Raw genomic sequence first — 72,089 nt, 5'->3', positions numbered from 1 at the left:
AGTCAAGGGTGTGGAACAAAACAAGTGAGCAAATGTTGCATATCACACAAAATATTAAGAAATTATGAAGAAACTCATCCAAGACAAAAACACTTAGCTTATTTTGACAGTTCTACAAGCACTTCCTACCATTACAAGTTTTGGATTCATTTGAATTTTGGGGTCGGTTTGAGCCATCTTACTTGCTCAGCCTGCTTCTATTGAGGAAATGTATTTGGGGATCTTATTCAGGAAAACAGAAGATTAGATGATGTTAGAGTACTTTTTTTCCCTTTCATAATTAACAGATATGAATATATTCTTAAATACCAAACTGTGCTTTCCTGAGAGGAGTTAAAATATACAAAATATTTTTAACTTCTCTGGTCAGGTTCACTGACTGAACTGAAAGTGGGTGGTTTTTGTCTCTCTGCACTAGTTTGCTTCTCTTGGAGACGCATTTTGTGAGTGCCATCGAACTAAAAGTCACTCGCATCGCTCTTACTGACTGCAAGGTACTAGTAGATCTCCTTTTAGTGTCTTTATTTTAAATACCATTTATACAGCACAAAATACGACTCATTTTTAGTTATTATCTGATATGGAACATATACGCTAATCCCCAAGGCTGGTATCCTTGTACATTTTTCATCACTCTGAGGCACAGCATGTTAGTGTTTTCTGATTGCCTTATTTTTAAGCTAAATTCAGCAAGAAAAGTTCCCTGAAGATCTAAATTGTTCCAAAAGGTTTTGTTTTGTTATGACAACTAGGCATCCCTTCTCACCCACATAGTCCTGTCCCATTTCATGATTGCTTTTTTGCCTGTACCTCTTATTTCTGAAACATGTGGTAAAGCTTAACCTCTAATATTAAAAAGATTTTAATTCTGTTCCCCTTTCTTTTCATCACATGCATTGCACACAACAGCCCTTTCCTTCTATGCACAACAAAATAAAAGGTTGTCTCGTAAATGTAAAAATTGACTCATGTTAGAATAGCAGGGTTCAGTACCTGGATCAAAGAGTGACTTTCCTGGGAATGTCACTTAGAGCCATCTGCCCATGTAAGATGCTTTCCCTGACCCAGTGCCGCAGAGCCATGCAGCAGACATCAGGCCTGCTGCCTTCAGTGGACATTTAGCTGGGTGAGTCTGAGCAAAGGCACTTTCTCAAGAAAGTCGTTTGTTGCCCCCATGATCTGAGTCTCAGTTCACTTGCATCTAAAAACAAAGGCAATGTTTCATGACTATGCCTGTCCTCCTCACCCACCGTTTGGATTTTTCATACAATTAGAAGAATCAGGTTGTTTCAGATATGTTACTTGCAAACTGGGTTTGTAGCTGTGTGATTCGGTGTTGTTCTGTTTCAGAGAAGATTTAATGCTTGTTTATCATACCTGTGATGGCTTTCGAAGCCACCATAGGTGTTTGGGAGCTGGCCAGTGCAATGGCATTGTTGCAAATCTGCTGAGTTTCACAGCTTTAAATCACCATAACTGAAAGAGAAATCTAGGGATTAATACTTTCCTTTCTTCAGAAAAAAAAGATATCCTTAAGGCTATGCAGTGAACAGAACAAACTTATCGTTGCTATGTACTGAGCCATGATATAGCAAGAATGTCCTTAAGCTTTGAGAAATAGCTCTAGAAATGCATCACCAGATATTATATTAGAAAGCACACATTATAATATTCATTACAGTAGTAGAATGTGAACTGCATGTTATTGTAAAAGAAAATCCAATTTGCTGCCTGCTGCCTTCAATTTGGTTTTGACAAGTACTCAATCTTTTGCTGTATTTTGCTTTCTACATTTATCTTCTTGGGCATGTTCTGTAATGTCTGCTTAGGGCAAAAACAATAATCTGTTCATTTAATTTACTGAAAAAGCTCATGTACTCTCTATGCTTACTAGGTACAACAATATGAAAACAAATCCCAGTTGCTAAAGATCCATTTGACAGTATGAAATAGATTCTGACTTTTTAATTTAGGCATAAAGCTGCAGAGGGCATATAAGGGATGCAAATATATTGAGCTGTACCATTTATTTGAGAGTGGTTGCAAGGGAGCGATCTACAAAAGCCTATATTATTTTTACCAGTGATGGATGAATCTAAGAGGGTACAAAAAAGTGGTGTTTGACCCTTGCAGAAGAGCTTTAGGAAACATCAAGTTTATTGAGCTCAGTTAAAAATCTGAGGACTTGAGTTCATCACAATTTCTGCAATCAGTGGTATTTCCTCCAAATGGAACATATTTTTAATTAAATTGCAGTTTGCGAGCTGGTAATTTTGCTCACTGCTAACCCTGGGAGGGGAGGAGGGAAAAAGGAATGGTGATAGGAATTCAATCAAATCTTAACACTTCTGTTGAATTGTGCTTGAAGCAATAATATATAATCAAGGGAAACTCATCTTGCCAAAATTGTTTTAGATCTGAGGTGTGGTTTGCTTTATATTCTTCCTAAATAATCACCTGAATTTGTCTAATAGCCTTTGTCTGGAAATCTCAGAATAGAATGTTTTATTTCGCTTATGGTACTTTGAAGGGTGGTAAAAATACATCTCTAATTTTTGTTTTAGTTTTTCCTCGGACACAAGTGTGATTTTTTGGACAAGCTCTTCACATTATCTAAACCATAAACTTCTCCCCTGGCCTACTCCCCAAGCTATATGTCTCAGATTTTTGAAAATAAAACTTCGAGAAATGTTTGCTATACAGCTCACAGAATCAGGTAAGCTGGCCACTCGGACCTAGAGAACAATTTTAGCCCAATCCTGCCAACTTCTTCCACAAAATAAGTGAACAATTAAAAGGATCATAAAATTTGTTCCTTACAGTGCTGTTAAACCTGATGTCATGTTCCTTCAAAGAGCATAGAGCATCATCCTTCCTGCTCCTCATTTATAGTAGGGAATAGCTGAAGGGAGCCCAAATAAGGTTCATTATTTTTTCCTGGGATAAGAGTCAGGCTGATACTAGCAGCTATACCATGGCCTTACGTATGGCTGAATAATTGCAATTATTCTTCATCTCCTCAAACTTGAAGGAGACAACAAAGTCTCAAGCAAAAACAACTACTGCCACATTGCTTGTCAAGCTGGTTTTGCAGAAGCAAATACTGCCAGAGACAACTTGATACTTCTCAGACCCCTGGAGTTTCCATTCTTGGTAGGCAAAATATATCTTTAAAGTTTAGAAGAGCTTTGTTCCATAGCTGGAATTTTTTTTTTTTGTATATTTTTGCCCTTCAGAATCAAATATACCAATTCCTGTCAAAGTAAAATTCCCATTGAATTAAAATATAATTTTCCTGAGCTAGCCTACAGGATTAGACCATCTGGGAGCTAGTCTGCAAGACATCAGGCTTTTGATTTACTTCATATAAACGTCTGATCTGCTTTATGATTTTGTGAGCATTTTAATTTTTCTCACCCAAGCATTCAGTCACTATGGAGATAGGTGTGATTTTAGAAACTGTAGTGTCACATGTGCTCTGTAGTTCTGCTCTCAATCAGTATATTTGCAACTGAATACAACGATTCCCACATTGCCTGAAGGTGCCCCAAAGGCTGACATTTAGATGTAAATTTGATTCTGAAAATCCCACCTACCTGCTGCATTATGCCAGAGTTTCCCAGGATGTTTTTGGCATATAAGTTTCTTCTGAATCTCAGCATTTCATTTATCGGTGTGTCCAAAGCTGTTTCAGTTGTGATAGGGATGAACATGTTGTGACTGAAGCCTGATTTGGATTATCCAGAAAAAAGGTCCAAGTTTTCTGTCATCTCAATCCCTGATAGGCTCAAAATTTAGGAGACCTTTTAGAGCATATTTGCAGAATTAGGTACCATAACATAACTGAAAATTGTGACTGATGACAGCAGTCATTAATCTGGGGACAAAAGCTCCCAAACATTCCTTGCCATGTCCCCAACCTCTGCCCTTCACATACGTCCTTGTAAGAAAGCTCCTTTGAATGTGCTGTGTGAAAAGGAGTCAAGAGTAAGGGTGCCAGGTCCAAGGCATTGCCACCTCAGTGCCTCTGCAGATGTGCAGACTGAAGAAGGCATTTTTGAATCCTTTTGGTCTGAGAGCATTAGTCTAGAGGTCTGCATCCTCTGAAATTACACTAATATTAAGTGTAAAAGAACTCTAAAAGAACAGGATTTCTTCTTCTGTTTGATGTTTTCAAGAATGGCCCTCTGCTTTGAAGTCTAAATTATTTCAGTTTGCTAGAAATTATTCAATCTATTTCCTTTTGGATAAAGTTCTTAATTCTCAAACAGTCTGGAAGCGCAGAAAAACTTCAAAATACACTCCTTGGTGATTTAGTCTTGTATGTCCTCAGTCTGCATCAGCCTAACAGTCCTCCTCTCATCTGTTGACTTCCATCTCTATTTGGTCTAAGCTTTTTGACACAGAGAGCCTCTCACAGTAATCAATGCGTTTCATATACAGCAATTGTGCAGGATAATTAAATAACAACTCTATTTCAAACCAATTTAAATCAGTCTGACTTTCAGAAATTATGGTTGCTGCACTGTAAAACCAGTGAATAAACCATTTTGAATACTTAAATCAATCCCAACTTTGTTTCATCTTAATCTTCAGAAAGCAATTCCTGCAAATGTCAATACTGCCCTAATAGATTAGGTGATGATATCTCTGTATATGTTAGCTTCAGAGATACACTTGTGTCAGATCCATTAAAAGAATATAGTTGCTGCTTTTCTACACATCACAGATAGAAGCAGAGGTTTAGCATGGTGCTTGAGATAAGGCATGCATTTACTGCAGTGGTTAAGGATTAGTATTGACATAACTGGATTTCTGCTATTTATTGTGTATTGGAGATATATAGCAGCTTCTATAGGTTTTGTTAGATAACAGACAATATTATGTGATATTCAGAGTAGATATTTTTGTATGGTAGGTGAGATAATTTTTATATATACATATATATATGTACATACTCATGATTTGTGGTTTTTGGTCTTTTGTTGTTGTTTGGTTTGGTATTAGGGCCCAGTTTGGACCTGTGCTGTATGAATCCACGGGTAGGACAGATTGGAAAGAACCAATATAACAATAGGTTACAGACCAATTCACCAGTGTAACAGAAACCATCTCTGCTGATTCCCATCTCAGAAGCCCTATGCAATATGCAAAAATGTTTGTTCTTTCTTTTTCTTGTTTGAGAGTCTGCTGTTACCAGTCTATGAGCATCAAATATATTTTTCAGTTCATGTATTCACAAGGTTTGCAGTAAAGTAGCTGCTAATATTTATTCCTGAATGATGTTTGTTTAGATTCCCCTAGTCATATACAATCCTGAATATAAAAGTAACTGTCACAAAATTATCGGTCTTTGTGTTTGTCTGGTGGTAGCAGTCATCTTATTCATTTATATAGGTTTTGTATTAAAAATAAATGCAATCATAATAGAAGGAGTACTGTGTTCAGTTTTGGGCCCCTCACTACAAGAAGGACATGGAAGTGCTCGAGAGAGTCCAGAGAAGGGCAACGAAGCTGGTGAGGGGTCTGGAGAACAAGTCTTACGAGGAGCGGCTGAGGGAGCTGGGGTTGTTTAGCCTGGAGAAGAGGAGGCTCAGGGGCGACCTTATCGTGCTGTACAGGTACCTTAAAGGAGGCTGTAGCGAGGTGGGGGTTGGTCTGTTCTCCCACGTGCCTGGTGACAGGACAAGGGGGAATGGGCTAAAGTTGTGCCAGGGGAGGTTTAGCTTGGATATTAGGAGGAACTTCTTTACTGAAAGGGTTGTTAGGCATTGGAATGGGCTGCCCAGGGAAGTGGTTGAGTCACCATCCCTGGAGGTCTTTAAAAGACGTTTAGATGTAGAGCTCAGGGATATGGTTTAGTGGAGGACTTGTTAGTGTTAGGTCAGAGGTTGGACTGGGTGATCTTGGAGGTCTCTTCCAACCTAGATGATTCCGTGATTCTGTGAAGGAAGAACAGGAATTAGCAGGTGCCATTGCTGTACGTAGCCAACTACTTGTCTGGTTCAGAGAGCTCACATGATTTGCAGTCATTGAAAAATAAAAATCCAAATCACTAAAATTAGTAGAAAATATATAGTATTTGTGTCTTGTTCAAAAACTGCAGCTGGCAGAGACAGTTAATTAGTCTGGGTCTAATACCCACAAAATACTAGTTATGCCTTCCACTGAAACACTTAGCTGAGGCTGTAATATGCTTTTAATAAGACTCGGAGTCCTAGCATCTGAAATTTCATTTCCAGATAGTATCATAATTTGCCTGCACTTTTCATGGGAATTGAAAACTGTCACCAATTACATTGTTTCCCAGGTAAAATTATAGCTATGGCAGGGATTTGAACAGCTATTTCAAGGCATATTCAGAGCGTCTGGTGGGCTGAGCATCTCTCAGCTCAGATTGCTGCCACTGAGTCTGCAGTGTTGCAGAAAGACTATATTAGAAATAATTGACAAACTAAGATTCACTGGTGGCAAAAGCCACCAAAAAGTATTCAGCTAAAGCTAAAGCCACCAAAAGTATTCAGCTAAATGAATCCAAGCATAACTAACTCAGGTTGTATTGGAATGAGAGCCAAATATATAAAAACAGAGGAATGCAAGAAGGTAGTGGTAATTTGGCTGTGGTGTGGTATCTTTAATGGAAAAGGGAACTTACAAAAATGGCAAAAAGGGCAGATGGCTTTCAAAAATCTGTAGCAATAAAATCAGGCAGGCTAAAGTGCTGAGTGTGTTGAGATTTAGTAGGGGTAAAGAAACGAAGAGGTTCTATAAATACATTAGTTGAAAAAGAGAACAGTGAAATGAGTCAGGCTATCAATTAATGGGAATGAGAGAAAATAGTGGAAGCCAGGGAGGAAGCATTCCAAGTCCTCTTTCTTCTGTCTTTGCAGAAATGTTAACAGTGACCAGATACTTATGAGTCTAATAAGGCTTTAAGAAACAGCCAAAACAGATTTATCAAGAAGTAATAGTATCAAACTGATTTGATTTCCTTCTTCAGTAGAAAGCTAGCTATCTCAAAGGGCATGCTGTACTGGAAACTTGGATGAAGCTTCCTGTCCTGTCTGCTGACATGTTCAGAAGCAATTGATAGACAGCCTGGAGGAAATGCCCCTAAGGTGTAGTGGTCCCGTCAATTGGGAGACTGTAATTGAACAGCAATAATTGGCAACAGGTCTTTCAAGCTTCTCTAAGGGTCTTAGGACATTTTCCATTTTTAGTATATTTCCCCTTTTTATTTCTCCTCTCCCTCTTTTTTTTTTTTTTTTCTGTTTAGGAATTCATTTTTGGTTTAGGAGTTCATTTCATTTATTTTGTTTAAATATGATTAAAATTCTCCTCAAGTTGGAGACATGCAGCACAGTGAATGAAGATGTACAGTTAGATGATGTTCTTTTTGCTCTATATCAAGGAAGAGAGCAAGAAGAAAACCAGGGTTTGCCTCCATTAGTTTGAGCAATTTGTTTAAAAAAAAAAAAAAGTCTGTTTACTTAAAATGTGAGATGAAGGATTTTGTTTTTCTTTATACAGTTCTAATAAGCAGATTAGAGGAGGCCAGATAAGTGGGAAAAGTGAGTTGACATTTGTTCTTTCAAAAAAATGGGCTGAAGGGAAGTTGAAGGAAAGCTAAGAGAGGCTGGAGAACTCCATCCAGTCTGTATGTCACTCAGAAAATAAGTTCTCATGCAGGAACTTTCCTGTTGCATGTTTCATGTTAGTATTCCTGTCAAAAACCGTTAACTGCTGATTAACAAAGATTAACATGCCCGTGGCCACAAGTTTCTCATTTTGTTATTTTCGAGCTTCTCATCTTTGTGATTAATAATTTGTCAAAAGGCTTGAATTCTGGACTCAGAATGCTAAATACATTAGTAATTAGTGCTCTGCAAAATAACGTTATGAACAGAATACCCAATGAACTTTCATATGTGCTGTAAAATACAAAGACCTGCAGAAGGAGGAGGAACTAAGTGGTGTAGGACAGAGGGAAATGGGAATGCCTGTGCCTGGAGGCTGACACTGACAGAGGAATGGGGTCTGCTTCTGGCCCCTTCCTCACCAGAGCTTCAACACAAGCATAAGTATATAGGGAAGGCATGTTTTTTGGGATTATAAACTGCTTGCTTGCTTGGATATGTGAAGCACCCAGTCCAGGACTGAAAGAGAGAGGATGGAGACTGGGAGCTGGGAAACAAATGAGAAAGGCAGGGTCAGTAACACTGAAGACTGTGGGTAAAGCAGGTGTTTGCCATTTCCAGCCCCAAATGGGGCAGTGAATTCCCATGCTTGCTCACATTAAAAGCATAGCCCATTACGGAAACAGCTATTTAAAAATATATATAGCATAGTACATCTTGGAGAACAAGTTTTTTTGAGTGGGACTGGCAATAAGCTGGTGAGATGGAAACATGAATAGATAATATTTTAAATGTAAACAGTTGATAGGCTTAAATTGGTGCCATTAAGCTGTTATTTTCTACATTTCAGAACTTTTTTTATACAAGAAAGTACAAAAGCTATGGGTTTATAGTTACATCATGAATTTATAAAAATCTGTGGGAAAAAAAGTAAGTGCTTTTCCCTTAAGCCAACCTGTGAATGCCTAACTCACTGAAAATTCTGAGAATACACTCATTATTATCACTTGTGTTATTTTTCTTGAAAGCTGTTACAAATTCTCTCACTAAAATGGGATTGATGGTCTTTCAGTCATCCATTAGACTCATGAGTTTTGAATGAAAATAAAAAATTCACTAAAGAAGTGGTAGTTTCCTTTTAAAAAAAGCTAACTTGGGAATAATTGCATTCTTCCAAGACTTGTAGAATCACTATTAACATCCACTGATACTTACGAGTTCTGAAAATCAGTATTTTTCAAACTTTTTATTTATCAAATAGTTGCAAAATTTTCATGAAAAAAAAAATCACATTGCAAGTGTACCTGTAAAGGTCTTCATTTACTGTCACAATTAGGCTAAGCTTTGGATAATTGCTCTTGCTTTTATTTTAATTTATATTAGTTGATCAATTGTTTATATAGGAAGACATACTGTTGTTTTATTCTTCTTTTAATGTGGTAATTATTTCATGGTCACCAGTTCCTATGGCCACTGGATGTGACAAAAGAGAAACACCGCTAACATATTAGATCCTGCATCTGGTGCTCCTCTACTTCAGAGCTGAACTCTCAGCCCACTTGTATGCTAGTTAAGGAAAAATGTTAGCTATTATTTTTAGATGGAATAGATAACTGGTGGTGTTTGCACCTTTTTTGGACTTAGCTAAGTAAACAGTTCAGGTACTCATACATGTATGACATTTTTTTTTTATCATATTGGCGAGGTATTCAGTCTTTTTTTTTTTTTAACTTGTTTTATTTTTAAATTAAAGATATCACAGCTGATGATTGGTCTGTTATCTTTTCTGAATTCTGCAACATTCAGATTAAATTTGAACATTTTACTGAACTCCCCTGGCTGCAGAAAAGGCAGGTGCTGGTTTGGATCCATGCAGGGAATATCTTTTGCTTGGATTTCAGAGACCTCAGACATGCCTTTCCCTCATTTTTTGCAGAAGATCCTGCAGTGCTGATTATCCTCCCAGTCTCTGGGAAAGTGGCCGCTATGTGCCAGCACACTGCAAATTTCAAAGCTGGTATGGAGTGCCTGCCCTCCTGCTGAGAGGCCCTCATAAAAACAAGTTGACCTCAGTAAAATTACCCAGCAGCCTTGGGAAAAATGATAATATTAAAAAGCTAATATTAAAAAGCTAATATTTTTCACCGTGATCTGCTGTTGAGTAGATACAGATATAGGTGTGATGGAAACAACATTGAGAAGAATTGTTTGTTTTAAAGACAAAAAAAAAAATCAACTGTTACATATGTTTATATTTACCAAGAAAATACTTGCTTATATTTTAAATTCTAGCAATTATTAGAAACACTTGCATAAGATTAACAACTTTTGTGCTTTTTTTGTCAAGATGTTTTAGATTTATATATTTTTTAAAACAAACATGTCAAGTGATTATCCAGTAATATTTTAGCCACAGGATGCATTTATAGCACTGAAATTGGGCATTGTTGCAAAGGACATTAAAATATTTTGCTTTGATACAATAACAAAATATAGATTCAGCTATTCTAGAATATTGAGTGAATTCCTGTATTTCTACATATTTATCAGTGATCTAGTAAATGTTGTGAGCAGTGATATGACAACATTTACTGTTGTTATTTTGTTATTTAAAGTAGAAGGTACAAAAATAATTTCAGAAGGATTTTATAAGACTTGGTGACTGCAGTAAAATGATAGGTGAAATTCAGCATAGATAAATATACAGTGACAGAGAAGAAAAAACGATTTGAGCTCCACATATAAAATGATCAGCTCAGGGCTCTTTAATTATCAAGAGCAAGACCCTGTTGGACTATAGATAGTACTGGTAAAAAGCATCAGCTTGGTGTTTGGTGAGTTTCCAAAACAAGCCAGTTTTTAGAAATTGCTAGGGAAGGGAGAGATAATAAATTAATACTAAAAAAAAAAAAGGCTATATTATACTTTTATAAATACATTGGTCATCCACATCATGAATGCCATGTGTTCTTCTGGTTTCTCTTCCATCTCACAAAGGATATATTAGAATTGAAAAGGTTTAAAGAAAGAAAATAAGGGTGGTCAAGTAGCTTACATATAGGGATGGCTAAATGGGGCTGGGGCTTTATATTAGAAAGAAGACAGTTTAGGGGGGTGTCTTGGATACATTTGTATTTAGTGTTTAATTTTGTAGTTAGTTTGTAAATACAAATATTTTTTAACATGAGAATTAGTCCTTCATCTTCTTGTCCTTGTGATTGTATGTTCTTTATGGAATTGTAGGTTTCAGGTAAAGATAGTTTGCTGTGATCTAACTTGAGGAGTCAAGTCATCATAATGGTCCAGGTTTGTCCTTAGCAGAAATCAGTGATAAAGCTCCCAATGTGGTTAGGGTTTGGGATATATAAATACACTTCTATGTGACATGGAAATTCATTTAAAATATGGGGGTTATATCCTGTTCATCACAGTCGGGCAATGTCGCTGTTTGCTTCACAGGGACTGCTCATTTGAATAAGAACATTATCCATAATCAGCAGGTCCTTCCAAAGCTTGGATCAATGCCAGGCTAGAAGTTCTTCATTCTTATCTCTTGGAGCCAAAGGAAGGAATGAAAAGAGAGAAAAAAAAAATACAATAGCCATTCTTATCAGCTGGTTTAATCAGGTAAGCATTTATCACTCTACTTATTGGAAAAGAGAAGAAAACTCACTTTTTTGAATCTTCTGACCTTGAAAGGTAGACAGGCTGGTTTGTTGTATGACAGGCTCAAAAGATAACCTTCTCTTCCTTTTCTGAATGAAAGGACACAAAAGGCAAAAGCAGAAGGAAATTCAGGGCTCTTTTTACTTTAAGAGAAAGCAGACTGGTGGGAATTGTACTGTAATATGGAAGAGCTTTGGTAGTATCCATGAGAGAACATAGTTCTCATTCAAGTGATGTAGTAGACAGCCCATAATATGCCCCCTTTTATTCCCAAAGAACATAAAAAAGAGGGTGGAAGGAGAATCTACTATCTCTTGTTCCAGTCTTCTTCAAATCTCTAAGAGATTTTACCTTTTGTGTAGGAAAGAAGTGCATTTAAAAATGCATTCAAAATAAGCTATAACAACTTAACATGCAAGATATACATATATATATATCAGTAAGAACGTTTTCCGTTTTAAAGAGAAAATTACAATGGAATTTAGAAATGATGACAAAAATTTGCAATGAATGCTGGGTGGTGGCGCTGATGGTGACAGGGAAACTTTTGCACCCTGAAATGCATGCATTTCCCCCACACTTCCAGTACTTAAACCTATTGTCTGGTTATTTGGGAGAGAATGGTCTACAGAGAATTCTAAGGAGAAATTAAAAAATAAAAAAAATCTCCTTTCTCTTTGTCCTTTAAGCTATACAGAAATATCAAACTACATTTTGACCTTATCTACCTGCATTCATTTTGTTTTACTCGTCTGTGTAATTGAGGTGATAACCTCAGCCCTAAATACCCCGTGCATTTCCATCTTTTCAATTTCCTCTCCTTTTTTCCATACCTCTGTTACAGAAGGGTTCTGTGGCAGAGTGTAATTTTAATTCGACTGTGCTCTGAATGACCTCAGAGCTAGGATAGCTGTGCAACTTTATAGAATTTTCCTCGTTGCAAATAAATGCCATGTGGAAGGCTCCCTCCATGCTTCAACACTATAGAAGTAAAAGTGTTTAGATCAGAGTATTTTGCAAGGATTTAGTGAACTGTTTGGCAGTGTGACTCTTGAGAATCGTAAGTGAAGGAGACAAGAAAGTGGATCTGTATCAAGTGAGAGGTTGGAAGAAATCCTGGAAAGAAAAAGACAAGGAGCATTGCCACTGTTGATACAACAGAGGAGAAAAAAAATCTAAATGCTACATTAGTTACCAAAACATTTGCTTAAATTATTACCTGGAGAAACAAATTAATTTAATAACTACTGATCCAAGATGAGGTAGGTATATGTTCTATTCTTTGGCATGAAAAATTTCCTCCCTGAACTGTGCCCAAAGTAATTTCTTCTAACAGTTTTGTAGCTTTTAAGCCCTTAGAGTCTATTGTAATAATCAATTCTGTCTTTCTGTGTATTACAGGTTAAGTAGTTTTGGTATCAATTTTACAACACCTAGCTAGAATTTGAGTAAAAACTTCAAGTTGTAAAAAATCTATCCCTTTTGATAAAATATTCTAAAAATCATTAACCTTCCCAGTTAAAAAGACATACCTTTTTCTAGACGGAACTTCAGCTTCCAGTCTTCCCTCCTCCCACACCCCCCCCAAGAAATTAATCAAAATATTGTGAAAATAGATTATGATAATTCTCTGTGCTTACCCCCCCCCACTGTATATATATTTATATATATATATATATATATATATAAAAACTATATAAATGTTTGGGGAAATGGTTACTTAAATTTAAACTAGATTAGTTTTATTGCTCCTCCTTTCAAAATACCTTAATGTAAAGTAAGGCAGAAATAGCCATATAATTGCAGAAGAGATTTTAAAACTATCACCATCAAAAACAAAACTGTCAAAATCAATTTGCTGGGAAAAGACTTTCTTGTTTTCACGTGTATTCATTTCTAAAATGGCAGTCAAACCAAGGAAATTAGTTGATTTTATTGGCTTCACACAAAAATTGAAGTTCTGATTTTCATCATATAGTAATGATGAATTGTAATATAGTAATTGATCCTGTTCCAGCTTATATTTAGGAAATACAGACTGTATTTGGTGTTGTGCTTGTTTAGTTGAATAGAAGTATCACTGACCACCTGAGGATGACTTGAGATGGAATCCAGCTTGCAGCTGGAACACTAAGCTTGAAACAATTAAGCTGTCATTATATTTACGGAATCAAAAAACATTGGGGAGAAACAAATAATGATTATTTGATGATGTTATTGACTCCCAGTTCTAGTCCTCACATTGGTTTGTAAATCTTTCAAGTTGTTGAAAAATGCAACCCTCTCTACTCGTAATTTAATGGGTAAGAACAATGCAAGAACAATGCACATGCATTATTTCTGTCTCACAGAACAAGACTTAGAAATCCACTTGTGAAAACCTATAACCTTTTCTCTATTTTAAATGCTATTTCTTCCATAATAAATCAATTTGTGCTTTTTAGCTGAGAAATTGCTTTCCATGGCTGAATAAAAATACAGTTGCAGAGAAATTAGATATAAGTCACTGTTTCACAGCAGAATAATTTTCTGTCTCATTTTGTCTTTGCTGGTACTGAGTTTTGGGTTCTGTTTTTTTTTGTTATTGTTTCTTTTTTTCTCACCCCCCCCCCCCCCAACCCGCCCCTTTTTTCCCCTTCTGAAGTCTCTCAAGATTTTTCAACTACTTTGAGGTCAAAACTTGGGTTAATGCAGTAAAAAGCATGGTAAGGTATTGCTACAAGTGTTACGACTGGCTAAACAAGTAGTCTTTCTGTAACCAATAACTGACAGCTTGTTTGACAATATTTTCTATTCAGATTTCTTAGAAATCTTGCTTCTCAATTATTATTTTTTTCCTTGAAAACAGTTCCAAGCTTAATGCATCCACTTGGATGTTTTCTGGCCTCTGTCCTTGGAGCATCTCCTACATCAGGCTTGGTTTAGAAGCCAAAAGTTGATGGAATTTCCTGGAATTATTTCACTGCAACTGCTTCAGCTTTTAGTTTTCAGAGACACGATGTTTAATTTTCTTTTTGGATTTTTTGCAAATTGACTTAAACTTTTGTGAATTGGTCTGCTACTCACAACAGACTTTATATGGTAGATATCAGACCTTGCTATATGCGAGTTCAATAACTTACTACTTGAAATTTAATTTATACAAATTACATAATTTAATTTGTTTCCTTTTTATTGTATGACCTACAGTTTCCAAGTTGAAGTCATCCCTGTGTAGGCTGTTCAATGTTGCGCTGAGAAAAAGGGACGTTTTAAAAAGAAAGCCATCGCAGCTGACTGAGCAGGTGGTAGAAGACTGGTGCGTTATACTTTGCTGAAAGTGGGGAGATAAGCTGGATATATTCCCTGCCCTTTTAATTCCACTAACTCTAGTTTCATTTCCAGCAAGTATTAGAGTATCTAATAGATTAGCACTGGTATCTTTGTAGGGACACACTCACCACCTCTGTCTCTTTGCAACTACAAACGCACACACACATTCATTCATAAATGCTCCTGTAATATTTAAGGAAACAAAACCAATATCCCTAAAAGATTCTAAATAGTGAGAGGAAGGGTAGATAGCAGAATATTTTCTCAGTTTTGTTTAGTTCATAAAGGAAGAGCCTCATAGATTAAACCAAGTAACTTACCACACCAAGAAACATTGATTTTCTCTCTTACAGAGGAAAACTGAGATAACTGGCACATCCTAATGACAGGCCAGATAAGTTACTACCCTTGCTTCAGCTTTGTTTGTGAAGCCTTCCCATTACATATATTTGAAAATTGTGTATTTGCTTGTCTGAAATCTTGAAGGGTGTTGGGAGTTAATGCCTTTTCTAGAATCATAGTTTTACTTGCTCAAGTAATGTACTTGCAAATAACTTCTGGGTACCTAATTGTTTTCTGCTTATTGGATCACGGCTGATTTAAGAAGTTGCCTATATCCCAGGAAAAAATTAGTTTTTGAATTACTCATTTAAAACATTTTCAGGGATCATTTTATTTGATCACCAAATGTCTGGTCTCCAGAAGGTTTATAAATCTTTGTGAGGCTCTCAGTCTTTTCAGAGGTATAATTGCAGATGAGCCCATCTGTTCCCTTTTCATCTCTGTCTTCCATGTTTATCTACCTTTCTGATGTTTGGCAGTATGTGGATGCCAAAGGAGCTTAGCAGTCGCTGAAAAGATGCTAGTGCTTGATATTGTCAGGTCTGCAGAAAATATGTAACAATAAATACATGAATGACTTCAAATTCAGAGTTAGCAAAATAGCAGAGTGAGCAAAAATGGTGAAACACTACAAACCCAATTTAACTCAGAGCTAAACTGATACATCCACCTATAGCATGGTTTAGTGGTGGACTTTAGTACTAGATTAAAGGTTGGACTAGATGATCTAGAGGTCTTTTCCAATCTGAACAATTCTGTGATTCTGTGATTTTCTGCAAGGGTAATATGTGTTTTTCAAAACAACTAAATATTATGCATGACTGCTGGACATCAACAGTAGCACCATTTCTTCAATTGTAAACCAGTAGAAAACTAGAGGAGCTCGCAACTGAATTCTCTTTTGACTTATGTATTTCAGAAAATAAAAAGGCCGTTGCCTATCCTCCTAACATTCTTCAGTATTCTGACATTAGGACATGTTCTATCTGTTGGGTACAGTATCAGTATTATTTCTATTTTACAAGTTAGGACATAATGCATAGAGATTAATGCCCATGCTCAGTTACATTAGAGCTAAAGGACCTCTGTGAGGCTACAGCAAAAGCTTTTGTCTGAGCAGCTTCCCAAGCGAAGGGTAACTGCCTTGGCAAATGTCAGGCCCATCTTAGATTGTCAGGGGCTAACAGTCCTGTACTCTTTTTTCACTGAGGAATGGTAACAACTGTCTTCCTGAGGTGAAGGTTTATTAGTTATTAAACATATGCAATGTGTTCATCATTCATATTTGTCATTAGCATGCATGATTCAGTTTGGGAATCTTCAGTCCCTGTTGCTAGAAGAGTGTTTTGTGAGAAGTACTACTATTTGTCCTCTAATTTTCCACTCCAGGGTCAATATTGAGACCAAAGCACTAGGCTAGAGGTATCTTTTTCCTGACCCAGAAGAACTGTTCTTGTATTCTTTTTCAGTCATTGACTAAATCTTGTCAGTCAGTGTGCTCTGCATTGCAAGGCATTGGCAGATGTGCAGCAGGACATTACTGCATCAGTAAATTAATCTGTGTAACTCCCTCTTTCTCAGGGGCTACAGCTCTTACAGCAGAGTCGATCGGAGTGAGCAATCTTCTGAAATACATTTATAGGCATTATATGCAATATTTATCTAGGTATGTACACAGTCTTCAACATCTTACAGTTGTTTTGTTTCGTGTTTTTTTTTTTTTTCCTTTGCTTTTACTACCCATCCTCTGTAGGTGCAGAACTCAGATCTGATCATCCATCCACTTCTCTCAGAATGAATTGCCCTTCTCTGTCCCTGCTTTCCTGGTAGCTGGAGAGCCTTGTTCTTGGAGTCCTGCTTCCACTCAGTGTGCAGTTCTGCAACTTAGTACATACAAATTTAAAATATAAAATCAGATTAAAACACCAAAAATAAACCTTTTCAAGGTGTCAGTTTCCTCAAGGAGTGACTTGAATTCTGAAATACTAGCATTACAAACCTTATTTCATAAGGGTTTCCTTTTCTCATGAACAGTCTCCAATTAAAGCACAATATCACTGTACCATGCAGCATTTAACCTCAGAGTTATTGCCACTAATCACATGTAACAGCACCAATAGTTTTTTATAATTGATAAGTTGATGGGTTTAACATAGTTCCTGAACACAGATCTCTCCCGCTTCTTTATCAAGGAAAGATGATAAAATGCATGTGATATTTTTAATTGATTATCTTTTCATTTTGGGGGTTGCTTTAATAGTCAAAGACTGTTCTTGAGTATAGAATATTAGTGATTTCTGCTTTATACAGATATTTGATGTTATAGAGCACCTGCCTTATTCATAGGTTCCTTTTCTTCTCTGTAACAATGACTGTAGAAATTCGATGTTTGGTAGAAGCCAAATTCAGGCTCTTACATGCAGTTTTAATTTGTTGGGACACAAGATAAGGAATATCAATTAATTTTACAAGGTCCCCTGTTTTTCTGTCATATGGTAAAAATTAAATAATAGACATCCTCTTCTAATAAAATGAGGGATTATTGGAAAAGGTTATCAACATGCAAAGAAGGTGCCTAAAATTGACAACGTAGGCCTCAATTGCTTCTGTAAGGCAACACTGATTACAGAGTTAAAATGTAGATGGTTAACTCTCTCTCTGAGAAAATTAAAGGTACTGAGAAGGTGTTTAGAATTATATTGAAATGTAGTAGGGTTTTTGTTGTTTTTTTTACAGTTAACAAGAGAAAACCTTAAGATACACTTTTTAAAATGTGACTATTTTTTCCATTAAAATGATTCCTTCTGCATTAATTGATAATAGAGGCATCACATCACTGACATCTATTTTTCTGTACAATGAAAATCCAACTGTGCAGTTTCAGAATTGTGAAAGCTGGCCTAATGGACACCATTTAATTAAATGGGCCCTGCAACTCTGTCAGTGATCGGTATGCTGCAGGCCCTTGCAATTTGCAAATCTGCAGAGGAATAGAATAAGATATAGAATTATTATTTTATTTTATTTTTTTCCTACAAAAGCTTGGGGTTTGTAAATCCATCAGAAGTTCCCTTGCAGAATATGGGGCTGTCAGTTCTAGTCCTCTCCACTGGAGGACAGTCTGCCATAACTTCTTGCTCCCCGGACTGGCGGTGGTGCTGGGCTGGAAGGAATCTGCCATGATGTCCCCCAAAGGGAGGGAAAGACAGGGTTACTGTTCCCAAAACAATGTGCTGAAGTTTAGGCCAGAGGCATTATAGGCATTTCTGGGGTTTTCCACACAGGCAAAGCGAATGTCTTCTCCAGCCTTATTTCTTTTCTTTTTTTTTTTTCCATGGAGATGGAAAATATCAGTAAAAATACAAAGTCCAGAAAAGCAAAATGTCTCTGTAGAATTTGGGCAGATTTATTCAGAGGCTTTCCAGGGTTTTATCATCCAGTAGAGTACTCATTTGTAAAAATTCTCCTTTTTACTAGGACTACAAGGAAGCCTGAAGGAACTGTGAAGGAACTGGAGGCAGAGGTATGGCTAACTACATTGTATAAAATCTTCTGTACCTTTGTCACTGTTCCAGTTCAACACCAACCCATAAGAAAGACATTATCTGGCTTTATAAGTTCAGGTAGATTCAGGATATCACAACTTAGTGCCTTGTGGTGCTTGCCTTGCTTCAGTTGTCAGCTGTACCATAATTCTCCGTACAAAATTCACTCAGTCACCATCCCAGTCCTGCAGTACTGGACAGAATCTTCCTCTTCGCAAATACTCAACAGTCTGGGGAGACTATTTTTTTCAAATTCTCTTTATATTTTTATTTTTCATTTTTTGGTCTTGTATGTGGAAAATAACATTCATTGTGCCTGGCTGTATCTGCAAGCACTTCATCCTTATCAAGCAACTTGCCTTAGCCTGGTATTTACTCAGCTTCTGAAGTCATTTATTTTCCTGCAGAGTATAGGCATGCAAAAAATTGAAAACTCATGCTCTAATTCAGAATGCACCTTAGGGACGTGCTCAACATTGCATCCTGAATGGTGGTGTAATGGTCGAATTATTTGGATTTTAGAGATCAGAACACTTAAGTTTAAATCTTAATGCAGATTTCCTCTTTGACCTTGGATAAATTGCATGTAATCTCAGGCCCCATTTCCTTGCCTGCAAGATGGAGGTAACTACTGCTGTTCTGCTTAATAGACAAAAATTGTAAAGACTGTGAGGTATTTCTGTAATGAAAACCATGAGTATACATATTCTCACATCTATTTACAGCCTAATGAACAAAAGGATGTTGATGGACTGTACTTTTTCTGCTCTCTGTGCTAGGCAAACATGGGTTTAGAAGCTACATAGCAGATCTGTCTGTGTAATTATCCTTCCAAGTATCTCAGAAACATATTCACTCTTTTTAATACTATGAGAGGTAAAGATAAAATCTTAGTGCTCCTAAGTCTAGGCTCCTTGCAGTCTAGGCAAGTTTTTTTTGATAGCTTTCATGTAAGAAGCGTTTGTCAAAGCTGGCCTAAAAATGAATTATTAGGCAAATGCATGATAAGTAAGGGGGAGAGGTCCTACAAATGAGACTTGAGGAACTGAAGTTCACATTTGGTAATATAAGGTAAATGCTTGAGTGGTTTCATTTTATCCTACTTCTACAAACAGGGATTTGTTGTTCTTTCATTGCTTCTCCTTGTCAATGACGAGTAAAGAATTGAGAGATTAAAATTTATCTTAAGAGCCTCAATCCAGTACAAAATTGCATTTCAAGGTAGAGGGAGAGCACTAAATTCGTTTCAATCAGACATGTTGGTTTTTTTTGTTTGTTTGTTTGTTTTCTTTTATTCTAGCATTATTCTGTATTACATGCTCAGAAATTGTATGTTTAGGGTGGGGAAAAGCAAACCTAAATTGAAAATTGATTAATCTTTTAAAAGGAAAAAAAAAAAAAAAAGAGTTTTCCAGCAGTTGAAAGGATGACATTTTCTGCTTTGGATTTATCCTTAATATGGTCAGATTTTATAATGCATACTCTCTTGACAGCGTGTTCTTGAGGTTCTCCAAAATTGCTGTAGTTTACAAACACTATTTTTCAGTACACCCCAGCTTCACAAAATACACTTAGCTGAGTACAGTTTGGCATGGGCACTAGCTGTAAAATACTCATTTCTTCTCTCATCTCAGAGCAGCTTGGCTCTATCAGCTGGCTTGTTGGCTGTTTCCCAACCATGTGACTTGAGGGAAGAATTTTGGGAATGTCAAAAAGCTTCTGTTTACTGAACTAAGAGTTTTATAAGACTCAAGTTTCTTCCTGCACTATTACTATATAAACATATAACGTTAGAAGAACATGAAAAGCATCTATGGTCCTTGCTGTCCTGCAGCTGCATTAGCAATCAGTACAGTCCATCCCTAACACTTTCAGGGAACATGTCAGGTGTTTCTCAAAAGGGAATATATTATTTTATTCCAGCATTTTCACGTGTTGTTAGGTATGTAGGGGGAGGAGTTTTTCTGAACTACTGAACTTAACCACAAATAAATAAATAAATAAATAAATAAATTCTTCTGTAAAAATATGATTGAAATATCAACGTGGAATTTCTTTTCCAGATTATATTGATCCTTCCAATGAACTTTGATCCCTTTTATTTGGCTTGTTTTTTGACTGCATTGTAATATACAGAGGAGATTGTTATTGGGAAGTATTTGTATTTTTGACAGTCAGTGATGCTAAAAGCCTGTGTTAATCAAAAGAGCAGTTATATCAGTTGACATGAAAGGCCAACACCTGTTTGTTTTATTTGCATGAGCAGTCAATTTTTGAAGTTAGCATGAACATTGCTGTGAAAACGCAAGCACAGTCCAGCCTGCAGATTGAGCAAGTGAAGAAATAATACCCTGACAGACATAATATTAGTAGCGCAAAATGTATTACTTCAGAAAATTTTGCTCTGTATAAATGTTAATCTTCCACACCATTACTGTAGCAATTACACCACAGTAGGACCAGCAGAAAAAGGCCACAGTAATGCTCACAACTTTTGAATCAGAAGTAATCAGTTTCTGTAGTTCAGGGTAAATTCAGTCTCAAAAGACAAGGTGCTCTACATGGTTTCTTTCTGTCTCTATCCCTTCAAAAATTTGTTTTTGTGTCTTTATATTGCAAGTGAATCATTTATTCATATATATATATATATACACGTGTTTCATAACAGGAAAATTCACAGTGCTTCTTCCAACTAGTTTTCCTTTTAACTCACAGTAATCTAACAATGTTACAAATGTAAAATCCTGTTGTCAGTGAAGACAATGACAAAATCCTTTATTTCCTATATCTCCTTTATTTCAGGAGGAGTAGAATTGTTTTACAAAAACTGTTTAGTAGTTCTGAAAATTGCTGTCTATCTTTCTAGCTTCCAGTTTCTGTTCTTCTCAATTACACTAAGCCTCTTTTATATGATTGTGCTATTTTAAGAAAATCCATAATACCAACGTGGACAAGTTTATAGATCAGCTTGATGTCTTTAACTATATTTTTGTATTTATCTTTGGAAAATACGAGTTTATCTAATACCTATTTACCTAATACCATATCTAAATGTTCATTGTTGATACAGTGATGTGTGAATACACTTAATGTTCAAAACTGGTCAAAACTGTGAAAGAGAGTCCTTAAAAAAAGTTAAATACTAAATCTGTATTCCAGTTAGCTGTGCAAACTAAGGTTTTCTGAACTTCTTTTATTGTCACCCAAAATATTTGTATAACTGTTCACAAGAAAACTTGGCAGAGGTGTTAGGCCTGTGTCCGATTCTTTCCATTCCCAGCACAAGCATGGAGAATGCATTTCCAGATGTAGAGTGCATGCACAGAAATAACATGCTGATTAGTTATGGTAATTTCCAACTTGTGTCAAAGCATTTATGTGAATCACCATAGGAGAATGCAACTGACATATCAGATAAAATGGAATAAGGAAAAAAAAAAAAAAGAGAGGGCTATAATCTAGAAGTTGGAAAGCTGATACAGCTTCCAGATAAAAGAATATATTACATTCTACTTAAAGATTACTGAATAAAATAGGCACTAATTAGATTATTTATGCGCTGTTTATTACGTCCGACTCAAATGAGTTGGAGTTCTGCAATGATCTTCTCACCTTGCTTGTGATATTGACATCAATATCTACCATGCTGTGTGAAATAGCATATGCATTTGCTTTCTTAACCTGATAAGTGGAAGTCTTGTCTGATGACATTTCATGGCATGGAGGTAGGTAGCCACATTGCTGACTTGTACTTTTTTCAACCTAAGTTTTTTTCTCATAACCATTACACTTATATTTGAATTCTTTTGGTCAGCTTCCCAATATAGGAAATGTCACAATGAAAACCTCATCTTATTAAAGAGAATATTTTGTTTCATTTACAGTACACCAGTTGTGACCTATACACACACATAAGTGTTTGGGACAAATCTTCATTTTTTAACAAATAATACCTTGCAACAAATGCAATAGTGGGTCTTTCTTCCAAAATGAGAAACTTCATCTCCTGATCAAGGGATATATAGAATACTCTGCATCACAGAGTTCCTTGCTATTATATTTCCAAAGCATTAAAAATCCATCATTTAAATGTTGGATATTTTGTATTTTGGTACTCTTTTAAAAAACTTCCATGACTACAATAAGAAAGTGACAGTGTGATCCTAATGAGTTGTGAGGAATTTCTGGAAGGTCCTTGTAGTCTGCCAGTAAGTCAGAATGAAGGGAAGTGTGGTCCTCTGAGCATTTATGTTTTATTCTGCTCTAACAGGGACACTCTTCCACAATGACAGGAAAACTTCCCTAGAAATCGAGTTTCCAAATGAAAAAGAAAAAAAAAAAGAGAGAGAGAGAGAGGGAGAGAAAAAGAAAGCAAGAAAAGAATACATTCTATATTATGTTATATGTTAAGAGGCATATATCAACTACTTTCTAAAAGTCAGTGGATAAGCTGATGGCTTGGTCTTTGGGGGGTTGAAACTGAAGCTGTGTTTTGTAACCCTGATTTGTGCCTGCTGAGAGCTTTCCTTAACCTTCTGGCCTATATTTTTATTTTGTTTTTTGGCATCTTCACACCTTTACTGATACATTCCTATACTTTAGTGCATAAAGTTAGTGGAAAACTAAGAAGTGTTGGAAATGTGTAACCGATATTGCCAGTCTTTCTTTGGAGAACTTTACAAATACGGCTTCTAAATCCACTGCACTATTTCTGCTGAATGTCATATTGCCTGACTTATTCCAGATAAGTCTGTACACGTGTGGCAGATTTAGACAAATATTCTTCTCATCCAGCCCTAAAGGATGCAAGTGGCAATGATGGACCTAAAACCCACAGACACATTACCTGTGTGAATGAAAGTGACATACAAGTGTGGCTACTCAGTAGCAAGTACTGAAATGCCAAGTAACTGTAAATGCCAAACTACAGATCAGTAAAGGCAGGTCTCTCTTGAAGATCTGTGCTAGATAAACTGGTATGTGATCTGAAACATATATCGTGCTTTGTAGTATTTAGTGACCCATCATAGATTGGAAAAAGTGTTTTGCATTCAATGGGAACCTCCTTACAAACACTGATTGTATTCCCTCGTCTCAAAATGTTTAATTACCCTTCAAGGGCTCATCTTTGACATCAACCTCACCTGCACAGCACTGGATACAGCAGGCATGTTTGACTGCATTGCTTCTAGTAACAGTCCTGAAGAGAAAAGCAACAAATTTGTGCACAACTATCAAAGCCAGGGAGAAATTCTATTTCCTTCCTCTTTCTCACAAAATGACTGTGAGACCTTGCCACTTGAAGCATTCCTGTATAATGTTTAATTGTAATGTTCTCAGTCTAAATTTGAATACCCCATGAACCAATAACTGTTGCCTGACAGCAGAGTCCAGTTTCACTTTGTACTGGGACATCCAAACTAGCTTCCATTGATAGTTATATCAGTTCATGGTGTAACTAATAACGTAATTTTTTCAGGCATAGTAAATATCTTCAGCTTGCATAGAAAAAGAGATACGTAATTACTTAAATATGTAGCATGTGTGCAGCTGCAGTACAAATCTGAGTTCAATCTTGCAAGTGTGCTTGTGCATGTTTTCACCTTCTTTTGCATGCGCATAAATGGAAGTGCAAGGCATCATCCAAAAGTTTATATGACCTTTGTACATCTTTAAAGAGGCAAAATGACAAAACAGACTGTAATTAAGTCTGCAATAAAAGTCTTAAGTAGGCATAAGAAGAAACCATTCTACAAAATAATCTTTATAGTTGTGTATAAAAATGAAAGGGATTATCAAATACACATAAAATACATAGAAGTCTTAATTTGAGATTATTGATTTCTTTTCTCTTTTAAAAATTCTACTTTCTCTTTTTGCCTCAGTCAACAAAATATCACCAGTGTGCTAGAGGTCAGTATCTCCTCACATAGCAAGGGTATCTACTGAGTCCTGTGCAACATCAAAGACTTGCAGCATCTGGCTTAGACTCACTATTTTCATCTCCCATATAACTGGAAGTTTTGAAAAACACATATCTTGAAAACTGGAGCCAAAAATGCACCAGATTTCTGTGAACATTACTATATCGCATCTAAGAAATTCACCTAAAGCCACTGTGGATGAAGTACTTAGTGCATGTATGCATTGTGCTGTTGGATTCTGATCACAGGCCAATGCAAATACTGGCTCTTTCTTTGGATTTGGATCAGGCCCTTAACATTACTTTCCATTGCCAGCAAGAAAGTGCTGGATTGCCTGAAAGTTGTGGAATCTTGCCAATTGCAGACTAATGAATGTTGCAGCTGTGCTCTGTAATTAGGAAACAGAAGATTGCAATTCCATTTTCTAAAAATTCTGCCAAGGTTATTTTTCTATTATAGTAACAGAAGGAAGGGATGGGTTGGCAAGCTTTCTTGAAAATGTATTAACACTCTGTTTCTGAATAATGTAAATTTGTAATAGGCTTTATGCAACAGAAAAATAACCAGCAAAAGATGTCAGTATAGGGTGAAACTAAATACATCGTCATGTTATCAGACAGGAAAAAGCATAACATTCCTTGGATCTGACGTTTGATATCTCTTCATTAATTATAACTTCTATAAAATAATGCCTCTGGTGCAAATTCTGCAAAATCAAAAATCCTTACTTGGAATAAATATGTATCCTGGACTTAGTGCTATCTCAACATACACATCTACCGGAATAGAAAATTACATACATCACTGCTTTTAAGAAACTTTTTACTTGCTAGTTCAAGAAAAAGACAGTTTTCTGACTTGCAATCTGATTGGTTTCTTTAACCTTTTGCAGTGTTGCCCTGTTGCATCTGTTTCCTTATCAAAAAGCCCTGTGTTCTGCATGTGACAAAGACCATGTATATTAATAACTTAATTATACCTCTTCCAACCCTAATTATTTTAATTACTGCAATCATAGTAGTATAACACCTGCAATTCAGAGCAATCAACTGTTCTTGGATTACAAAAATCAAGCATTCATATGAAATATTAAGTAGTGTGGAACCTTTGTAGAGGTCTATCAATAAATCAGCTATAAGATGACCTACTCTATTGCAGCCCTTTCTGCATTTCTTGAAAGAAATGATTTGGGAAGAATCACCAATGGGTGGGACTGCATGATGTTAGGTAAAGAATTGAATAGATCAAATATGTTTGTATATTAACTGACTAGGCATTATATAGCTATAGCTTTGCCTGAAGGATGAAAATAAAATGAATGTGGATTCAACTTATAGGCTGAATGGCAGTATAAGCTTGAAGTTTAGCAATTTTCCAGCCTATAATAAATCAAAGAATGAAAATGCAAAGTAATTCTTCACAGGAGAAATGCCAGAATAACTAGATTAACAGTATCTGTAAAAAAGCTAGGCATCTCCTACCTCTAAGACATTTCAGAATATATGCTTGTCAGCTAGCCAATGGCCTTGTACTAAGAGATCTGACTGTTTAGAAGAAACTGTGTGAAATTCCATGATTCTAGGTGGGCCACAAGAATGATGAAAAAGACTAAGTGTGCCTAAAAATGAACTATTACTCCCTGACTGACTTAAAAGAACTCAATTTTCTTCTAAGTGTCTAAGTAATTGTTGAAGAATTTAAGCAAAGTTTAAAATGGGTAACTTGATTTATGTCGGGGCTTTTTTCCCATGGGTTGTATAAGGTAAGAGTTTCCTAGAATAATGGAGATCAGTGTTGATTGGAATTATTTATCACCATAAACATTAAAAGAGGTCTCTATGAGGAAATCAGAAGACTGAAGGCAAACTGAACCCTGGCCTTTTTAATGGTTAAGCTCTAAAGGAAAGTGTCCAAACATATTATTGAGGAATTTCTTGGGTTAAATGTCTTCCTTTGTGACAGGGAACTGGAGCAGCAAAGCAACTGTCAGTCTGAAAAGCAATCAGTTTCCTACAACATATGCTTCATGACATGTAGAGAGTTGTACAGAAAATAAATATCATGTAGATCTTCCTGACAGAGAACATGCAATTCGAAAATACATACTGGTTAAGTGGATTTATCTAAACAGTGAAGCTAAATTTTATCATATAACTCCCTTTCACACTCCTTACTCAAGATAATTTGAATGCCTTTGGAGGCTGCTACTAAACAAAGTGAAAATAATGTTAAATAACAGAAATTAAAATAGATATTGTTTTGACATTTTTTTAAACAAAATGTTTCAAGTTTTCATTTTGCTATTACATTTGAAAAAATATATAACTAAAATCAGCATTTAAGGGACCAAAAATTTGGAAAAAAATGTTTTATTTTGACAGAATGAAGTATTTTGTAATCTTTAAATGTGTTTTGTTTTTCACTTTTGCATTTGGTTAGGAAACAAAACTAACATTCTTGTATGGGTATGTTCAAAACAGATTGTTTTCTCTGAGGGTGTTCAGTAGCTGCACCAAATCAGAAACAACCCCAAATTAGAGATGTTTTTACAGAACACTGCTGGTTCACAGAACTTAAACTAAAATTTCCCACTAGTGTATAAATGATACTAAATCCCTATAAGACTGTAAGTAAATTTAGAGTCAGGCTATTTTACTATTAAAAGTTAATTTTTATTTCAATGCAATCATGGCAACAATCCTAATTGGTTAAGAAAATTGACATAAATAAAAGGCCATACTCCTTTCCAACTAGATGATAAATATCTGTGAGAGATGTACCATAATAAAAGAATCTATAATTCTTCCAAAGAGCACTTCCAATTTTCTCTTATGCATTTCTTTGCTGCTGGTGCCAAGTGAATGTTAAGAAATTGTGAAAGTATACAGTCAGGAAATGTGTATTTTTGCTCAAAGTTTTAAACTGCTTGTCACAACATTACAGTTTTTTATATTATCTTCTTTAGCAAAGAGTATAATAATTTTGGAGAGCAATAGGGCTAAGAAGTAGCTGTTGATTCCCTTGTGTGTTAAGTTTTCATTGCAAAGCCCCACATGGTATGAACATCATTCCTTCCAGAACTATGGCAACTTCCATGAATTGTTGTCTAGCATCTCAACTTTGTTTTCAGAAAACGAGGTTTTTTATTTTTGCAAGTACAATACATCTTATTAGGAGACTAGTTGGTTTCCAAGGAACCACTCCTACCTAAACTCTTTGAGAAATTCTTGTCTAGAAATTTGCTTACATCAGAAACCTGATAAAGTATAGTAACCTTTTCAGTAATCTGATATTAACACACATGGCGGATCAGTGTATCAGTGTAATTTCAAAGTAGGATGACAGCTGGTAAATTAATTCTGCATTGAGAGGGAGGGGGGAAAAGAAAATTAAAACTGGAGCTTCTGAATATGTTATTCTGTATATAGATGAAATGCATTTCTTTCTTCCCTTTTCTCGTAAGCAATAAGTATGATCTCAAAGTGCATACAGATAGCAATAACACATAGATGAAGTACAAGATTAAATTGCTTTTCCTGAAATGTGACATGCCAGTGAAATAAAACATATGATACAAGCAGCTTTTCAGAGGTGACATGCTGCCTTGGCTGTGGCAGACGTTAGCAGAGGAACTAGAGAACGATGTGCTTTTCACTGTGGAGAAAGACCATGCTGTTACAGAAGTCTGCAGCCTGCTCTTGTTTCTAGTCAGTTCTGCTCTCTCTCAAGCACAGGACTCTCACTAACTAAACAAAATATAATCTCCAAACAGTTTTGACTTGTGATTGTTATATATTAATCAGCTATTTAAAGAAATAGTGGGGTTTGCTGTTGTTGTTGTTGTGATGTGTATTTTAAAAGTATAGGCAAGAGAAGTGTGTGGAGTACTCAGTTCATATTCAGTCTACTATAAATCTAACTATTATCAGAATTGCAAAGATTACCAGACTATCTGTATTTTGTATCTCTAGGTTAAAGGAAGCTGTATAAATTGTTTATTGTAAATTAGAAAATATGCAGAAGTTTTGATGTGGGAATGGCATAAATACATAAATAGTGTATCTAATAGTTCATCTGGTGTCCATGAACATGTATGATGTATACAGACTTGCTCTGTAGAACAATTTCTCTCTGTGCTAGTTTCACATAGATATACGTGCGTAACGCTTCTTAGAGGTGAACTCTCCTTTGTACTTAGGGATTTTCCCTCCTCTGAATTTTGGAAAAACTTTGTGCTTAACAAGAAAGGGTTCAATAAAATAGGTATAGGTCTTGTGTTGTTATCATGTGGTGTGCACATTGCATTCACATTGCATTGCTTTTTGGCTTTTTAGGCTGCCTCCATTTTGCTAGTTTTCAATATATTGGATTTGGGCATTGATAAGCATAAAAAAAATGCATAAAAATAAATTCTAGTTGTTAGTTTTCTGCTCTCTCTTTCAGTCAGATATACTGCATTGCGACTGATTGCTTATCAGTGTTTTTTAAGGGACCTGACAATACATGCTCAGTGGGCTGAGGTCTAATGTTGGTAGCCAAGAGTAAGAAGTCTTGATACAGCTTCTCCTTCCATTTACTGAATAATGGACAAAAAAAAAAAAAATCCCTCTGCCTCCAATTCCTAGCTGTAAAATGGGAAAAAATGAGGTTTATGCACTGAAAAAAAAATGCACCAAGGTACTAAAATTGAAGTATGCTGTTCCAAATCCTCTGGTCTTGTTGATTTCAGTGTGATAGTCACTATCATAGCTATACTGAAATAATCATGCTATCAATGTGCTGGCAATTTAAAGGGCAAATTTTGACGGAATTGTAATTAAAATTGGTATCTAAGAAATATGTTCAAAGTGCCTGAAGCATAGAAGAGCAAACTCCAATATTAATTAATAAATGTAACATAAGTAGAAGCAGCTTCTGAGTATCTCTAACTTACTCTCTTTCAAATTGTAGATTGTTTACTTAGCGTACTTCATTGCCAGTAAAACTTTCTCTTAAATAGAAGTTTATAAAGCAAATTATCCAACTGTGAAATTGGAAGCACAACTGTTTCAGCCCATCTGAATTTTTTTTAACTATACCCCCACAGTAATCTGCACTTGCCTTTATAGTGCCTACAACTGAAAAGGATTATCTAGTCAGAATACATCAGTATATAATAAATGTGCTTCATTTCTTCCACAGTCCTTAAAGCTGACAGCCAAAATGAATGTTTGTCTCAGCACTGGCACCACTGGTACTTTTGCAGAGACTATTTCATGGTCCATTGGACCCTAAAGGACATTGTTTTTAAAGGCATATTATCAAAAGGAATGAAGCATACCATCAGAGTGCATAGCGGCATGTATTATTAAACTTAAGGGCAATAGTGTTGCTTGGTTGATATTGTAAGACTCTCTAGTTAAAATGTATTAAATCTTATCTTTATGGTTATTAGCATTTATAATTTGTTACGTCTAACTGGTAAATATACGTCAGGAAAGGTAGATGCAGGTATCCACTAGCTTTGAAAGAAGGAGAGAAAACAGCTTTATAAACAAAGCAATATATCATCCTTTCTGTACCTATGGAAAACCTACTATTACAGCTCAGTTATGCTAAGGGGCTTCCCATACAGTGCCACATTAATTAGCTGTCAGAGTAGTACCACTCTGAATAACATTTTGCTGATTTATGAAAAAAAGCTAGATTCCTCTAAAAATAAGCAGATTCACCGTTTGGAATAATATCATGAAGTAATCAGCTTTCTTGGAAACATCTATTGAGCTGCACAATGTAATTTTCTGGATCTCAGAGGCTGGGAGCTCATCAGAATATTCACTGGTCAAATCACAACTATGGTAGGATTGTGCAGGCACTGCCTAATTTGATACAGATTGTAGCAGTATTCATTGGGTTAGATGCTGCATAATCCTGACAGTTTAACTGTCAGATAAATTGCTGCAGTTATAGCACATGAGCAAGCCCATAAGCTGATCATATTAATGTTACGAAAATATGACACCAAAAACTAATAACGTTCTTTGAGGCATCTGGACAGAGGCAAAATCTAATCTTATCTAAAAGATCTCCATTAGCAGTAATCATTCTGTAATATGATCAACATATTCTTGTCAAAGCAGATAGTGCTGTGCATTATTAGTAAAACTGATTAAACATGGCATGTGGCTCTAAAATAAACATTCAAATTCAAGAATCCTGGTCTGCTGATTACACTGGATTTGTTGGTTAAAACACATCCAGGCCATTTTCAAAATAGCTTCTTCTGGTGATTTATTCTTAGTAAGGGAGAAATATACAGGAGTAGAAAAGAAATCAAAATGGGAAGTTAGGCAATATAAAATTTGAAAAGCTTGAGGAAGACAGAAAAAAACATCTGAGAAGAGCTGAGCCCTTAGTACAATAATCTTCCACTGCCTCCCAGGAAAAAAAAAAAAAAAGAAAAAAAAAAAAGTAAGTTTATACATCTTTTGTTTGTGGTGTCTTATGGTCCAATTGTGCAATCAACCAAAATTCCTTCAAGGATGCACATTCCTACAGTTGAAGAATAGATACATCAAGAGCTCATAAGTCTGCCTACCTCTGTTAAAAAGGCCTCACTCTTTGGGCTAAACCTTTGTAAATGATGGATGATTTGCTGAAAGTTTATGTTGTGAAATACATGGTCCATGATGCTCTGATGTTCCTTGCAACCACAGAATTTAATAAACTTAACAGGTAGAATAAAGTATGACATCAAGCACCATGCATCTTTTTCTTCATTATGGTTGCTGTGGGCCAGGAAAGTTCCATGCATGAGGATCAAGAACAGTGTAAAAGAGCTGGAATTTAGCATTAAGAGAGCACATGATGGTTCTCTGTTTTTTGTTTGTTTGTTTGCTTCATAAATATTTCTATTTAAATAATGCTTCCATAACATCTCTAGAGTACTGCAGAATCCAGCTATTCTGCCAGGGATGTTCGTTCTCCTGCCCAAGGAGCACACAGACCCCAGTTAAAGATATAATGGGAAAAAAAAAAAAATAAAAATCTCCATGTGAATTGATTCCCCTTTTAAGGTTGTAAATGGATCCAGGTAGATATGAGAAGCTTTAGTCTGCAACATCCCTTAAGGTTAAGCAGAGTGTTGACAGGTGGTAATTATAGCCTGAAAGTGTTTACTTTGGCTAGAAAATTGCTAGAAAATTGCTAGGTACCCTAATAGCTGGCAGCAGCTAAGTTTTTTTCAGAGAAGGAGAATGCACAGAAAAAGTTGCAGCAGATAAGGATAGGGATTCCTACTTTCTTGACTGGAGAAAATGAGCTGCAGCTAGCTTTTTGCAGGTCCTCTACTGATAAAGATGACCTAAAACAGGAAAGGAAGGCAAGGCATCATGGAAGAGACTTTAGGTGGGAATAAGAGATATTATTCTTGGAAAATGAGGAGCTGCAACATATTGGTTTGCATTTCAGAGATGGACCTAGGTGGACACATCAGTGCTGCTGGATTTGAACGAGCTATAATGCTGTCCCCTGCATGATAAAGAGACTGAGCTAGTGCAGAACTTTGTTATCTCAGAAGTGGAAGTTTCTAAGATAATTTGCAGGCTTTAAGTAGGTTGTGAAAGTTTTAAGACAAGCTGGAAACAGCATGACGTTCCTGTTCCTATGTATCATATTAATTAAGACCAATTTAAGGGTAGTTTTATTAGGGAACTTGACAGTAATTGTAGGGTGAGAACAGGGAGGAGCAGACAGAAGCATAAAGAGAGAGCAAAGCAGTATACCCAATGGCAAAGGATTTGAGGAAGGCCAAAAATACAGTTTTGAATAAAATACCCACCCATGTTGAAAAGTCTCGTTCCAAAGTACATATGAAATAATTTAGTGATTTTCTGTGAAGCACAGACAAAGGCAACAACAATCAGACAAATAATGTGTGTTTTTTCAACATGTTTTTTGTATTTTCTTTCACCCAACCATTCTGAACTGAATATTCACTTGAACTGAACTGATCAAACTTTTTGTTGTTGTTGTTCTACTGATGGAAGGACAGTTATTACACTGGCATGAAGTATTTCCCAATATTTATCCTTGTAAAGTGAAAAATAGAGCTAAACACTGGAATGTCTCAGGAAATTAAGTTAGTTTCTACTGGCACAACCTTGTCTAACAGGATGGGCATCTGTACCGTGATATTATAGCGTCCTCATGAGAGAGATGCTTCACTTTTACGGCAGGAGAGCTGCTTTCAAGGTGAAGGATGTTCAATGTTAAATCATAAATTCAACAAGCCTACTCTGTCACAACAAACAAATCCAATTTTACAGTAAAAATTGTACACTGAGTATCTGTGCTTCTAAAATGGAGATGGGCTGGTGATAAATGAGATCAGGGCAATAGATGTCAGACCCTCTAAATTATATGAGCTAGACTGAAAGTAGTACTAGGCACACAATGAAGTAAAAGGAAATGAGAGTGCACTCATGTTCGTAAGAATATCTTTTAAATATCTTTTACTTTGTGTGTGTGAAATAGATGGAAATGCCTTCGCTTTTTTCCCATCCAGTGCCCTGACACTGGCTCACAGGAGGCGGTGGGATTTGCAACATCAGAAAACCTTCCTGGGCCTTTCCTCCCCTTTTATGAGAAGTAAGGAGGCAGCCATCACTCAGACTGCCTCTGTGCTATCCACCCGATGCACTTCACAGGCAAGTCCTTGCTCAGGCTCTGTCAGGAACCAGTGTTAACTACTGAGTACAGTGACTTACTTTTTTAACTTTTCCCTGATGATTTAGCCCTTAAAACTTAACCTCACAGGGTACATCATTTAAACATGATTTCGAAGCAGAAATAATACTTCAGTAGCATCTTATTAGAACCAATAGCTCACTCTGTAATGAAATCTTAAATCCACTGACACAAACTGAATGAATACAAAGGAACAACTTTGCTCAAACACTGAAGGCCAATTATTTCACTTTCATTTCTATCTGTACCATGCAATAATTTTCCCCTTATTAAGGCAGTATATTTCAGAAGAATTACAATTTATACACAACGAACAATAACTTAAAATATCACTTTTTTTTGAGATTTTCAGTGAGAGAACTAATGGGTTGATCTTCCATTGAAATTTGAAGCAGAAATTAAATTGAGAAAGTGTGTCAAATATCACCATTTCTGTTAGGAAAATAATGATGTTGGATTTGATAGATACGCATTATAAATACACAGCATCAGATTTATGTATTTCATTTGAAATTTTTTGCATAGAGATACATTTGTTAAAAAAAAAAAAAGTGTTCTCAGAGTTACTGTGTTGCACTGTATCCTGTAATTTTGGTAATGATTACTCTTTATGCGGTCTTCTGATTTACAGCTATCCGGAGACACACGGGGTTTGAAAGATCACACATAGGCACACCTGATGGGTGATTTCAGAAATGAGGCTCTCTCAGGAGTGACTATGTCAGTATGCTGCTGTTGTGAATTATTCTTTACAGCCTCCATTAAGTGTGAAGGACTTTCTTTCTACTAAGGAGTTTGGTGGTTTGCCTAAGTCAACGTTGCCTTGGCCAGTAGGGTTGCAGCGAAGAACTCTGCCGGATTTTGAGACTGCTATTACAGGTAACTCAGACTCCAATCCTTTCTAAATCTTCTCATTTCTTTAAAATTTATTTTAAAAACTCCATACATGCATTTTCTGTGAAGAGTCTTCTATAAGTTTGGAATGTTGAGGAAAATTCCACCACCCCTGTCTTTAAAGTAATGTGTTTCATATAGGATAGACTACAGATCCTTTCAAGCTTGTTGGATAAGAAATAGCAGAGAGTGATTTGACCTTCTGGCAAAATGGAGCTACAGTTGACCACTAACCCCACTTGGTACATGGCCAGTCTTTTGAGGTTTCAGCTAGTAAAAATTGCTTTATGTATATATTATATATATATATATATTTTAATTAGGCAGAGTGAAATCTGTCTAAAAAGAATTTAATCACCTGAGCTCTGACCCCCATTGTGGAGAGCTGCCTTACAAATTTTATGGCTGTCATTATAGATACAGAGTGTGTTCAAAACAAGTTGGTAATAAAAAGAGGACAAAAACTGCTGCTGTTTTCTATGTATCTTTCACGTGTATTCAATCACCAGAAAGCTCTTAGAAATAGAATCATAGAATAGAGTGTTCTCAAATTTTTTGACCACAAAGACCTTTCAGCAGCAGCACATCTGTATTTTTGGTGAAAAGCAATTTACCATCAGTACAACAGGGATGTACAGGCAGATCAGAATGATTCTTGATTAGTAAGATTACTGGAAATATGCACTGTGTCTGTGTGTGTGACAGTCTTATCTGCTATTGTTGAAAGAAGAATGTTATGATGTTGAAACCTCATTGTTGCTGGGGAACGCTTGCCTGGTATTTTGAGAAGAGCCAGAGAGTGATACTTAGAAATGTGTTATCCCAACTCAGTAATGTTTTTAATAGTCTGATTTTTTATTTTTTATTTTTTTATGTACTATTTCATGTCCATGCTACATTTTACAGGTTAGGATGGGCCTTATCCTCAGAGGTTAAAAATATCAACTTTGGTCTGAACTTCCCTAGAGTTTCACTGTGCTCAATACAGAAAACTGATAGCTCTACTGTTTAAGAACATTTTAAAACTTTCAATTCTGTTATTTCATTTCTTACTGTATAGGCCTTGTGCGTGGCTATTTTGGGTTTTGTTTAAATAAAATTTAATTGATCTATATCTGATAAAGGGAAAAGGCATTTCTGAAATTGCTCTTTTGTATTTGGCTTTGTAACAGAAATAATAAGTAAAAATAGATTGTTTTATTGCAAGGGGAAAAAAGAAGAATGAATATAATTTCCTTAGGGGGAAAAAAAATGCTAGTTACATTACTAGATGCTGAAATGATGCACATTAAAATATTTTTATACTAATTCAACTTCTTAGCAGGAATTCAGCTCTCTGAATAATTAAACTGAACCTTCCTCAGTGGCCCAGATGGGCTGACATGACAAAGCAGCATGTAGTAGTGCAAAGGTAATACTTATAATTCAGTGCCCAAAATGTTGAAAATAACTGAATTATTGAGAAAAAATTACTTTGTATTTAATTATCATAGTAAAGACTTGCAATCCAGCAGTTATTTGCAATTGTTCTTGGTAAGTTTACTTGTATTAATTTTTTACATTTTTTTAAAAGAAATGGAGTACAAAGTAAAGACATTCCAGTGAACTGAAACTAAGCTAATACAAGAACTGATTAAACTAATTTAGAGGTGTTTTTTATTATTATTTTATCATCTAAAAAAGTGATTCAGAAATCTTTTACACATTTTCAAAGGGTAGTCAGGTGTTCCAAGAATGCAAGAAATTTAACAAACTGACTCCAAAAATGCAGTTATTATGTACTGTGCACCTACATGGGACTTTCCACACTAAGTAGTTTAGCATCTGTGTACTTCTAAAAATCAAAGTGATGTGGGGAACTTTCACAGTTATTTTTAAGTACTTTGCTGGCCTGAGGTCTTTGAAAATTTATCAAATTTCATTTCACTTGGTTCACTAGTTACCATTATGGAATAAGAATTTTCATATATCCCTCTCTGATATTTTCCTCCCTCTTTTAAAAACAGTGTGTAGCATGTATGACTTAATGTAGCTTTCTCTGAAGTAACTGAAAAGACACCTGCCGATTCTGAATGGAGGTGGAATCCACTCCACAGTGTGCTATGGGATGTCTTATGTTGACTGTGTGATGTGGCTTTTTTTCTATGGAAATTCAGATGTAGGGAGGGACTGAGAGGGGCGCTACTAACAAGAAATTGATTGACTTTAGAAGCAGAAACGTATCCAGACTGTGCAGTAGGAATGGTGAGGTCCCTTGCATGGGCTCAGCTGCACCCCAAGCCTTGTTGCAGGAGGCAGCCAGGCTTGGAGAGCCAAGTACCAAGACAAGGATCTCCTGTAATGAAAGAGATACATACTAAAAGTCCAGGACGACTGTAAATCTCTCCCTCTGCCCATGTTAACGTTGCTTCAGTTCAGATTCATGCAGGGGCCCTGCTGCAATATTCGTTAATACCCTTAAAACCATTAAGGGTACTAACTAATAGCCCATTAATACCATTAAGAAAGCATCCAGGCAGGGGCTGCAGAGGGTTGTGCTGTGCAAAGGGAGGTGGGTGCTGAGAGCCCAGGCCAGGGAACAGGGGGAGCACCAAGGCCGGAGGCAGAAATAGGCCATGGCCCCTGCTGAGGGCAGCTGTGGTCAAGGTGAGAGACGGCGGGCGGCAGGAGCTGCTGTGAGAGCAGGGAAGAGTATCTTACTGGGGTTACTGGGGAGCAACATGGAGGCTTAGGAGAAGTAGCTCTATCAAGAGGAATAGGGTATATTTCAGATTCAAGGGATGCTTGCTGCTGGAATTTTTTTTGGCCTTTTTTTCTTACTTTGACATTTAAGTCTAATGTAGTTATAAAAGAAGTAACAAGCTTGATTGTAATGAAAATAATTTTAATGAGTATATCAGGTGAGTGCAATTAAAATCTAGATACATAAATAATGTGCCATTCTAATTAGAAGTAAAGTGTTTTCTTCCAGAGGATGCTTGTATGCTTACTAAGTTTTGTGGTTGTTTTTTCTTTTTTTTTTTCTTTTTTTTTTTAAGGGGGGAGGTTGTTGGGTTGTGTTTTTTTTAAAGATTAAATGAAAATACAGGCCACTCCATACTGGGGGGGATCTCTCTATCCCCTGATTCTTAAGGATTTTCTTTGCTATCTTTCATCCTTTATTTTTTTAATAGTTTGTTTACACAGTCTTCATTAATGCTCTAGCTGTTTCAGTTTGTTAATATTCACCCCAGTAAGTCGCTATTTCTTGATTGATAAACGACTGAACTAATTCAGTGTATTTTATTCAGTCAGAGTACCAGTTTGGGGCCCAGTTCCCCAGTAAGCAGTACAGCAATCTGTATGTGAGAGAAAGAGAAAACAAGGGACAAAGGTGAGATACCACTCTTTGCAGAGCCTCATTAAAGTAGAGGGGGATTTGTCTGAGCAGAGTTTATGACAAGTGTTAGCTATTGCAGAATTTACATCAGTGCACTGGAGATCACCACCATCGCAGCAACATGCTCTGGCTCAGTTAAGGTATTGCAGAACACAGACTGCTAGGATCACATTGCTTATATATCTTCAATCCCTGGAATTTCATAAAAGCACAGAGTGTATAAGTGTTTAAGGTTTTTGCCAGTATACCACTACTTTCTAAAAGTATTGCACAATTGTGCAAATAGATTTCACTATCAAAATGCTATTTTTCTGCCAAAAATCAAAATCTTGGGAGACTACAAAACAAATTAGCATCTTGCTGGTATATGTTTTGCTCCATTCTGAAAAATATATATATATTTATATATATATATATATATAGACTGGGTAGTGTATAAATGATACATCACAAGAGGAAATGAACTTGGTGTGGAAAAGGAAGACCTTCCAAATTCCAGTGGGTGACAAAGGGGCCTAGATGTTAAATAGTGAAAAGTCTGCTAAATTGCAGACGGAGGAGTTGAACTACATTGACTCTCTCCCTACACTTTCTTTTCCATTCATGAAATTGTAAAGCAAAAAGAAAAGGAAGGGGTAGACTGAAATTAAATGTAAGAATGATAATCCTGAATACTAGATGCTGTGGGATTCAGCACTGTGCCTAATAAATAACCATCTGCTGTCTCTGAGGACCCCTCAAAATGAAGTCTTACCCTTCCATTGATGCAAAAAAAAAATTAATAAAATGTGCACCCACTGCTCTGAAACTCATCCCCGGATTTTCTCCTTGAACACTCTAATCAATTAGTGAGTACAAAAGGACTTAAAAGAGTTCCAGAAGTGATGGTCTTACATTAAAGACCTTACTGATATTGAAGGAAAACTGGCTGCCTTTTCTAGTCATGCAGTGATAGAAAGTACCTGAGGACAGTGCTCCTGTGAAGAACAGGGAGAGAGTCTGCCTCCATATATTCATGTTGTAGTATTCCCTACCAGCTCTGTCTGTGCTATGCAGCTTAGCTGGAAAATACTTCATGTAAATAACAATTTGTCATTAAAACTGAAGTAGAGAAAGCTAAGGTTAAATGAAAAGCGTTTAAGCTCTTATCAGGATAGCCAAACATATTTTTCATGTTGGAAAAGCATGTTTAGACATTGAGTAAGTGATGTATTTAGTTCTCATAGTGTACTGTAAATGCAGATAGACTTGATAAGCAAAGACATCTGCTGAATAGCAACGTGGTTCATCATTTTTCTCCTGAGGTACTGACTACCTATTCGCCCTCCCCTGCCTTGCCAGCAGTCTGTAAGGCTTCTCCCGCATTCCTACACAAAGTGACGGTGCAAGTTTTTCTACTTATTATTCTTGTGTTGCCAACACTGCGCCTGTCTTTTTTAATGATCTATGGCCTTACCTTAGTGGTGGTTAATCTAATGATGGACTAACTCCCTGGAGGTTACAGGCACCATTTTCTGTGTTTCTAGCCAGCAGCCAGCATCAGATGGTGATGAATGTCTTAGGCTTCCCCCAGGCTGACTATGTGCACATTTATTGCAGCCTGAAATTATAGCTATAGCTTCAAAACCAGCAATTTCCTGGTAAGGCATGCTTTGGTGTCCTATGTCCTATTCACCAATTAGACCATATTAAAAAGAGAATTCATTAATTCAGGAGAGCATGCAGTGGTGGCTCCTGGATGAAAACAGTGAAGTTCCTCAGGTGAGAAGTAAACCCAAGCTCTACCACTTAAATATCTCTGCAGATTCAGTTAATAGCCTAGACCACCTTATTATGCTTCTGCTAGTAACCTCCAGCATGATGAAACATCATCTGACTGAAACCTAGCCAGGTAGTTTGAAAACAATCTTCATATAACTTGGACAAAAGTTTTTATTCTAAAATACTAATGAATATATGTCCTGACAGCTAACTAGAAGATAACCTTTAAGATTGAGGAGAAATAGTAAAACTGGCTTAGATTTATCAGGAAAATAACTAACTTTTCCAGTAATATGAAGCACATAACTATATTCAGCTTTAAATCTTAATTGGTAACTAAACAATGATTATTACTGAAAGTGATTCAAAATCACTTACATACCTGAAATCTACTGCTTAAAGTAAAGAAACAGTGTGTTTAAAGCATAGTTTTGCAACATGTGTTTATAATGCTATCATGAAAGATGCTTGCATTTGGAAAATACATGGTCATTGGGTATATGGGAAAACAGTCCTCAACATTCAAGACCACAATATGTACAACGTTTTATTTTTAATAAAAATATACTACATTTTGCTGATGATTTACTAGCCTGCTTAGTTGCCCTGGCCAGTGTGTCACCTGTTACATTACAGTGTTACTGATTCCAGCCAAGTGCTATTCTGACCTACTTCTGTTATCCTTTCTGGCTAAGTATTTTCCATTTCCTGGCCAGTCTATGTCCTAATGACGCTTGAGTTTTCATTGTAAACACTTGCTGTTGGGAATGCAAATTAATATTGTCATTGTGCACTTACGAGCTTAGCACTCTGCTATGTGGGTGTTAAATAAAGTTATCCTGAACCTCCTCTCAACCTGACAGGAAACATATTGTGTCTAGTGGGAAACATATTGTGTCCTAGTGCCCTTTTTTCCACAGAGCTTCCAACTCCTGTTGCAGCTCATTTCACATCACTCATGCTCTGTAAAGGGAATCTATGTGCATAAATATTACAGAAAACAAAACCAAAAACAAAACAGGAGCCTGCTAGATATATACTTTAAAGACCATGCTGCCACAGAAAGCTAGATGAAAAGACAGCAAAGTCTCCTCTGGGAGAGGCTGACTATGAATGAAGTGATGCTGTTTGCAGTTGTCCGTGTGTGATCTTATAGTAAGTGTTTAAAGATGTTTGGTATGATTGTTTCTTAGTGGAAATAGCATGAACTGCTTCAGTGTCTGACATGCAAGGATGCTGACTGCATTAGTTCCTCAAGAAAAGCTGAGTTAAAATGAATTTTTGTGTTATTTTAGAATTTCTTTATTTCTTACTTATTTTCTTTACTCTGTTGTTGGTGGTAGATAGAAACTGAATTACGTAGATAACCTATTTCAGGAGATTTTTTAATAGAACCAGTCAGAGAAGTTTATTGAAAACTTGTAACATTTGATCAACCCAAAATTACTCTCTGCAGAAGTTTAACTATTTGACTAAAGATATTTATTTTTCAGGGTTTAAATATCAGTTTAATGCTTTCCTTTATCTAGTCCATTTCTGTAATAAACTTTTAGTTCCGTAATAATTTAAGAGGTGATGAAATTCCATTTAAAATATTCTGAACAATATTGAATATGCAGGTACTCTTAAATGGAAATTTTAAAATTATTGCATGTGATTATTATTTTTATTTATTTTTATACACTGTAAGTAGTCATATCAAAGTAATTCATTGATCCAACTGCCTCACACAGAGCTTTCTGCTGAAAATTCCCTTGCAGTTCATAATGTGTAAGGGCTGTGTAGAAATTTGTTCATATGAATTTTAAATAAGGATTACATCTGAGGCTTTCTCAGTCATTTCATGCATAGTTTATAAATAGGGAAAATTAGGTAGAAAATAATGAAATTATTCCTGATGAGGTGTTTCCTCAGATTAGCTATCAGTTCTTTCCTCTGGCATTTTTTAAGTCTGGCCTTTTTAGTACCTCATTTCTTTTTTATTGGATACTGTTTTCATGCTGTAGTGTCTCCCCTGTGATCATCCCAACTCAAAACCTGAAACTTTCAATGTGAAACTTTAAACTGTAAATTATCCAGCAGGGCTGGATTTCTATTAAGATTCATGGGATAAGTTCTCCTATTTTAATTGCAGCTTATATTGAGGGTTTTTTGTTTGCATAGAGTAAATAAGGACTACAACAACGGGGTTTAAATCTTCCAGGAATCTGCTGAAGACAGCAGTATACTGTGCAGTTTATTTCTAATTTAATGGCTTAGAAAACTACATTCAATTCTCGTTCTCTAACAGGTTGATGGAGAAGCTCAGGAAGAGACAAGACAGTCAGACTGGAAAACATCTACAAAGCTAAGCAAAAAGTGAGTGAGCATTTTTAATTCACAGTTTTGCAGTGCTGCTGTTTCTTATATTCTCATGACAAGTACAGGCAAGGAAGGTTGTGAAATCACATCCTTTTTAGGTTCATACTTCCCAAAGATCATTGGGATGTTAGGTTCAGTCAGACAAGTCAGAAGTCCTGAAATAAATCATTTATTTCTCACTGTGGTATGAAAAGAGTTCATCTAGAGGTTGAGGAAAAAAAACCAAAAGTCCACTGAAACATAATGGAATACAATGCAGAGGCCCCTACATGTATGTCTCCAAGGTGTACCCCAGTGTGTAGAGAACAGTTTATCAGACAGATACTGAACAAGCAGATCCTGTTTTTTTTCCCTTGTCTGTAATAATCCCTTGGACCTCCAATACCAGCAAATTCATTCTTTTCTTCTTTCTTGAAGTAAACATCCAGAAATCAATACTGCTTTTTTCAACTCTTCATAGGAGATATATTCTATCCCAATTCCCTTTAAAGAAACTAAAGCCAACAGCATGACTACTTAAACAAATTCTTTTCTGCCCTGGACATAAGTATTTCCTCTGCATTGTGGACTACATGGAAGAAACCTCCTGGGCACTCTTTATTTTGAACATCTTTGAAAGAAATAGATGCAGTCTGATTACAGCCAATCAATCCTCAAAACTGGGATATAAATAATATAATACTTCTCAGCGATGCTATCAATATGACCTTTACAAATTAATGTATTCGTGTCTTTGCAAACAACCCTATTTATGGCTGACCCAATTACTTTAAGAGCTCATTAATCTATGATCTATATTGTTAGATGGAGAAGTTTAGAGTTGTCTTTAAAGTCAGCTATTCATCTCCATTATTTTGGACAAATACAATCAGATCTCTTGGTAATCAATATTCAGCAGATTCAGATTTACAATTAGAACAGGGCTTCTGTCAGCACTTGAGAAGGTAAATTATAAAGAAAGCACAAGAATGAAAAGCCCAAGATCATTTTCTGTGCTTACTGGTGGAGTCATATTCTCTGAATTTCCCAGCATGAAAAAAAAAAAAAAGATAAAGCTGGTGAAGTAACGCTGCTGTCTCTTCCCAGCCTTAAACACCCTTAACTCTAAACTTTAATAAATATTTCACTGAGCCGTTATGCATGTTGACTCTCAGCTTTCTCTGGCTAACTATTCAGAGCATCAGACTCACTAGATGGCTTCTCCTTCTGACTTACAGAAACAAGCCTTAACCCAAACACAAGAACTAGATGAGTTTTTAAAGGGGGGGGGAGAAAACCTTCAATACCACAGCAATATAGGCAAAGACATGGACTTCAGATGTACCCACTCCAGAATCCATTCTTCCTTTCATGCTTTTTGTTTTCTGTTAAGGAAATCCTAGCCTTACCTCTTCCTGTGTATTTCTCCTCTATCAGAAGATCACAATGGCTCAGAAAAGCTTAAGGAGTTGATTCTAGAGAGACACAGCCCTGACCACTGTTTGAAAAGGCCATCTAAGCACACCAGTTCTAAGAAAGGTGTTAAATGACTGAATATACTAAACAACTACTGAAAAATAATCACTTCTTGTTACTTGACCTCCATTTAAAGTAGGAAGATTCCTAAGATTATTATCTACTGTTCTCTGTGCAGATCAGTTACATTTTAGATACATTTTAAGAAAAAAAAATATGTGAAAAATATTTTATTTTAGATCTTTATAGTAAGGCATAAATTACTTTAATGACACTTCTTATAATTGTGTTTGCATTAATTCTTAATGGTCTTAAAATCTGTAATAATCTTCACTAGTTAAAAATGTATATAGATGAGACAACCTCAAAAAACTGTGATGTAGATTCTCTCTAGGGTTGTTAAACTGAATATATCAAAACCAGTATATTTTTTTGTTGTTGTATTTTATGTTTCTCTGAATTTGTTCAGTAACAGTTTCTCGCATAAAAATAAATAGATAAATAAATAAATAAACCTACCAGTTGGTTTAAAGCCATGGCCACATTTACATCAAATGTAATGTCTCTGATCACAGTCGCAACTGGGCAACCCATGAGTCCTGACCCCAAGGGATAATCCAGTCAATGTGTGTGTGCAAATAAACTGAAAGGCACTCTAGCAACACATGCACACACATGCTCCAGATCCCATCATGATGAGTTCTCATAATGAGTCAGATCATGCACAGAGGGCTTTGAAGTTTTTTGCTAAAGAAGTAACTGTTTTTTTCAGCTACCAGTAACTTCATTTGACAGCCATAAAGTTCCTACTTTGTCGTGATTTGGGACAGCATTGCTCCAGTGACTTGAAAACATGACAATGAATTGTAACATGTAGCAATTCAAAATACTTTTAAGATCTCAGTATAGAGGTGATTAAAATAGCGAGCTAAAAATATGAGAGAAATCAGTGTGTGTTTAACAATACCTTCTAAAAAGCCAGCCTTATATAATGCTGGGCTGTCACAAGCTTCTTGTAAGCAGTGACATTTAAAGAAAAGCTCTGTCCATCTCTCTTCCCATTTACCCTGCAGAATGCTTGCTTTTCCCCTTGCCCTTTTCAATCATCTGGCATTAATAAAATAAAAGAAAAGTAGTGAAAAATGCATAGTAGAAGAAGAGAAGTTTGTAATCCCAGTTTCCAATGATGAGTTAATACAAGAAAGTCTCTACATTATAAATTATAATTTATTTTTAGAAATTCTAAGATAATTTTGTCATTGGCCACATTAGCAGTTCAGCATTCTCCTATAGGAATATTATGATGCACAGGTTTCTGGAGGCAATCAATAAATGCAGCCCTACTTGAAAAGCATGTTGGACAGGAGGACTTCCAGAGGTCCCTTCCAACCTCAACCATTCCGTGATTCTGCAATATATGGACTGCTGAAAAAGGGAAATTAATTGATGGTATCCAACATTAATAACAAATATAGATGATTGCAATTTTAAAACAAAATGTCCCCTTTCCATTTAAATTTCATGAATGGCCTAAATTTTAGAGTTTAAGCAACCTCTGTATATAGCATGCTTACAAAGTGTAGGGCTATTTAAAAAGATTGTAATATCATAAAATGTTTCATTTTGAAGGTAGATTTGCCCCAGAATAAATCATGTAATTTGACTTAATTATACAGAATGAGGGCTTACTGTTATTATCTGATTATTAACCCCCACGTGAATTATTTACATCTCAGTCTTGAGTAATCAGCATAATGACTACCTGCCTGTTGTGGTAATAATTAAGTAGAAAAGCCAGCAACAAAATAATGAGGTTTTTAATATTCTTTTTAGGTCAGATATAATGAGCGTGAAGTGTAATAGTGGGTCTTGAATATAATGCAATTGAGATTAATTTTTAAGAGGCCTAATTTTCTTCACTTAGATTTTTTTTTTCTTTTTTGTTAAGGGGAAGCTACAAATTTTTAGGAGCAAAATAAACTAAAAGGTCTGATTATAATGCATAGGACTTGCATGCTTCACATCACGATATGCCTGAAGATGTAGAGATTACTTGCACTTGAGCCGTGCTTATGCAAGTATACACACACATGCTTAACACTGCACGCTACCCAGCAAGTCCTCGTTGGTGTGAAATGTCACCATTTCAGTTGGTGGCACCTCAGCAATCTGTACCAACTAATGAGTAACATTGGGAGACAATTTTTGAAATCAATGAGTTTATTCATTTTCAGATTTTTTCCAGCCAGATGAAGTTATGGATGTCCAATGTTTATTCAGGTGAGGGTGACACTTTTTAGATTAATATCAGAATAATATCATATAGGGCTGGTTCAGGTTGCAGAGAGGTCTCCAAAGTGAAATGACCGGATTTTGCTGTCTGTGGGCATTGGAAATTAGAATCAATATTTCTCTAAGAAATTTACTGTGGGGTGCTAGTACAGCAAATGGCTCTGATATGAAAATACTGAAGCATGAGCTCATTTTCACTTGAGTAGTCCTGTGGGACTAACATCTCAAATTCATCTGGAATTCTAGAACTGGTATGCAGTCTGGAGTATTACTTATAAGGGTTGGTTTTGCCAGCATATTAAACCATTGCTGTATTGCATTAATTTTCTGCAATTAATCCCAAATTATAGATTTTTAACTATCATTTCTTAGTACATTCCACTTTATTCTCAGTGTTGACATTGTGGTGAGCATATAATAGGCAATAAATGATAAAGCAACTGACTGTATAAAACAGTTGCTTTTAGAACACCAGTGGCTTTTTGTTTGTTTTGTTTTCTCTGAGCTTCCTGAATTTAGTTTATAATTAACTGTCTACTTTGCATTTGAAGACAAGTCAAAGCAATACATTCAAGCTGCATTACGGATATATAAAGAAAGACTCTGTTCTTGGTAATGAGGTACCCTGATAGTGCATCCCAAGTATGCTGGCACTATTTGCTACTTTCTTAATAAGTAGTCTTAGATAAGTATTATACTTTTCTTAGATAAGTATATATATACATTTCTTTCTTTCCTGAGAGAACTCTTTTTAGGTTTTCTAGATTTATCTGTATCAGTTTTGAAATCATACCTCATGTTTTCATTTCAACATTTCAAACATATTCACATTAATTATATTAATTATGTTTCTGTTTAAAATCCCCCATTGCTGTTGGTTAGTTCAGGCTCACAGACTATGGTAGACCCATGCTAATTATTTACAAATGTTTCCTCTGTGAAAGGAAAAAAGTAAGTATCAAACATAAATCATTGATGACAGTCTTTCATAAGATTCAAAAATCAAAATCTTCTTTGTTTCATTAGAACACCTTCATAAAGGATAAAAGGGAGAAAACTAAGCTATCTGTGGGTTAATAACATAAAGGCTTTAGTATTCTTACTTCATTTTGATTCTGACCCCTTTTAAACATTGATTGATTGTGATCATTTTCAAAATCTGCTCTGAACCATCTCTTTCATCAGTGCTCTGAATGCTAGATGAAATTCAGCAAGTCCAATACCAGTTCTCCCTTGAGGGTTTTCTCATCTGGTTTTGTTCTTTGTCTTTTTGTGTAATTTAATTTGTGTATTAAAGGTCAACATGTTTTATTTCTCTACTGATGGGCATTTTGGTATGTTTTTGTTTTCTAGTGGAGAATATTACTGAAGAGTCAGCTCTGCAGTAAGTAACATAATCAGTCTGTGATAATTACAACAAGGCTGGTGAGGCCGATCCAAAGGTTATTGCGTGGTTGAGGCCAAAAGGAGGAACAAAAGTTATTTGATGTATATGTTAAGGAATATGCACCACCAGGTTATTATAAAGTCCTCTGATGTTGCAAATACTTGTGTGTATTTAACTTTACAAGTATGAGTAATTCATTGATGGTAATGAACCTACTTGTGTCCACTTCAGATTAAGAGTTTGCTTATCCAGGAATGAAAGTTTATTACTTCGGTCACAGTACAGTTCCTCAGAAAGAATGTTTTAACTTGCTTTTCATATTTCAGTACAGTGATCCTTGCATAAGTCCTTTATGAGAAGACCTGTCTTTAAACAGAAGGTAATTGTGTCCCCTCCTTTTGATGGATGCATGTTTTACTACCATGATATTTTAAACCTTCTGTTAGTGGTTTTTAAGCAAAGTAGACAGAGATGCTCAATAAAGAAAAATACTGTGCTCTAACAGTGTTTTTAAAGGAGATCACTCTACATGATGTGTGAATGCTTGAAGGAGAGAGAGAGTGTAGGCAAAGAAGAAAGTAATAATTTTTACTTTTTAATCCTATTTTTTTTAAATATGTTGTTAAAGATGAAAATGTTTGCAGAAAAGATTAAACACCACCAAAGCTTCAGTAGATGAAGCTAATGTTTAAGACTATCATTTGAATACTTTTTTTTTTTTTTTTAAGTATAGGTCTGTCAGCTAAATATAGTTCAGATTTTTACATTTTTATAGACCATGTGAGTTCCCTGCAGGCACACTGTGTCTTTTCAGTGATTTATATGGTTTGAATTATAGGGGATGATAAGCATTTGCTGTTCAATAGTGTAGTTAATGCTCAGCCCCCTGGGTAACAGAGCAGTGAAGCATTTACTACTCAGTGGTAGTTCTGCAACAATCAGCAGCAGTGTGACTCTATCACAGTAAATTTACATCGGTACACTTCATCCTCAGGGAGTTGAACATCCACTCAGTGAAAACAACTAGAACGGACATTTTCCAGTTCTTTTGGATGACACAACTGGAAAAGTTTACTGTTGTAAGTGAATCGGAAACAGAAATCACAGATGGTACAACATGAAAATTATCCAGATCTTATTTTCTCTCCTTTTTTTCTCCAGCATTAAAAAAATAAATAAATGCTCGGACTGGAAAGTTTTTGGAAAGCTGAAAGTTGCAAAACATGCAGCATTGGCAGACCCACCGCCGTTCTGGTGCAGATGCCAAAGGCTCTGGGCCTTTCACTCCCATTATTAGAGGGAACCTCCTCTCTCAGGTACTTGCTTTATAATGCTTCTGTTCCTGTGACTGTGATGAGAAAATAGCAAGGGTTGTGTGAGTGAAGCAATAATAGCACTTCTCTTGCAAGATATTTTTCTTCAGTAGGCAAGAAAACATTTTATAAAGGAAGCCAGTATCATCTTCATGTAAAAAATGGGGAAGCTTGAAGCAAAAAGAGGTTCCAGGAGTTGGCCACAGTCCTTCAGCAAGACTGTGACAGAGTAAAAATACATCTGAGGTTCCCCAAGTGTCTGCTTAATGTTTTAACCGCTGCAGTCGATGCAGCCCTCTCTCTATAAAATGCATCTGGAAGCCTCAGGCTGCAGTACAGCCTGCAGCTAGAATAAGGACTGACAGAGTACATTCTTCTCTTGTAAGATATGAAAGATGAGGCAAAGGAATCTGCAGCAGGCAAGATGAGCTTCAGACTAGAAAACAGCGGGAAAGTGCAAAGTAGGATTTTCATAAGCACTCCATCGCCAAGGATGCCACTGTGATTGTGAGAAAAGAAGAATGCAGTGAAACGAAGAGGTGTAACCCTGCTTTGGTGACAGAGAATCTGTAGGTAGTGACCATTAAACCTACACTGCATTTTTAAGCCTGACGTGGTCATACAGTAGAGAAACAGCAAATATAAATGTAGGCACCTCAGTGCAAGTCTTGGGGCAAGCAGATCTCTGCATGCATACATTTAGTTTTACAGCACCAGAGTGCCCAACAGGTTGTCTGCAAGAAGGCTTCATCTGAGAAGCAAGTCAAGTTTCCCAAAGGCACTTGTGGTATGCTTTGTGCTTGCCTGCCTGCCACAGTACTGAAACAGCATAAGGACATTGTGAAGAGCCTCAGTAAAGCCAATGTTGACAGGCAAGCAGAGAAGACTGAGGAAAAAAAAAAAAAAAAAAAAAAAAAAAACATGATTTGTGTTAAGTTGCGGATACAGAGCTGCTGACATGTCTTGGCAGTGGTAAGAATGTAACCCTACCCTTTAGTTGTTAACAATTAAAAAGCAGCTTGATGGCATTGGAATTGGAATTGTTTTGGATTCAGCAAAAAATAATTAAAATTTGCAAAGCTTTCAAAGAGCAGAAATATGATAAATAATGGGGGTAATAATTATAATAAGAAGAAATGGATAGACTGAGAATCGTGACAAAATCCCAGAAGAGCAGTTCCAGTCAGTGCTCCGGTGGGCACGCATCTGCTCGTTGCCATCAGCAAGCATGAGCATCATTCCCCAACACCCAGCCTGCATCCGACCTTAAAGCCTGTGGACAGTCAGATAATAATGTGAAGAGGACCATGTACTTGCATGGAGCCTGAAATAACCTATAGAAATGGCAGAGATAAATCTTACCTGGTAAAAACACCTAGCCTCTTCGGTCACTCTGGTCCAGAAAATAAAAATTACGTTCCAGGTCTAGAAGGAACTCTAAGTTTAAAACTGTGAAATGGAAGGAAAAAAAAAAAAAAAGGAACTGAATAAAATCAAAAAGATAAATGAAAATGTCACACTTCCTTCGAAGAGAAGATGAAGGAGCACTAAACTAATAGCAAACCAGCTTACTCTGAGGCAGAATAATATTCTCAGCAGCTTCAGGGTTCATGTAACTGACCTAAAGCTAAAAGACAGGTCTCTTGGGAAGAATGATAGCAGTATCTGAATAATTTCAGTAGTGATATCAGAAGGAAATTGAGAATAATGAAGGATTTATTACGTCAAGATTCAGAATATGTGGTCTCAAAAATAAGAGAGGAGCAGCTGTGGAAGGAAGATACAGTATTAATGTAAGTCTCGGTGCAGATGTATGTAGTACAAAGAATCTGTATGGCTTTATCTCTGATAAAGCATTTACCTGTGCTGTTACCTCAGTCTTCTTTCCTGTATCATGGTATGCCTAAGGCAATCAGAGTGAGCTGAGGCATAATGTGGAGTTACACAGTGCAAATAAAGGTGAGGATGTAGCACAGAGCATCTATTAGAAGTGACAGTGTGTATGATTGAAAGAATGAATATCTTCAACTGAAAGGAAAAAAATATTTCTTTAAACTTTGTGCAACTGAGACAGAAATCATTGATTCAATCGGAACAACACTATACCAGATCACTTTTATAAGCTCTTTCCAGAGCAAAAATCACATATGGAAACAGTTGTGGATAACGTGCTGCAAAACACATTCCAGGGAATAATCCCATGCTGGCAGAGATTGAACTAGACAGTTTAATAAGACTTCCATCCCTAATTTCTCTCTGCCTATGATTCTTTAAGATAAAGCCACATAATTTGATGTTGTTTATAGCTTTGGAAATATCCAATACCTTCTGATTTACAGCTTGGCCTGTGTGTAACAAAGTCCAGGTTGCTTGAGGAAGAAAGACACCCTAATCATAACAGCAAGTTTCAGATATTACATTGTCAACTCCAGACCCTCATTCCTATTTATTTATTAGTTTGCTTGTTTACTTACTATATCTCTGGAATTAAATATACTGATAGGAAATATCAGCAGTGGCCAGCCTCCCCTGGAGCTTTTAGTAAATCCTCATATTTAGAAAGGGTAGAACAGTGTTGTGGTTTAGCCCGGCTGGCAGCCAAACACCACACAGCCGTTCGCTCACCCTCCCCCCTCCCTCTCCGGGATGGGGGAGAGAAACAGGAAAGTGAAGTCTGTGAGTTGAGATAAAGACAGTTTATTAAGACAGGGAAAAGAATAACAATAATAATAATAATAATAATAATAATAGTAATAGTAATAATGTGTACGAAATAAGTGATGCACAATGCAATTGCTCACCACCCGTTGACCGATGCCCAGCCTACTCCTGAGCAGCTGGCCCCCCCCTCCACCCCAGCTAGCCACCCCTATATATTGTTCAGCATGACGTCAGATGGTATGGAATACCCCTTTGGCCAGTTTGGGTCAGCTGTCCTGGGTCTGTCCCCTCCCAGCTCCTGCTGCATCCCTAGCCTGCTCGCTAGCAGGACAGAGAGAGGCTGAAAAGTCCTTGGCTTGGTGTAAGCACTGCTCTACAACAATTAAAACATCAGCATGTTATCAGCGCTCTTCTCATTCTAATCCAAAACATAGCACCCTGCCAGCTACTAGGAGGAAAATTAACTCTGTCCTAACTGAAACCAGGACAGATATCCACCCCTTATTCCATACCATTTATGTCATGCTCAGGTTACACTCTTTCCAATACCTTCTAACTAATCACCATTTTCATCTATGATATATAGCAACCATGGTAGTGATGACATACAGTGTTATATGATAATTAACATACTACAATTCAACTCATGGGCTATTCTCACCCAGTATTAGGTCCCCTTGAGGTACACACCGAACCTCCCCATTCTTTTGCATTACCCACCAAGTGCATCCAGGTCCCTGGGCAAAAGCAATCCCATGAATGGGCTTGCCTTTTCCTGAGGCAGGAGTAGCCCAGACTGTCTTACCCAGCATGTTTCTTACGTGCACTACAGGAACTTTATCCCCTTCTACAGTGCGTAACAGGTTTGATTGGGCAGGTCCAGCTCGGTTGGCAGATCCTCTAGTATTGACTAACCAGGTGGCCTTTGCCAAATGTGTTTCCCAATTATTGAATGTCCCAGCACCCATTGCTTTCAGTGTAGTCTTTAACAGTCCATTGTATCGTTCAACTTTCCCGGAGGCTGGTGCATGATAAGGGATGTGATACACCCACTCAATACCATGTTCTTTGGCCCAAGTGTCTATAAGGTTGTTTCGGAAATGAGTCCCATTGTCTGACTCAATTCTTTCTGGGGTGCCATGTCGCCATAGGACTTGCTTTTCAAGGCCCAGGATAGTGTTCCGGGTGGTGGCATGGGGCACAGGATATGTTTCCAGCCATCCGGTGGTTGCTTCCACCATTGTAAGTACGTGGCGCTTGCCGTTGCAGGTTTGGGGGAGTGTGATGTAATCAATCTGCCAGGCCTCTCCATATTTGTATTTCAGCCATCGTCCTCCATACCAGAGAGGCTTTGACCGTTTGGCTTGTTTAATTGCAGCACATGTTTCACAATCATGAATAACCTGTGCTATAGTGTCCATGGTCAGGTCCACCCCTCGGTCACGAGCCCATCTGTATGTTGCATCTCTACCTTGATGGCCTGAGGTGTCATGGGCCCATCGGGCTATAAATAATTCACCTTTATGTTGCCAGTCCAGGTCCACCTGAGCCACTTCAATCTTAGCAGCCTGATCCACCTGCTGGTTGTTTTGATGTTCTTCAGTAGCCCGATTCTTGGGCACATGAGCATCTACATGGCGTACCTTTACAACCAGGTTCTCTACCCGGGCAGCAATATCTTGCCACAATGCAGCAGCCCAGATGGGTTTTCCCCGGCGTTCCCAGTTGTTCTGCTTCCATTGCTGTAGCCACCCCCACAGGGCATTTGCTACCATCCATGAATCAGTATAGAGATAGAGAACTGGCCACTTTTCTCGTTCAGCAATATCTAAGGCCAGCTGAACGGCTTTCACTTCTGCAAACTGACTCGATTCACCTTCTCCCTCAGCAGCTTCTGCAACTCGTCGTGTAGGACTCCATACAGCAGCTTTCCATCTCCGATGCTTTCCCACCATACGACAGGACCCATCAGTGAACAGGGCATATTTCTTCTCATTCTCTGGTAGCTTGTTGTACAGTGGGGCTTCTTCAGCACGGACCACCTCCTCCTCTGATGATATCCCAAAGTACTTGCCTTCTGGCCAGTCCATAATCACTTCCAGGATTCCTGGGCGACTGGGGTTTCCTATTCGAGCCCGCTGAGTAATCAGTGCAACCCACTTGCTCCATGTAGCATCAGTTGCATGATGTGTAGAGGGGACCCTTCCTTTGAACATCCAACCCAGTACCGGCAGTCGGGGTGCCAGGAGGAGCTGCGCTTCAGTACCGACCACTTCCGAAGCAGATCGAACTCCTTCATATGCTGCCAATATCTCCTTTTCGGTTGGAGTATAGCGGGCCTCAGATCCTCTGTATCCCCGACTCCAAAACCCCAGGGGTCGACCTCGAGTTTCCCCAGGTTCTTTCTGCCAGAGGCTCCAGGTGGGACCATTCTCCCCGGCTGCGGTGTAGAGCACATTCTTTACATCTGGTCCTGTTCGGACTGGCCCAAGGGCTACTGCATGAACTATTTCCTGTTTAATTTGTTCAAAGGCTTGTCGTTGCTCAGGGCCCCATTCAAAAGCATTCTTCTTACGAGTTACTTGGTAGAGCGGGTTTACAATCAGACTGTAATTTGGAATATGCATTCTCCAAAACCCCACGACACCTAGGAAAGTTTGTGTTTCCTTTTTGCTAGTTGGTGGAGACATAGCTGTTATTTTGTTGATCACATCCATTGGGATTTGACGACGTCCATCTTGCCATTTTATTCCTAAAAACTGGATCTCTAATGCAGGTCCTTTAACTTTATTTTGTTTTATGGCAAAACCGGCCTTCAGAAGGATTTTGGACTATTTTCTTCCCTTTCTCGAAAACTTCCTCTGCCATGTCACCCCACACAATGATGTCATCAATGTACTGCAGGTGTTCAGGAGCCTCCCCCTGCTCCAGCGCAGACTGGATCAGTCCATGGCAAATGGTAGGGCTATGTTTCCACCCCTGGGGCAGCCGATTCCACGTATATTGGACTCCCCTCCAAGTGAAAGCAAACTGTGGCCTGCACTCTGCTGCTAGAGGGATGGAGAAAAATGCATTAGCAATATCAATTGTGGCATACCACTTGGCTGCCTTTGATTCCAGTTCGTACTGGAGTTCTAGCATGTCCGGCACTGCAGCACTCAGTGGTGGCGTGACTTCGTTCAGGCCACGATAGTCCACTGTTAGTCTCCACTCACCATTAGACTTTCGCACTGGCCATATGGGACTATTAAAAGGTGAATGGGTCTTGCTGATCACTCCTTGGCTCTCCAGTTGACGAATTAGCTCGTGGATGGGAATCAGGGAGTCTCGGTTGGTGCGATATTGCCGCCGGTGCACAGTTGTGGTAGCGATTGGCACTTGCTGTTCTTCAACCCTCAGCAACCCCACAACAGAAGGGTCCTCTGAGAGACCGGGCAAGGTAGACAACTGTTTAATGTCCTCTGTCTCTAAGGCAGCTATGCCAAAAGCCCAGCGGAACCCTTTTGGGTCCTTGAAATATCCTCTTCTAAGATAGTCTATGCCAAGGATGCACGGAGCATCCGGGCCAGTCACAATACGGTGCTTTTGCCACTCATTTCCGGTTAGACTCACTTCAGCTTCCAATACAGTTAACTGCTGGGATCCCCCTGTCACGCCATAAATACAGATGGGCTCTGGCCCTTTACAGCTTGATGGCATTAGAGTACATTGTGCACCGGTGTCTACTAGAGCCTTATACTTCTGTGCGTCAGACGTGCCAGGCCATCGAATCCACACAGTCCAATAAACTCGGTTGTCCCTTTCCTCCCCCTGGCTGGAGGCAGGGCCCCTCTAGTCCTGGTCAGAATCTTCGTTTCTGTGTTTAAAAGACTGCCCGCTAGAAGTTGGAGCAGCAAACTTTTCAGAGAACCCCTTTCTCCCGATTGTTTTCTTTTGCAACTCACGTACCCGTGCCTCAAGGATCTCAGTAGATTTTCCATCCCATTTTCTCATGTCCTCTCCATGGTCACGTAGGTAAAACCACAGGGTGGCACGGGGTGTGTACCCACCATATTGTCTTCTTTGCACGGATGCACGTTTACCCCTAATAGCCGAGACGCTGGTTTGTACAGGTGGGGAAGAAAATACACTCTCTTTAAGTTGGTGGACCTCTTCAAAAAGTTTCTCCAAAGTATTCTCTTTTAGTTGGTGGCCACTGGTTCGTTCAGGTGGGGGGGAACATAAATTCTCTTTAAGTTGGTGGAACTCTTCAGAGAGTTTCTCCACAGCCGACACACAGGCCTGTAGGGAAGAGGAGAGATTTCCTTCGTACTCCCGGAGTTGTTTAGCCATGTCACCCACTGTGGGATCTTCACCGTTTTTCCAGGTTATTATTGACAATGTGCTGGCCCAAGTTGATGGTGCATTCCGTACAAACTTCCGCCACATGGGTCGAGTACACTGGACTTCATCTGGATCTGTGGATGTTTGTGCGTCGTCTAGGTCATTATAAATTACTTCCCGTACGGCTAATTCCCTCAGGTACTGAATTCCCTTCTCCATGGTGGTCCACTTGACTGGTAGACATACAAGTTCTTCCTTGTAGGGATACCTTCCCTTCACAGCTAACAGGAGACGCCTCCAGAGGCTGTGAGATCATGCTCCATCTCCAATTGCTTTGTCAAGCTTGCATCTCTAGCAAGGGATCCCAACCGCTTGGCTTCCCTGCCCTCTAATTCCACACCATTGGCTCCAGTGTCCCAGCACCGGAGCAGCCAGGTGACAAGCTGTTCACCTATACAGCGACCAAAATCTTTTCGCACATCTCGTAGCTCACACTGGTATAGGGTTCGGGTAGTTACTGTTGATTTTCTGACATCCTCATCCTCATCTTCATCCTCCTGCACACTTGATGGCCCAGCCTCGTCTTCTCCACGCCCAGACTTAGCAGAAGACTTTCTGCGTTCTAAATGACCTGAGTCTCTATACCATTTTTTCACCTTTCCTACAGGGGCAACTTGCACTGCTACAGTTCGTTTCTCTGACCCAGCCACAGGGTCTGCCACAGGGGTTGGAATACCCTCTGCAGTCTGACCCAGCCACACGAGTGGGAACGGCTGCGGGAGCCAGGACGGCTGTGGGAGCTGGAGCTGGAACGGCTGCAGGAGCTGGAGCTGGAACGGCTGCGGGAGCTGGAACGGCTGCGGGAGCCGGAACCAGGATGGCTGTGGGAGCTGGAGCTGGAACGGCTGCGGGAGCTGGAATGGCTGCGGGAGCTGGAACGGCTGCGGGAGCCGGAACCGGGACGGCTGCAGGAGCTGGAGCTGGAATGGCTGCGGGAGCTGGAGCTGGAATGGCTGCGGGAGCTGGAACGGCTGTGGGAGCTGGAACTGGAACGGCTGTGGGAGCTGGAGCTGGAACGGCTGCGGGAGCCGGGACTGGAACGGCCGCAGCGTCTGTCACTAGGTTGATAGTAGCATCAATTGCAGCTCGATAGGCACAAGCCAGACCCCAGCACGCCACAGTGATTTGTGTCACTTTGGAACTGCCAGAGTCATGACACCTTTTTTTCAAGCATTCTACCAGTTTTTTTGGATTTTGCAGTTGTTCAGGGGTGAATGTCCAAAATACTGGAGGTGCCCACTGCCCTAGAAACCTGCCCATATCCTCCCACACTCCCTGCCACTCGCAAATATCCCGCCTCAAGACAGATCTCCGGATGAGATTCCTAAGTAGTTGTTTAACCTTAAACAAAACCTGAAGCGCATTCAGGAGACATAACAACAAGAACATGCTGGTGTGAGTATCCCAAGGATATTCAACATCTTGGAGAGCTACCGTAACTAGCTCGGGGGATAAGAGGATGGTGAAGGAGGAAGGGAGAGTGAACAGGTAGGAAAAAATATCTTCCCCTGTCCCCTCCAGAGATTGACTCCCTGATGAAAAAAGGCAATAGGTGTAATTGCTAATAGTTTCTGAGATATGGTTTCCGAAGTATAGAGTCGACGACAGTGCTGAGTACAAATACCAGGTTAGAGTCATGACCAGATATCTCATCATTTCATAAGCCATCGTTACACCACACAGCACCATAACAATCTTAAACCAGGGCCCGGAGAGGATAAACAGCACGACAGGGAGCACATACAGAAAGTAACTTGCTATAAAACTCAATTTGGGAAACAGGTACAGCAGACTTGAGATTAAGGCAATCAACATTGTGACTAACAACTATTAAGCAAGTCGAATACTTATACCAATTTTAGTTTAACACACTCTGGTCAAATCTGCCGATATCTCAACCCTTCGAGCCCCACGTTGGGCGCCAAATGGACTGTTGTGGTTTAGCCCGGCTGGCAGCCAAACACCACACAGCCGTTCGCTCACCCTCCCCCCTCCCTCTCCGGGATGGGGGAGAGAAACAGGAAAGTGAAGTCTGTGAGTTGAGATAAAGACAGTTTATTAAGACAGGGAAAAGAATAACAATAATAATAATAATAATAGTAATAGTAATAGTAATAATGTGTACGAAATAAGTGATGCACAATGCAATTGCTCACCACCCGTTGACCGATGCCCAGCCTATCCCCGAGCAGCCGGCCCCCCACCCCGGCTAGCCACCCCTATATATATTGTTCAGCATGACGTCAGATGGTATGGAATACCCCTTTGGCCAGTTTGGGTCAGCTGTCCTGGGTCTGTCCCCTCCCAGCTCCTGCTGCATCCCTAGCCTGCTCGCTAGCAGGACAGAACGAGAAGCTGAAAAGTCCTTGGCTTGGTGTAAGCACTGCTCTACAACAATTAAAACATCAGCATGTTATCAGCGCTCTTCTCATTCTAATCCAAAACATAGCACCCTGCCAGCTACTAGGAGGAAAATTAACTCTGTCCTAACTGAAACCAGGACAAACAGTAAAAGTGATATAAAAATATGAGGCAAGATATGGAGTGAAAAGGATTTGATTTTTTTTTCCATATCCAACTCACCTCTACTTCAGATCTTTTCTCAAAATCTGTTAGGGTTTTTGGAAATAATCTATTGTCTCCTTCCTTTTTGGTTCAATATTTACTATGCACTGTTAACTCCCTTCCCAACATTTACATGAAAAGAGAAAAATCCTCATTTCTTAACTGTGTTGTGAAGGGGTGGTATCATAGCATCGAATGGGCTGCATGTACGTTTTGGGTAGCTAGCAAGGACTGCAGAAACTGTCCTTTGATGGACAACATGTAACTTTTTCAGGTCTGCAGTATTTCACATGATGTGGATTGACAGAAATCAATCCATTTGTTTGGAGCACCTCTGACTTACTCATCTGTATTGGGAATCATTGGCAAGCTAAATTTTTGACAAAAAGTTCAATGCCTGAAGTCCCCAGCTTGGGACTAGCTGTTATGGAAGAGAGTGTTTGGTCCTATCTCATCTACCTGTAGACATATAAATCTTAAAATGAGAAGAATCACCTTCTGAAAGTATTGCTCTCTCTGGTGACTATTCTGGTCTTGGAGAATGGACACACGCAAGCACTTCCATGCGCCAGTTTATCCATGTATCTGTCAAAAGAGGAATATCTTCAGATGACTGAGAGTAAATCTTATCCATCACATTTCAGTAGGTGAAGTCAGGTGAGATGAATTTCAACCAACAACTGGAATACTTCCAAATTTTTCCAGGAAAAAAAAAAAAAAGAAGAAATGGCTGGGAAGGCTGAAGTCTGTAACAAAGTTGTGCTAGGCTGCAAGGCTTCAACAGCTGGTATTCTTTAAAAAGCTTTCAAAAATATGTTCATATATGCAAGAATACTGTTTGGGGAAGATGCCTTTCAACAAGAAGCTGACATGAGACTACGGACTGTTTTGTTAAAGAGCAGCACAGTAGAAGCAATTCACATGTAATATTAATTGGTGAGTTAGAGATAGAGTTAGCTGTGATTATAACTATGTGTGGTGGTTTTACTCGGGTGGGCAGCTGAGCTCCACCACAACCACTCTCTCACTCCCCCTCCTCAAAGAGGAATGGGGAGAAAATACAATGAAAAGGGCTCAAGGGTTGAGATAAGGACAAGGAGATCGCGCAGTAATTATTGTGACGGGCAAAACAGACTCAGCATAGGGAGATAGTAAGATTTATTGCTTATTACTAACAAGCTAGAGAAGCGAGAAACAAAGGAAAGAAACCAAAAGCACCTTCCCCCCCATCCACCCTCTTCCACCTCCTCCCCCCAAGCGGCGCAGGGGAATGGGGGTTATGGTCAGTCTATAGCGCTTCTTTGCCGCCACTCCTTCTTGGTCACTCTTGTCCCCTGTGCTGTGGGGTCCCTCACACGGGATGCAGTCCTCGGTGAACTGATCCAGCATGGGCTGCCCACAGGCAGCAGCTCTTCAAGAACTGCTCCAGATATGGGTCCGTACCAAGGGGTCCATCCCTCAGGAGCAAACTGCTCCACCCTGGATCCCCCACGGGCAGCAGCTCCTGCCAGGTCACCTGCTCCTGCGTGGTCTCCTCTCCACGGGCTACAGGTCCGGCCCGGAATCTGCTCTAGCAGGGGCCTTCCACAGGCCGCAGCCTCCATCGGTGCAGGTCCACCTGCTCCACCGTGGTCTCCTCCACGGGCTGCAGGGGGACAGCCTGCTTCACCATGGTCCTCACCACAGGCCGCAGGGGACTTCTGCTCCGGCGCCTGGAGCACTTCTCCCCCTCCTTCTTCACTGACCTTGGCACCTGCAAGGCTGTTCCTCACTCCTCTCACTCTCCCAGCTGCTGTGTGGCACAGCGTGTTTTTTTTTCTTTTTCCCCTGTCTTAAATATGCCCTCACAGAGGCGCAAACAACATCACTTATTGGCTCAGCTCTGGTCAGCAGTGGGGCCCTTACCTAACATGGGGCAGCTTCTAGATCCTTCTCATAGAAGCCACCCCTATGGCCCCCTGCTACCAAAACCTCGCTACGTAAACCCACTACACTATGTCAAACCAAAAGCACCAAGACAAATTCCCTCTTCCACCCCACTGCCAAAAAAAAAAAAAGTTGTACACAATGGTATATTGAAAACTACACTTTCCAAAAGATAGTATTAATGAGCAAAGGACTTGAATAGTATCTCATAAAAAATTAATACCCAAAATTTTCAACAGATATAAAGGAGAGAGGGGAGGGAAGAAGGAAGAATAAGAAAGCAAAGAATAGAATTTTTTTGTAATGATTCCCAAAATAATGTAATTTTCTATTTTAAGTAAGATTTGAAATAGTGTGGGGAATGATTATGAATCAGTAAATTATAACTGATTATAAATAATTTTTCATTCCAGATGCAATACCAGATTTTTGCAGAGCTTATTTGAATAGCTGAGAGGTTATTTTTTTTTCTATTTGAGGCATGATTTTATTACCTGTGATTGTACCAGTAAGTTTTTTTCACTGTGAATGTGTAAAACTCTGCGTGGTATTGTTGGTTCCTCATGGAGTGAATATGCAAAAGATAAATGACTGGAAGCGTAACCCAGTTTGATTTCTTCTATCTGTAAAAGCTTTCTAGGTTTTAGTAATCCATTTGAACCTGGATCAGGATAATTAAACATATCTGTTATAGGCATAATCCCGTGAAATACAGAACACCCAAACTCTGCTCTAACAAAGCAATGAACAGTTTGTTTTAAGACTGTGTTTAAATCTGGAACTTCCATAAGCATCATCATTGTGGGGGCTGATGGTAGTGCTTGCCCAAACCCACGTCCCAGAGGTGAGTATGCAATGGTGTAGAAAGTCCATGTTCAGTGTACTGTGGGTTTGGATCCATTTGAAGGAAACTTCATAGAAGGACTAAATATATAGTCAAGAAAGAAAGCCAGTTTATCCAGCCACTTAACAGCATTGATTGAAATCTTGGTACAGGCAGGATTTAAACTGAAGTTTACCAAATAGAGATTGCATGTCAACTCCTGATGCCAGAAATGTGTTTACAATAACTGTCAGAATAAGGAATAGGGGTTTTACCTTAAGGTGGGTTTGAAAAGGTTTTTAGAACCGTTTTTATTGCTAAACCTATTCCAGTGATACATAAACCTTAAACCTAGTCCTACTAGAGAAGTCATATACTAACCTAAGCTGGGGGATCTCCACCTGGCCTCAGCAGTAGGGGCTTAATGGGAATAAGAGCTGGATGGTTTTTACCTTTGTTTGATGTTCCAGTCTGTAACACCCAGAGGAGAAGTGCCCAAGCAGCTGAATTAGTAGTAGAAAAAAACAGCATACTTGCATTTACCCTCAGCTGTAATATGGGTAGAATATGTCGTTACCATGTGGAATACTACAGGCTCCAGAGGTCTTCGGTGCCTGAATGAAAAAAGTGTCTGGTTGTAAATGATTCTATCAATGGCTTGGGTAAGGATCAATAATATTTATTGAAAGAATACTACTTTATACATGTGATGTTTATGTTATATATGAGGTTATCTTCGTGTATAGCGAAGAAGGTTGATGATTTGTACTACCTTTTTCTATAACAGCAGATCAGGATTTGAAGCCAAGTCTCAGAATCAAGTGCAACTTCAACTGTAAGGTAACAAATGAAAAAGAGAATTGATTTGTACTTACAAATTACATCTTTACCTTGATCACAATGCAGTGGTCCAACTGTGCTGCAGACTTGGCTTTTGTTCAAGGTAATTTGATATTGATCAGCCTTCAGCTATAATGTTATAACAATGAAACTCATCAAATGTAATGCTACACAGATACAGTTTTCAGGCAAATTCTTTACGTGAGAAATCATTGCATCACAGAGAAAGTGGACTGACAAAAGCATAGCTATTATACTTAGTTTTTTTTTCTCCCTTCTGATGTATTTGTATTGAGTTTTGTTTGTAACATTTGAAAATAGCTGAGAAATGTGTGGTTCCGACATTCTGTGAACATGCTTTTTGTTTTTCAATCCGCTTAAATGCACTACTAATGTAAACAAAGAACTCAAAATGGACTTTTCAGAAAGAGGTAGCACCCTAAGTGTTTCTTTTGAATTCAGCATACTCCAAACTATCTCTGAGGTTCAGCTAGTTGTCTAAATCTGGTGGAGACTTTTCTCACTTTAATGCTAATAGTGTTTAGACCCTGCTAAAATTCATAGTTATAAATGAGACGTACTCAGCTGGCTTCTTATAACTATATTAACATGCTGGCAGCTGTCTATTTCCAGTGCAGCAATATGTTTTTCCTGTAGCTTAACAATCCTACGTAGTATTTGCGGTTGATCAACCCAGTGGCCATGTAAGCTGATATATACACTTCTGTACATTATGCTGTTACTTCTGCTGTGAGAGTAAGATTGATTTAAGTTGTATTGACATTCAGAAAATTTATCATATCTTTGACCAGATGTTATCTGCATTGCATTGCTACAGCCAGCCACATTTTGAAAGGCGTTTTACTTACTGAAAAGTTATGATTGTCATATCTACAGTCTTTTTCTGCATCTTCAACATCTTAATTTTAAGACTTATTTTTCTTGAAAAGTAAAAAGTATTTGGTTCTGTTTTTTAACTTAGGAATAGATGTTCTCAATAGTCATGCACTTAAAACTTGGATAGCATTTTACCTTAATACTGAAATGAATTTAGAATGATAAGCTTCATTCTCCTGTTCAACACGTAAGTAGAAGCAATCAATGTGATTGCTTAAAATAGTCCACTTTCCATTTTTCAGTGAGAGTAGCATTCAAAATTCATCAAGACTATGGACATATGTTACTCAGCCAAGTAATCACCATAATCTTTTCAGAAAGTTGAAGGCATTAAATCTTAACATATTGTATTAGATTCTCACTAACAGAGTCTTGGGCAAGATTTTTATACAAATAATTTAAAACATGTTAATGAATAAGTCCAAGTGCAAACTCATTAGCTTAAGACTGCATAGCAGAACATGAAAACAGTCGTGTTTTTTTCCCTTAGGATGACAACTTCACAATTATAAACAGAGCATGGGAAGATACACTTAGGAGGCACTTCTTTCAGATGAGCTAATTAAGAATGTGCTTTTTATTTGTGTGTGTACCCAAGTGAACAGCACTATTAGGGTGGAAGGGACCAGATAATTTTTAAGTACCATTCACAGTTTGTTCAAGTGGTTAAGTTCTCTTTCAAGACTGTGGTTCAAACTCTGTGTGGACACATTTCATTCAGTATAATTTTAGAAGATAAAAATGCAAACAGCTTTTGAAGGTAAGTCATATCACCTAAAGGAGGAATGCAGATGTCCTCTTTAATTTTTTTTAAAAAAAAAAGGAATCTGAATTAGAAAAAATAGAAACCATACCAGATTCAGTTAAATCTTTAACGAAAGATTTAGAATCCAGGGCATTCAGAATATTCTTGTCCACTATTCAAGGACATTTTTTCTGTGCTACATTTACACTTGCAGCATCATGTCTTTTGTTATTAAATAACCATGTACTCATCAAAGCAAATCCCATCGGTTAAGTTTGTACTTTATCTTGTTGCTTTGCTACCTCACAAAAAAAAAATTTGATTGATATCACTGGAATGACCTAAAGCAGTAGTCTCAGCTGATGTTCAGGAGCTGAAAATATACCAATACAAATATTTCTACTTGAGAATAACTCTTTTTATGCTATCTTCTGAGCAATAGTATTAACAATAAAGTAATATAACTGCGGACCTAGCCCTAAGCATACAAAATTTCACAGCGGACTTTTTCTTTGTAATATTAAGGGAGAAACTGCCACTGTTGCAGGGCAAGTGCAACAGTGCAGAACAAGTGTTCCCTTACTTCCTCTATGGATTGAGTAAGAATCAAACAAGAACCTGTAATTAGGCAGACACCATTGGCTAGAATATATTGTATGTATTACAAAGAGATAGAAATCAAAGCACTTGATTGTTCTAGGGAATATGTCAAAAAAAAGGAAATTGTACCACGACTAGATGCATTGCTTAGTATAGCAATGTTAATTTATTCAGTTTGTTTTATTATCAAGACACATGCCAGTCAGATATGGAGTGACTGCTCCCTAGGAAACGCCATTGAAATTAGCTGATTTTCTGAGTGGAGAAAAGAAAGAAACTTTTTTTCTATTGGCAAAGAAAGCATTTTGACTGGCTTGAAGGCTTAATATGCTCCCATGAACTTTTTATGACTTAATCATTAGAAACAAACTGCTTCATGATCTCTGTTATTTGATGCAAGTCTATTGCTTTTTTACAGTCCATCTTGATTCCAGGAAATAGAAATGTCTTGCTGGCAGACCAGCAAAAATACTTTTGCAGTTGTTTAGTAGCTGTAGAGAATACTTTATCTGAATGAGTCTCTTGAAATTTAAGCAAAGAAATTTGGTTGTTTCCAGTTCTGAGACAAGCTGTTGTTGAACAGTGTTGAAGCTAATGAGACTTGTGTCCTGCTTATTGTCCTCCAGTGCATGGGTGAGTGTTTGTCTATATTCCCCTACTAGCTTTTGAACACATTGACTAGTTGCTATAAATTGAAGTCTCACAGATATTCATGCAAGTAATTAGTACACTTGAAAATAAGCCAAGTAGAAGAGGGAAACTTAGTGTACTTTCTCAAAAGTAAAAAATCTGAATGATTTTATTATTAGGTATCAAAGAGTCTCTTGTGAGGGAAGTTGGTACAAACACGATGCCGAGGGAAGGTTCAGTCAGACCTTATATCACTGAGGAACCTGGCGACAAGATATGAACTTGTAGGAAACTAAAACTAAAACTGCTCACTGCCCCTGCCTTTATCCTATGGTCTCTCTGACTTATGATTTCTAGTTTTTCTATGGTCAGTATGTTTTTCTTAAAATTTAAACCATTCCTCCATTTGCAGGCCTTTTGCAGGCAAAGTGCCCCTACACTTTGGGAAACGTAAAAGTGTTTTTCTTCAATGCAGGTAGAAAAACAAGCAGCCACATTGTCAGTCACATCGTCAGTCACATCTGACACAAATAACAGCCACGTAAATTCTCCAAATCCACTTCCCATGCAATTCTTCCAGAATCACAGCTACTTTTGGCTGACATTCACAGGAGAGTGCCACAGCTGCCATACTGATCACAATTCTTATTTCAGTTAACAAGGACGTTTTCCTGGAGGTTCTTTGGATTCCAGCAAAATTCCATGAACACTCCTTAAAAGCAGAAGTTTCTCATTCCTACCTAGTAAAAATGGGAAACGTATCTGCTGGATATTGTCTCTTGTTGTCCTAAGAGACATAACACAAGCCTAATAAAACAAAATGTGAGAAGGTGAAATGTAAATTGTAGTGCAATTAAATTCTCGGTAAGTGAATAGCCAAGGAATTTTGCACGAAATCACCCAGGATCATGAAAATAGAATAAAAGGCATTATGGTGGTAAATTGCATACATGTACGAGAGGCACTATTTCAACTCCAGCATTTGAGCTGTGCTCAAATTAAATGCGAGAAGTTAATCTCTATTTTTCAAATTTTAACCCAATTCTTTGTTTGGCAAACTTGGAATATGTGTAGGTGTGGGTAGAAATACTGCAGATTTGTTAGGGCTTGACACCAAATTAAAAAGAAGCAATTTGGTTATCTACAATACCTGCCACATTCTGACTTCATCCTCACTGAGGTTAAAAAGTGGCGAAGGAAACTGATTAGTCACAATGCCAGGTAAGCCCAAAATAATGTTTTGTTTGTTTGTTTAAGGGAAAGAGAACTTGTTTTCAGCTATGTATCTTTATACTGCACAGCAGAATCCTGTTAAATATCTGAGGAAAAAGGTTCCTGGAAATGGGAAAGCTCTTCTCCTGTCCGTTATTTATGTCACCAACCTTAGACTTCTGTGGAAGAGTTCCATGTGTAGGCTTGGTTTTCTTCTAAAATTGCAGCTCTTTCTCTCCTTTTTTCTCTACTCAGGGTTCATCTGGAGATACAAATTCTGTGACAAAGGGCAGATAAGGAGACAAAATGGATAATGACAAGATAGGAGAATATATACAAAGAAGTTATGCTGAAATCTTTCAGGAAACAAGCACCTACTTTCTAGAGATTTTATGTGACAATTAGAGCTACTAACGTTATTAATACATAAAGAGGATGTAGAAGTATCACAAAGCATCTTTAAGAGCATAGGCTATATCCTCTTCAAAGACAAAAAGTACCATTGCACAGTAAGGGAACACAATAATAAACATTTTTCACTTTTCATGTAAACGTTGGGAAGGGAGTTAACAGTGCATAGTAAATAGTGAACCAAAAAGGAAGGAGACAATAGATTATTTCCAAAAACCCTAACAGATTTTGAGCAAAGATCTGAAGTAGAGGTGAGTTGGATATTGAAAAAAAAAATCTAAGAAGTAAACAAGAGTTATAATACGAAAAATTGTATTAAGAAAATTTGACTGAAGACCTCTAAGGATGAAACCTGGTAAAACCTAGAATACCATTATTTATTCAGTTTGTCAGTTACTCAGATTGTTTGAGGTGATGTTAATGGCTGAGTGAAGAAGGGAGGCATTTTAGGCTTGCTCAAAACGGTCCTTATTCTTCCTGAAGTTAAATAAAAGACAAAAAAAAGTTTGTTTAGCAAAACATTTATAGAGATTAAAACAGTTTATGGGTATATGGATTTTACTTTAAAAGGTAAATACTTAAAAAGGTAAATAGTTTGAAATGGCTGTACTTTTCAGTAAACATTCTTATCTGTGAATTTTGTATGAATTCATGACCAGTTTGTACTATCTAGTCACCTCATGTAACTATTTAGAGTTAAAATTGTATGAAATCATCCAGCTAAAAACTTACACCCTTCAGAAATGGATGAAGTTTTACTTTGAATGAATATGCACATGCCTGTCAGTTCTAAGGAATATTCATTTTGTAAGGTTTGTTTTCTCTTCTGGCATATGTAATTTCTAAGTGCTGGAAATGTGCTTAGCAATGCACAAGGCAAGTGCTACCAACAGCCTTTGCCCTTTAAAGCACTTAGAGTTTCATTAGTGAAAATATATGGTCATTAATAGATGTGCTACTAAAAATTGGCTTAGCTCTGCTGTGAGGTTGGAGAGGAACAGTTTTGTTCTTTTGCTGCAAATTCTTTGATCTGTTTCTTCTGTTAGCTGTTTGATGTTACAGTTATTTGAATTTCATTTCAGTAGCAGCACATTAATTTGCTTTTGGGTCTGTTTTTTGATTATGTTTTGCAGATTGGAGAATTCACAACAATAATGGTCTCTACTTTTAGGATTTTTTTTCATAAACAAAAATTATTTGATATCCTCTTTCTTCCAGCCAGGATGATTTATGCTACTGTATGATGTGAGAAATCCTGCATCTTTGGCTGTATGTGGGGCCTACTCCAACCGATAAGGTACAATGGGTTTGAATGATCTTCAGGACTTCTGGACTGAACACAGCAGAGACCCAACATGTCTGAAGTTTCAGAGTCCCACTGTAAGGTAAACTTTTTTTATATATATTTTTTGGGGGGGGGAGGAGGGGGACGGACAATATGACACGTAGACCTGACTTATGTGAAGAATCTCATCTAATTAGTTGAGTTGGAAAATCACATAAAAAACCTTTCTTTTCGTACTGAGATCATGAGGGAAAATCCACTAATCCACTAGAATGGGAATGCTTAGAATTTGGTTATCAAAATCCTTCAAGAGGATCATATATTTATGTATATAGCATTAACTAAGTAGCAGAAATGCAGATTCAAATTCCAGAAAGAAAGAACGAACCCTAACCTTTTAACTACTTCTTTGAATTCCAACTAGGGAAAAACAAATTATTTTTCCATTATAGTTATAGACAGTATCCAAAAACTACAAGGAGAGAAAAATTTATGTAGGAATAACAGCTAGACAATAAATGAAATGTTTCTGTTTTAGTAAGGGGTACTATTACTTAATCCACACATGGAAAAACACTGTCATTTTTCATTGGAGGTTAACAGTTTTGAAGCTAGTAGGTTCAGGAGATATTTCATGGTCTAGATTATTAAATTGTAGAAGGTGTAATCAAGTAATTCAGCTAGCAGCATGCTTGGTAAAATGAGAAATTTTTGTTTATATTCCAGTTTATGGTTGTTTGTTTTATTATTTTACCCTCAGGAAGAAACTTAAATGTTTAATTCTGCAGCTTTTCTAATGTTATACAAAGCACACAATAAAGCATAAGACAACTTTGCCTGGTTTATACTAGAACTTTTAATTAAATGTTTTTTTCTTTTATTTGCAAGCTGAATTTTAAAACAAAAAGCAACAGTAGGAGGCTTTAACTGCACAATGCACCTTTTGAGTTAGAAACAAAAGCTGTCATTGGTTTCTCTGGAGGAGGATCATGCCTTTCGTTTATATGTAAGGTGTGAGTTAATTTGTAGAGTTTTTCTACCTGAATTTGTGGTCTATTCACTTAAGCACTTCCCAGATACTAACAAATTATCTCCATAAAATTTTGTCAGGGAAAAGACAATTTATTTGCATTTTACGGTTTTTGACAAGGTATGTCAGAAACAGCAGACACCTTTGTGGATCTCGTGTTGTGTTCTGTGTTCTATGAAGTGACACCATCTGTACCCCGACCAAATGCCCACGCCACAAAACTGTAGTTCTGTATTGATGTGCTATCACCATTTATAATATCAGGACATATATTAGTAATCTGACAAGAGCAGTACAGTTCAATGAAAATTCAAACTCAGTGGACCATATTGGTTTTGGACTGCCTTTGTAGTATCTTGTATTATGCAAACTGAAGTCTGCTCAGAGGTTCCAGTTTCAATAAATCATGTCTAACGGCAGAATTGTGACCTGTTGTTACCTCCAAAGGGTGGGGATCAAGGTGGCCTTGGTGTAACCTTTCTTTTACCCTTTTCCATCTCCGTCTCAGCTTGTAGAAGCCAAACCACACTTTTGTCAAGAAGTTGTCTAGGTATTTTCATACAGTATTCTGATAGGCACCCTGAAAATGTGCTTTTAGCAGAGCGTGAAACTGAAGATGTTGCTGCAAACTGAGTTGGAGCATGTTGAGGACTTCATATAACACCTGTGCACCCAGGCATTTTTGTATGCCTATAATTACAATTACATTTAATGGCATGCAAAGTGCACATTCAGTAGAATCTACCCAAAAGCTTGCTAGACTGAATTCTGAAGCTGTTTTGAAGCTACCTGTCCATTGTTTGGTCAAACCAGAATATGGTATAAATAGAATATAGACAGTATAGAATGAAAGTCATGCCCTTTGGTTAACTTTATATGCAGGCTATATTAAAAACATAGGAGTAAAAATGTAAACCAGGTGAAATAATTCTGTCCTAGTGTTCTAGGAGCTGAAACACGAACTACTTCATTCCACGGAAACATGAGCTTAATTCTTACCACATTCCTAATCTAAGTGTGCAAAATGGTGACTTCAGGTGAGTTTCAGATAGACAGCTAAATGTCTAGGCACTTCTTTGGTTTTCTTTGTTTTATTCAATGTGATGTGAGCTGATTGCTTGGGACAGGACTTCTACAGGATGTGAACCTTGCCCTCCATGTTTTGTAATAGCTGTATTTTCAAAAGGTTTCTCTTAGGTCGTGAGCTCTGTAGTTCCATCACCCATTAATATGAAATATTTACATCATTATTTCTTGAATGATACACTTTTTCAGAAGTAATAACAACAACAACAAAAAAAAATGCCTAAGAGATTTTAGCAGAAAAGCAATAACCTGGATCCCTCTAGAGGCCATTTGTATAATGTTTGGTAGGGAAAAAGAATTAAACTTGTTTCCCAATTCTCTGTCCACAAATAAAGGAAGCTTATCATGTTACTGCCTATTATCTTGCCAGCATGCTTCTGTTGGGTGGTGAAAGCTGCATAATTATTGTACTTGCTCTTCCTTAAACCAGATCATACTTCTGACTGAGTAATGCGGCAGGAGTTTTACTGTACATTAATTCGAAATCTTAAATTAATTCCTATATGCTTATTTCCTTGAATATTGCTTTTTAAAAAATGAGTGTTTCATGTAAGACACTGATCGGTGCACCAGAAGGATAACTTTCTGTTTGCAGTAGTATTGCCAAGGAGCTAATTAAACCAGCTAGACAAAAGGAATACTATTACTTTCTCATATGTGTACATTTAAGCAAGGCCTGTGTGGATCTGATTCTAACCTCAAGTACTGTGGCATTACTCCTGAGCATGTGTGTGAAAAATCCAAACTTAAATAACTAAAAGACAAGACAGGCTGCACACAATGTGCCAAAGTGTGAGTAATTTGAGTGAAGAAGAACAGTGCTCAGCACAGCAAGGGAATGAGCAGAGCTTTCTAAATCCTTCACGCTACTTCTGCGATGAAAGCAATCAGAGCACAAATTTAAGAGGCACTTAAATTATCTTTAAGTTCATGCCTTTTGAACGCTGTTTGTGATGAAGTTTGCACATTAAATGCTTCCTCAGCCTGAGAGCATGTTACTCCAATAGCTCATTCAGGACAATCTGCTTATTGGGGTGTGTGCATTGACTAAAGGATAGAGATAACACTCCAGGTTATCAGTGTTCACTGTGAAAAAGCAACCTGTGAATAAAGGGGATGAAGTACAAGTAATGTTCCACAGTCTGTCCTTGATCGATTAAAAAAACTTGCCACAAAACATCAAACCAATTTAGACAGCTAATCAGAAAAATCAGAATGTTTTTATAGTGATCTTGGTAAAATTCATTGGGTAAACTTTGCTCTTTGTGGTGTTTGCGCTTTGTATAATTAGGGTTGTATAATTTGAGTAAATAAGTGGTTTATGATTAATGTCCTTTAAAATATTTTTAGCTCAGCTCTAGTTCTCGTGCTATTTATCCTAAAAGTTTATCATTCTTATCCCCTTCCTAGGAAAGTGTTAGGAAGTGTTATCACTATTTTATTACACAAGATCCTCCCAAGCATTAGAAAAATCAATTCTAATTTTTAATGAAATGAATGCAAAGAACAGTATACTTTTATATTTACTTCTGGCATAGAACAAAATTGTTTTTGATCATTCATTATATGCAAAATATCCTGTTATACACCATGAAATGTAATTTCATCCACATGAGTGAACACTGATGAGGTACTTTTGAAGAAGTGTTGGATAAAATCACTATCCATGTTCAACTTTGCTTCAAAGGGGAAAAGCATAATGTTATAATGAAAAATAAAGGCAATTAAAAAAAATCGACAAAAAAAGGCACATTGTCATGCAGCATTACACTATCAGGGAAAAAAAATTGTATCTTGCATTCATCTCACACTAGGATATGCAAAATATATGCATAATTTGAATTGATTTTTTTTGACCACTAAATGTCAATATATCAGTCTTTAATAGTCTGGGGATATAGTAAAGAAATTACTGATAGTGTCAAAATCTCAGCCTTACTTTCATATCGGAGCTGAGCCAAGAACTATTGATGGCAAGGGAAAGACTCCAGTGGGCTTTGCATCATCCTTCACTCTGCTTTGCCACTTTGCTTAAGTGCCACTTTACATTTTTTCTATGTACTTGTTCATGATAGAAGTTTCATTTCAAACCAGGAAGTATATTTGAAAGGATGTGTGAGCTGTCACCAGGTACTTTTAATCAATGTAATTCTCTTATTCTGGGTTGATCAACTGGGTAATTGATTTATTGCTGCTTACTTTTGGCTCCATAATTAAGTGGGAAGCAATAATTCAGGGGCTGCATCTGCCAGTAAGTGGAGCTCTTTGCTAGTCCAGGGAAGTCTTCACCAGGAGCTTTTTTTTTTTTTTTTTTTTTTTTTTTTCCAAACAACTGTAGAGTTGATATTCAGTTTTTCTTTAGCCCTTTGGCAGCTTCCACGTTATGTTCTGCTTCTGTTGGTTTACAAAATGAGAGGATGATGACCAAAATTAATCAGATTATAAATTATTTTATTTCCATGGAGATTTTGTTCCCTTCCTCTCTGACAGCCAACTGTTGTATCCATTCACTCTGTTCCTTAAAAGAAAGAAGAGATTTTAATACTTTAATTTTATCTTTATTTTACCTTTTTTTTTGTGTGTGTGTGTGTGTGTGTAAGAAACATATCCTGGTATTTTTAATAAAAATGGGGTGGGTTGTCATGACAGGGATTTGGGGAGGAGGGAAGGGTTTCCCATGTTTTTCACACTGTGCACTTATTACCCACTGATAGGCATTTATAGTAATGGTTCGTTAGGGTGCAGAATGTCAACCCAGTTGTGCCATGATCTACTTTGTGCCTTTATAAAAATGTTACAGTGTAGGAAGGGGAAGGATCTGCTTTCATGAGAACTGGTCTTCCAAGAATCAACTATATTTTAAATTATTTTCTACTCCAAACTATCTGGGTTAGGAGGGATTGCTAAAGAAAACATAGCTTTCCAGTCATATCTAGAGAAGCAAGAATTAAACTATATTCAATCAAGATGACATATCAGGATTAGTTTTCTAACTTAAAC

At 37.6% G+C, this 72,089-nt stretch overlaps 1 long non-coding RNA gene across 2 annotated transcripts; it reads left to right on the top strand.

The window, feature by feature from the left end:
- The first annotated feature begins 33,938 nt into the window (after nucleotides 1-33,938).
- On the top strand, nucleotides 33,939-48,787 carry LOC118247263 (uncharacterized). Of its 2 annotated transcripts, none has more exons than XR_004778323.2 (3): nucleotides 33,939-34,032; nucleotides 41,478-41,545; nucleotides 46,649-48,787. It is a non-coding gene; the product is annotated as an uncharacterized LOC118247263 (long non-coding RNA). The 2 variants fall into 2 exon arrangements; XR_004778324.2 differs by lacking the exon at nucleotides 33,939-34,032 and adding an exon at nucleotides 37,091-37,420.
- Nucleotides 48,788-72,089: the final 23,302 nt, after the last annotated feature.

The sequence above is a fragment of the Cygnus atratus genome, chromosome 9 (assembly GCF_013377495.2).
Source record: "Cygnus atratus isolate AKBS03 ecotype Queensland, Australia chromosome 9, CAtr_DNAZoo_HiC_assembly, whole genome shotgun sequence".
Lineage (NCBI taxonomy): Eukaryota > Metazoa > Chordata > Aves > Anseriformes > Anatidae > Cygnus > Cygnus atratus.
Note: the sequence above shows the minus strand (reverse complement) of the source record. Positions and strands in the feature narration are given on the sequence as shown.